Raw genomic sequence first — 60,997 nt, 5'->3', positions numbered from 1 at the left:
CCGATCCGATATATAAAATCTGAGACCCTCATTTGTATTTATCGAGACGAATTCGTGTCGGGCTTCGGGAGCGTGTCGGATTTTGCCACCCCTACACAGAATCGTAATTATTTCTCATATTAAAAAATAATATCTGCATTCTACATATCTACCGGATAACTGTTTTGCTATCATAAATATGAAACATAAAACCCATAATTAGAATTTAATATCTAGCAGTATCTCAAAATATGACAAAAGTGATATTAAAGTAGTGATATTAAACTTTGTAGTGCGTTATTTTCAAAAAAAAAAACAAAAAACTTTGTAGTGCGTTATTGTAATTATATCTCATGTTAAAAAATAGTATTTGCACCTACAGATTTACCTAATAAATGTTTGACTATCATAAATATGAAACACGTAATAAGAATTTATATCCTGCACTATCTTAAAATACGACAAGAGTCATATAAAATTTTCGACAAGGTTTCGGAAATTGGTTGAAATTTATTCAACAACAAACAATCCGAAGAATTCAATAGTTCTGAAAACCGAGAAGTATTGTTAATTACCAAACTTTTGAACATTCCAAATTTAAAAATCGATGTAGGCAACTGACATAGATATGAACCCACAGACAAATTAGAGATAGCGGAGGAAGATGAAAGTAGTAAATAAAATTATCGATATAATATCGTAAAAGAATACAAAATTGGATAAATGTAAAAAATCAAAATTTAGAGATAACACACACAGAATCATGATTATTTCTCATATTTAACATGGTATCTTCATTGTACGGATACAGCTGATAACCGTTTTGCTATTTTTAATATGAAACACGTAACTAGAATTTAATGTTTAAAAATATATTAAAATACGACGAGAGTAATATTAACTTATAAGAGCAGGATTTCTGAAAGCCGAGAAGGATTTTTCTCTCCGGCGGCTCTTAATTTATATTGTCGGTCATCTCTATAATATTGTCTTCGATATTGAACACACCAAATGTCTCTAATCGATTCCTGCAAACGCAAATTGGACGCTTATACTCGTGTCGATGATGGTGTGAGTTCCTCTTCCTCCGTTAGAACGAGAATTGACGATATCAACTCTGTCTCCCGTGCTCGATCAACAGCGTGTTCTGCTGAGTCATCGAAATCGAACTCTAGCCTACAGACGTTCCTTGTGAGATTATTTTCGGGAAATAAAACATTAGTTATTCGAGCTGATGTTAACGACACGATTGAGTATATTCTTGATTTCATACAATCGAAAGCTGGAATATCGTCGAACGTGCATCTATTAATTTATAAGAGTAAGCAGCTTTACCCCGAGCTAACATACCACGGGGATACATAATATTGTTGCGGTAATATGGCGTCGCACGCAACGCCTTGCCAAATCTCTAAAAATGTAGGGATATATTGTTGGGAGATATTTCAGGTCAGCAAAAAAATCAACATAAATAATCAACTCCTCCCAAAATATCATATGATATATAGACATATATAACATTGTTAAAGCAGCTGGTGCACCGGAATACGAAAATACCTGCAAATGCCCTGTATAGAGCCATGCCATCATCACTCGGCAGCAAATCAGTGAAATAACAAGTCAGGTTTCTTCTAATCAGGTAACGTGCTTCACTGTCCCAAGATAATTCAATCCCCGAATTCCGTTTAGACAATCCCCAAATCGATGAAAAAATCTCATCAGCTAACTGTTCAGCTTTCACATGAGGCCGAATTCCCCTAGGGTTTGCTCCTTTGCTCTTCAGGGTAAAGCTGCTTGCTCTTATAAATTGACGGCTGCACGTTCGATGGAATTCCAGCTTTCGATTATCGTATCAAATCGAATAATTAATGTTTTCATTTCAGAAAACAATCTTACAAGGAACTGTATGGTAGAGTTTGATTTCGATGGCTCAGAAGAAGTGGAGCCGTGGGCGGCATAATTTTCCAATTAGGGTTTGCAGGAATCGATGGGCGATATATTGTGTGTGTAAGAAGAATGAACAATTTAGAGACGGCTGAAATGAATAATTTTGGAGCTCATAGTTGGGGAGAAAAACCCTATTTAGCTGTTTACTTGTGTGTATGCGTATCTACTCGATTTACATTTGCATCTAGTATTTCAGCACACTTTTTTGGGCCTTTTAAATTTGAAAGGTCCCAAATTTTCATTTGGTGTGTCTGCTCAATTAACATTTGCATCTATACTTTTTTGGCTTGTTTGAAAATTTTGAAATGTCCCAAATTTTCATAATTATCACAAGTTTTAAAACTTTAGTTTTAGTTTGGCAGCGATTCAAATAACTTTTTAAATTTATTATTTATTATAATCTTATTTTTTTTATTTGAGTACATTATATTCTTCTTAATATATATATTTACAGTATTGTTACTTAAATCCATATTATTCTAAAATTTAATTCAAATCCTATCTTCCACAAGAGTACTGCAGTAAAGACGAAGAAGCTTGTGATACTATCATGACAAACTCAAATACTATATTTTGATACAAAGAAAACGGGTTTGATATCGATTTTACTTATTTTCATTTTTATTTATCCACTTATATATATCTGTTTGATATAAAAAGAAATTAATAATATGGAGATACATTATATTATTAATTATACTAATATTTAAATTAACTAACTCACCCAATTTTTCTAAATAAAAAATATCAATTCAATAATAATTGGAACACGTGATAATATCTCAATTATATTTAACCATAACACAATTTCGAATTAAATTCAATCTAATACCACTACGATCATACCAAAGAACATTAATTAGAAATTTTTAATAACATCATTTTTTAAGAAGGTAGCATTTCTATTTTCAGACATATTTTTGTATTGAAAATTTTACACATGTCATATTATTCCCTTATTCAAACCATATATAAGTGGTAGATGATAAATGAAACTGCTGCTATTTGTTGAAAATGTTATAAAATATAACCTTTCCAAAATCTTTAAAATTTTAAAGTGTAATGTGTTCAATATTTTGATGATAAATATTCATTAGCGTGAGTTGTTTAATTATGTGATGGATATATCTGACTTTAAGCGTGGCGGAAGTGAATGAGAGTACGGACTCTGAAGACGGTGATATGAGTCATCCCTATGTTGTTGTCTCTAGTGGAGGTCCGGTTATTAAGGGTTGATATTAAGTTGTGTGAATGTAATTGAATTTGTGGAGATGTTTATGGATGTTTTAGTCTTTTGTTTGTGTATGACTATGTGTTTGGGATGTTTTGTTAATGAAAATTATGAAATTGTGTGTGACAAAAAAAATTATGATATTGGGGATTGAATATTTGCTTGGATTGTATAATAGTTAAAATGTTTGTTAAGTATATATTGAATAGTGAATGCATGGATGGACAGGTTTTTGACCATTCTTGAATGGTAAAAAATGGCAGAAATATAGAGAAATATAGAAAATTGCAGGGGCTTTAGAATATAAGTCTAAACTTACGATAGATATATATATATTTCAAAAGTTCCATATTTCTCTATAATTTACGACAGATGTTCACAATAGGCTCGGTCGTGAGGAAAATACCGACGAAACTTACTGTCGCAAGAACGGAACCAAATATACGAAACCGTGGGTCCACAATAAACATATGACGAACTTTCCGTCCTAAAATGTCCAACTTACGACGGACCGTACGTCGTAAGTTTAACTATGAATATGCTGGAATTGTGGGTCCTACCAGGTCAACTTACGACGCTTGTTTATAATTGCGACGCTTGATCAAACTTACGACACCTGTGGAAAATTGTGACGATTTTTCGAACTTACTACTTGAGCAAAAACGACGGATAATTTCCGTTGTAAATTAGAAACTTCGACATAATTAACGCTTAATTTCCGTCGTAAATACTCCAGTTTGTTGTAGTGGCTTCAAAAAGGACCAACCTAACCTATAGTGTCGCATTCATATGCTATACTGAAATGCCGACGCTAAAAGCCTAATTTGACCGATGCTAAAAGCCTATTGTGTGTACGGCGTATATCATGGGTATATTGGTAAATTTGTCTAGTCGTTTATCATTTTCCGTTCTGTCTAAATTGTATGTAGTAGTTCTTGTTTTCATTCATGAGAGGGTCTGTGGTATATTAACTTATGCTTCTGATTAAACACTAAATTTGTATTTGAATTTCAAGAAAAATAATCAATGTATAGTCTTGCTCACTCTGGAACGTTTTAATCTACAACTTTAAAATTTTAAAGCACAAAAAATATAAATTAATTCTCGCAATTTAGAAGCTAGTGATCGCAGTTCTATTTGCCCTGCTAGTTTTGCAAAGATTTGTTCAGCCATGCTACTTTTGCATCATCAACTCCTCCCTGCTGCTGCTAGAAATACAAGGTAGCCAAGCTTCATGTGACGCACAAAGAGAGTTTCGATCCGACATGTAATGTTCTCAAAAGGTCCCAAGCTGCAGCCAACATGATCCTGGGTGATGAGACTTAGACGATCTTGCATGACTTTCACCGATTGGCTAAGGAGGAAAGCACAACCGATAGAAGCAAGTCTGAGGAAGTTGGAAGGCGATTGCAGCTCTCACTCACCTTGTAAATGTATAGCGGCAGGTTAAGCCACCGAACCTTCTACAGGTAGATTCTTCAGTGACGTCCAAAGAATAGGAGAGCTTTTCTCTGCCCTGCTGACACTGCTCGCCACAGTCTGCAATTTAGCATGGATAATTATGTAGCTATCTCTCTCTAATCTCATACGAAAAGAAAAGGATGTAATATATAATATATCATAAATGAAATTCAACTAACAGGAAAAATGTAACTTATGATGAGGAGGATATTAAAACAAACTGCATTGTGTCACAGCTAGTCGAAAGGATCAGCGGATAACACATCAGAATTTGCATATTATGATGGATCATGTCAAAGCATATATAAACAACTCATAATAGTAAAAAAGCCAAGGACCTCTTAACCAACGGCCACCATCTCTTGGCCTTTGATGAATATTCAGCGGCCAGGATTTTAACCTATTTTCAGCACCTTTTAACGCTCGAACAAGGTCTATCCACGGTTTTTAACCGCTAGACGGGGACCCCGTCCACGGTTAAAAAAATCTGGATGTATTTAAAACTTTTGTTCTAATCGGTTCCAACAGCTAGAAAAATAGTTTGTTGGTTAAGAGGCCCGGGGCATAATATGAAGGATCATGTCATAGCGTATATAAACACCTCATACTAGAAAAATAAGCCTAAAACATAAAAATCTTACAGAAAAGAAGTATTACTGACTCACATATACCTCCCAGAACCACCATATTTGAGGATCAGTCTCCTCGTAGCCATCGTAGTCAGTGTGAGACTTCCAATCTTCAACACTTATAGCTTTTTCACTGCCATACAGCAGCCTGTCAAAATCTTCTAGCTCTAAGAATTGGAAAAATGATTTCCTAAGCCTCCCCGAACTTATGATATCATCAAAACCCTGAGCAAACTGAGCTACCTGATCCTTAACAGAATCAACAAAATGATATTGAACAAGCCTAGCACATACTTGTCTCTATTTGTACTATTCACGACAATATTTTTTCCATCAGGGTAGAGCTCCACAGCATTCCTGCATCCTAGCTTGTTGGTTTTCTACAGTAAATGTTAAAGATAGAGAATCTTCATCAACTTCCTCAGGATCCATCTCCAATATTCTCTTGCAACTACTGTACAAGATTGGATCTGCATCCCGTGTATCTCCAGAGAAACATTCCTTCCGGCCAATTGTAAAAGAAGTACTCTATCAAAGGCAATGCCAACCTGAACATTGTACATCAAGGCCAATGCAATTACTCGTCCAGCAAACTTGAAGTATTCTAGGTGCAATGGATCCACCTTCGACGCTGCAAAACAGAAAAAGTCATTAATTTTCTAAATTGAACTAATTAATTATCAGGACTCGGTAATATCAGGTATATGATAGCACTAGGTGAGTTATTCCCAGCTGACCTCATTCAGTTTATAGAATAATTAATATACTAATGATGAGAGCAATCTATTTAGCAACTTCACTATATATAAAAGGACAACTCAACTAATATTCTAAACTCTAAATGACCATGAAAGGAAAACGGGGATCTAAAAAAAGATTAGATTTAATAATTAAGTACTACCTAACTGTCTATGCAACCTATAGACTATTAAGATGCACAAAATTCAACGGAAATCGTTCCCGAAGAGAGAAAAAGGAAAAAAAGAACTCTCCCTCTCGGAGAAAAATACCTAACCTCTTTTTGGATTCAATTTACCTATATTGAAAAAGAAGCAAGCTTACCTGGATTTGGAAAAAACCTTCTGCCATCATTTGGACAAGCTACAAAGAGGGCAGTTTGAGGATCAAAGATGGCTTCACAAACTAAGACAAACCATTCCCTCAGTACACCGGGGCCAGTAGCTTCCTCATCTTTAAACTCCAAAGTTAAACCAGCTTGAAGTGTATCAGCCTCAGCGTGTGCGATGTACTCAAATGAATCCTCCAACAATCGTGATCTCTCTATAAGGATCTCTAGGTAGTCATCATCTTCATCACTAACTTGTGGAAGTAACATCATTGCCAAATGCCTTCTGCACTCAGAATCAATCACATCCTTATGCTCCAAAATCCACCTATAATCTTCACCCCTCGTAGCATATTTAATAATTAAATAGCAGAAAGAAAGCTTCCTCCTCCCTAAGGTTTTCCAAAATTGTCTAGCTAGGACTGGAAAGTGCTTAGACATGTTATTCAGTTCAATTAAGATCAAAACATACTGGTTGCACCCAAGATTTTCACTCTCTGAGGGCAACAACTTCTCCAGTTGTTCAAGACAATCATCAATCTTCTTCAACAGCCTTAAGAAAATCTTAAGCATGAAGTTAAAATCTTCCGTGTATGTTAAAATATAAGGTTCACCTTGAGAGGCTTCGTGTAACAATAACCGCCATGTATAAACCTTTTTAAAGGCATCAGAAAGCTTTTAAAATGGAGAAGCTCTTCCGTCATTAAAGAAAGCGAAGGACTCATACTGTATACGGTTGTATACCACCATCCATTGTAAGAATTATTTTATCAACAGCCTCTTGAACAAATGTGAGCATATCTTTTAAAGTAACAAAATTAGTACTGCATCCACCTCCATCCAATATTGCTGCCTCAATTTCGATAAATTCCACCATAGAACTAAGACAAGTTCGGCACGTGTCAAAGATAACATTGTCAGCATAATATGGCATCCTACGCAACAGCTTGCAAATCTCCATCAAAATAGGGACACATTGTTGGAAGGAATATGGAGGCATAAACGAAATGACCCAAACCAACTCTCGTAAAAGCTCATCACCAAACATCATATGATCAGGAGACATATATAACATAACTAACGCGGCTGGTACACCAGAATACGAGAATACCTGCAGATGCCCTATAGCCATATCATTATCACTCGGCAGCAAATCCGTGAAATAATCAGTGAGGTTCTTCGAATCAGGTAACGTGCTTCGCTGTCCAAAGATTTATTCCCCGGTTTCCGTTTACACAATCTCCAAATCAATGAAACAATCTCATCAGCTGTTTGTTGAGCTTTCACATGACGAGTACTCGGCATGACTCCAACCAGCTGTAAAACAGCATCATTTTCGACACAACATTGCCCTAGGGTTTGCTCCGGGTAAAGCTGCTTGCTCTTATAGATTAACGGCTGCCCGTTCAATGGAATTCCAGATTTCGCTTGGATCAAATCAAGAACGTGCTCAATTGTATCGTTAACATCAGCTCGGATAACTAATGTTTCCATTTCAGAAAACAATCTTACAAAGAACTGTATGGTAGGGTTCGATTTCGACGGCTGAGAAGAAATGGAGCCATGAGAAGAAATGGAATCGATGAGCGACATAATTGTGTGTGTAAGAATGAACACTGATTTCGAGCAGAATAGTTTAGAGACGGCGAGGCTGGAGAGAAAAAACCCTAATTATCAGCTGTTTACTTGTGTGTATGCGTAACTCAATTTACATTTGCATCTATATATCCGCAAACCATTTTGGGCTCGCTGTTTAAATTTTGAAATGTGCCCAAATTTCATAGTCATCACAAATTTTAGCTTTGGTAATAGTTATGGGCCGATTTAAATAAATTTTTAATTTACTATTTATTATAATTTTATTATCAGTTTATTTGATTATAGTATCATTTTTAATATATGTATTTATACATAAAATTTTAATATATGTATTAACACTATTATTGTTCAGCTATAAAAGTGTTATATATTAACACTTGATCATATTTAATTTTTAATAAAATTTAAAATATGATCAAGTGTTAATATATAAAAATTTTATATCTAGACAACGATATAATGTAAATTTGTATATTATAAAATGATAATGTAATCAAATAAGAAGAGACATTATACTTCTATAAATAATAATTTTTTTTAAACATGTGAGTGACGCCGGCCATAAGCTTGTTAGCATAGAAGTCTAACACACCTTTTAAGTTAAATAACTCTTTTGTGAAGTACACATTCTTCTTCGTCTTTATATGGACATGTCTTGAATTAAATTTTGTATTAATGCGTATTTAGCTACTAATATTAACATGGTCCTTATTTATTTGAATTCTAATAATAAGAATTTTATAGATTCATTTAATAGTTTGAATTTTAAAAATTGAAATGAATAGTTTTGTTAGTGATGTAATTCTGTTTGTGTGATAGTTGTTACATTAATAGCTCCCACCAAACATTTGAGTCCTTTCATATATAGTAGTTTAATTATTATTAAATAAAATTTATATAATAATAATCAAATTTTGATTATTTGATATTTGATACTTCTCATATTTCCCTAAATGAGGGATTAGTTTACTGATAAAGGATATAGATTGGGTTGTTCATATTTCAATATATATTTTGGATGCCGAGTATTGGCTAGGAAACCAAAAAGCAAGCTAAAATTTTCCTATGAACAGACAAACTTACGACGAAATATTTCTGTCGTATAAATTAGTGTTTCTGCAGCTTCTGACATCTGTTCATAGTGAATTTCGTCGTAAGTTCTACTTTACGATGGAATTTTCTAGCCATAAATTCTATATTTATTGTTGAAAATTAATTTTTAATTTCTCTTATTTTTAAATTTATATAAATAGAAACTGGGGGCCGTGAATTTAAAATGACGAAAATTCTGTCGTAAGTTGCTTATTATTCTATTGGCACATGGGGCCCACTTATATGAAACTGTTATGTATTCTGTCATAAATTAGTGATCACCTGCCGGGGCTTTAGAATATAAATCTAAACTTACGACAGATATACATGTTGTAAATTCCAGATTTTTCTATAATTTACGACTTACGACGGATATTCATAATAGGCTCAGTCGTAAGATAACTACCCACGGAACTTTTCGGCGCAAGAATGGAACCAAATATGAAACTATGAGTTCACAATGAAAATACTACGGAACTTTCCGTCGTAAAATGTCCAACTTACGACGGACTATACGTCGTAAGTTTAACTATGAATATGCTGGAATTGTGAGCCCTACCAGGTCAACTTACGACGCTTGATCAAACTTACGACACCCATGGAAAATTGTGATGGTTTTTCGAACTTACTACCGGAGCAAAAACGACAGATAATTTCCGTCATAAATTCGAAACTTACGAGGGAAAGAAGGCCTAACTTCTGTCGTAAATAAGCGAGTTTGTTGTAGTGGATACAAAAAGGACCAATCTAGCTATAGTGTCGCATTCATATACTATGTTGAAATGTCAACGCTAAAGCCCTAGTTTGACTAATGCTAAAGGCCTACCGTGTACGGTGTATATCATTAGGAAGGGTATAATGGTAAATTTATCCATTCGGTTATCATTTTCCGTTCTCTCTAAATTGTATGGTAGCTCTTGTTTTCATTCATGAGAGAGGACTAAACACTAAATTTGTATTTGAATTTTAAGAAAAATAATCAATGTAGTTTTGCTCACTTCGAAACGTTTTTATCTACAACTTTAGAATTTTAAAGCACAAGAAATATATAATTTCTCGCAATTTAGAAGCTAGTGATCGCAAACCTATTTCTTCTGCGAGTTCTGCAAAAAGATTTGTTCAGCCATGCTACTTTTGCAACACCAACTCCCTCCCTGCTAGAAATACAAGGTAGCCAAGCGTCATGTGAAGCACAGGCTAAAAGTAACTTGAGAAAATTATTACGTAATTACGGATAATTATCGATTATAAACCACAAAAGGAAACTATGCAATCTGATAGTACAAAAAACTGTTCCGGCTCTGATTTTGAAATAAGCTTTGTATTGATATTTGTTCTCATGAGGTCCCAAAGCTGCAGCCAACATGATCCTGGGTGATGAGACTTAGACGATCTTGCATGACTTTCAACGATTGGTAAGGAGGAAAACACAACTGATAGAAGCAAGTCTGAGAAGTTGGAAGGCGATTGCAGCTCTCGCTCACCTTGTAAATGTATAGCCGGGAGGTTAAGCCACCGAAACCTTCTACAGGTAAATTCTTCAGTGACGTCCAAAAGAATAGGAGAGCTTTTCTCTGCCCTGCTGACATACTTGCCACAGTCTGCAATTTAAGATGGATAATTATGTAGCTATCTTTCTGTAATCTCATACGAAAGAAAAAGATATAATGTAATATCATATATGAAATTCAGCTCATAGGAAAAATAAAACTTATGACCAGGATATTCAAAACAAATTGCATTGTGCACAGCTAGTCGAAAGGATCAGTGGATAACACATCAGAACTTGCATACTATGATGGATCATTTCATAGCATATATAAACACCTCATAATAGAAAAAAAGCCTTAAACATAAGGGTACCGGTCCCCGGCATACATATGCCAATGACCTCTTAACCAACCCGGTCGTTGGATGAATATCCAGCGGCGAGGATTATAACCTACGTCCGGAGCTTTTTAACCTCGGGACGAGGTCTTTGCACCATTTTTTAACCGCTAGACAGGGACCCGTCCCGCGGTTAAAAAACACGGGATGCATTAAACTTTTGTTATAATTTTGGTAATTCTGATAATCCTGGCCGTTGGATATTCAACGGCAAGAAAATAGTGTGTTGGTTAAGAGGCCCCAGCTCGGACGAGGTCTTTCCAACATTTTTTAACCGCTAGACAGAGACCCCGTCTAGCGGTTATAAGAAAATAAGATGTATTAAAATTTTGTTATAATTCTGATAATCGTGGCCGCTGGATATTAATCCAACGGCGAGAAAATAGTGTGTTGGTTAAGAGGCATATGACATACATATAACAGGGGCCTGGATCCTAAACATAAAAACCTTACTCTGAAAAGCCTTACAGAAAAGAAGTTTTACTGACTCACATACCTCCCAGAACCAGGATATCTGAGGATCAGTCTCCTCGTAGCCATTGTAGTCAGTGTGAGACTTCCAATCTTCAACACTTAGAGCTTTTTCACTGCCATACAGCAGCTTGTCAAAATCTTCTAGTTCTAAGAATTGGAAAAATGATTTCCTAAGCCTCCCCGAACTTATGATATCATCAATGCCCTGAGCAAACTGAGCCACCTGATCCTTAACAGAATCAACAAAATGATATTGAACAAGCCTAGAAACATACTTGTCTCTATTTGAACTATTCACGGCAATATTTTTTCCATCCGGGTAGAGCTCCACGATATTCCTGCATCCTAGCTTGTCGGTTTCTACAATAAATGTTAAAGCTAGAGTATCTTCATCAACTTCCTCAGGATCCATCTCCAGTATTCTCTTGCAACTACTGTACAAGATTGGATCTGCATCCCGTATATCTTCCAGAGAAACATTGCTTCCGGCCAATTGTAGAAGAAATACTCTATCAAAGGCAATGCCAACCTGAACATTGTACATCAAGGCCAATGTAATTACTCGTCCAGCAAACTTGAAGTATTCTAGGTGCAATGGATCCACCTTCGACGCTGCAAAACAGAAAAAGTCATAAATTGAACTAATTATCAGGACTAAACTAGCTTTAGCTAGGGAAGGACTAACAAAAATTTTAATTTTACATGTACATCCAAATAGATTCTATTTGTATAAAGTTCAAGTAATATCAGGTATGATAGCACTCGGTGAGTTATTCACAACTGACCTCATTCAGTTTATAGAACAATTAATATACTAATGATGAAAGCAACTATTTAGCAACTATCACTATATATAAAAGGAAAATTCAACTGATATTCTAAACTCTAAATAACCATGAAAGGAATTAAAATGGGGATCTAAAAAAATATTAGATTTAATAATTAAGTACTACATAACTGTGTATGCAACCTGTAGACTATTAATATGCACAAAATTCAACTGAAATCGTTCCCGAAGACTCTCCCTGTCAGAGAGAAATACCTAACCTCCTTTTGGATTCTATTTATCTATATTAAAAAAGCAGCAAGCTTACCTGGATTAGGAAAAAACCTTCTGCCATCATTTGGACAAGTTACGAAGAGGGCATTTTGAGGATCAAAGATGGCTTCACAAACTAAGACAAACCATTCCCTCAGTACACCGGGGCCAGTAGCTTCCTCATCTTTAAACTCCACAGTTAAACCAGCTCGAAGTGTATCAGCCTCAGCGTGTGCAATGTACTCAAATGAATCCTCCAACAATCGTGATCTATAGATAAGCATCTCTAGGATCAGGTAGTCATCGTCATCACTAACTTGTGGAAGTAACATCATTGCCAAATGCCTTCTGCACTCAGAATCAGTCACCTCCTTATGCTCCAAAATCCAACTATAATCATCATCCCTCGTAGCATATTTAATAATTAAATAGCAGAAAGAAAGCTTCCTCTTCTTTAAGGTTTTCCAAAATTGTTCAGATAGGGCTGGAAAGTGCTTTGACACGTCATTCAGTTCAATTATGATCTGAACATACTGGTTGCACCCAAGATTTTCACTCTCTGTGGGCAACAACTTCTCCAATTCTTCAAGACAATCATCCATCTTCTTCAACAGTCTAAAGAAAATCTTAAGCATGAAATTAAAATCTTCCGTGTATGTTAAAATATAAGGTTCACCTTGGGAGGCCTTTGTGTAACAATAACCGCCATGTAATAGCTCCTCTGGTATAAACCTTTTTAAAGGAATCAGAAAGCTTTGAAAATGGAGAAGCTCTTCCGTCATTAAAGAAAGCGAGGGACTCATACTTGTATCTGGTTGTATACCACCATCCATTGTAAGAATTATCTTATCAACAGCCTCTCTAACAAATGTTAGCATATCTTTTAAATTAAAGTAACGGAACCTCCATCCGATGCTGCCTCAATTTCGATACAAGCTACCATAGAACTAAGACAAGTTCGGCATGTGTCAAAGATAACATTTTCACCATAATATGGCATCCCACGCAACGGCTTGCAAATCTCAAGCAAAATAGGGACACATTGTTGGAAGGAATATGGAGGCATAAACGCAATGACCCAAACCAACTGTCGTATCAACTCATCACCAAATATCATATGATCCGGAGACATATATAACATTGCTAACGCAGCTGGTGCACCAGAATACGAGAATACCTGCAGATCCCCTATAGCCATATCATTATCACTCGACAGCAAATCCGTGAAATAATCAGTCAGGTTTCTTCGAATCAGGTAACGTGCTTCACTGTCCCAAGATTTATTCCCCGGATTCCGTTTACACAATCTCCAAATCAATGAAACAATCTCATCAGATGTTTGTTGAGCTCTCACATGACGAGTACTCGGCATGACTCCAACCACCTGTAAAACAGCATCATTTTCGACACAACATTGCCCTAGGGTTTGCTCCGGGTAAAGCTGCTTGCTCTTATAGATTAACGGCTGCCCGTTCAATGGAATTCCAGATTTCGATTGGATCAAATCAAGAACGTGCTCAATCGTGTCGTTAACATCAGCTCGGATAACTAATGTTTCCATTTCAGAAAACAATTTTACGAAGAACTGTATGGTAGGGTTCGATTTCGACCGCTGAGAAGAAATGGAGCCGTCAGTGGCATCATTTTCAAATTTGGGTTTGCAGGAATTGATGAGCGACATAATTGTGTGTGTGAGAATGAACACTGATATCGAGCAGAATAGTTTAGAGACGGCGGATATGAATAAGTTTGGAGCTTGTGGCTGAAGAGAAAACCCTAATTCAGCTGCTTACTTTGTGTGGTTCGCTGTTTTGGGCTCGCTGTTTTAAATTTGAAATGTGCCCAAATTTCATACCTAGTTATCACAAATTTTAGCTGTGGTAACGGTTACACCGATTTAAATAATTTTTTGATTTATCATTTATTATAATTTTATTATCTTTTTAATTATTTGATTACAGTAATATCATTTTTTTAATATACGTATTTATCCACATAAAAAAACCTAATATACATATTTACACTATCATTGTTTAGCTATAAAATTGTTATATATTAACACTTGATCATATTTTAGTTTTAATAAAAAATTAAAATAGGATCATATGTTAATATAGTTAAATTTTATATCTATACAACGATAATGTAAATTTATATATTAAAAAAATGATAATGTAATCAAATAAAAAGACATTATACTTCCATAAATAATAATTTAAAAAAGTATTTAAACATGTGCTTGATACCGGCCATAAGCTTGTTAGTATAAAAGTCTGACACACCTTTTAAGTTAAATAACTTTAATTTATAAGTAATTTAATATTAAAATTTTTGACAATGTCTTGTATTTCGGTGCTTTTCCTATATGATGCAACATCGACAATTGTTCTTAAGTGACATCATTAGTGAAATTTTCCCGTGGAAAAAATCATCGTAAATAACCGTCATAAGTTACGTTTTGCGTCATTATTAAATCGTCGTAAGTTAACATATTTAGCAAATTAAAAACAAAAAATAAATTAAAATAAAAGGGTTCTAATTCCGTCGTAACTGCACCATCGTAAGTTCACATAATTATATAATTATAGCTATTCAAAAACAAAAAATAAATGAAATTGATATGTTTATTTTCTCATCATAAGTTAACATATTTGGATAACTAAAAATAAATAAATAAATGAAAATAAAATGGTTTCCGATTCCGTCGTAACTATGTCGTCATAAGTTCATAATTATATAATTATTGTTGTTTAAAAATAAAAAATAAATGAAAATTATATCATGTTATAACTTATGACGGATCATATCTTAAGTTAGCATGGCAATAAATTCAACTTTTTCAAAAATGTTTTGGGGGTAATTTCAATTTTTCAAAACTTCTTGTTATATTTTAGCATTTTTGAACTTATTTTGGCATACTATGGATGCTTGTATGTTGTAAGACGATCTAAGTTTATGTAAAGATAATTTAACTTACGTACATGGACGAATATGGATTTAGAATTTGATGTAAGATTTGCACATGATTGAATGTTAATTGTAAAAGCTATGGTTTCTTATATCTAATAATTGTGTGGTTGATTGTGAATTTTGGATGGATATTGATTGTGGTGCATATTGGTTTTAGATATATGTAAATATATGTATGCACAGGTTCAATATATATTTTGGATAGCGAATATTGGCGGGAAACCAAAAAAAAATTTCCTTCTTACGACGAATATTTTCGGTCATAAAGTAGTGTCTCTACAACTTCCGACATTTGTTCATCACAAATTTCGTCGTAAGTTCTACTTTATGACGGAATTTTCTATCATAAATTTTTTATTTATTGTTGAAAATTAATGTTTGTTTTCTCTTATTTTCAAATTTAAATAAATAGAATTGGGGCCCATGAATTTAAAATAACGAAAATTTCATCGTAAGTTGCTTATTATTCTATTGGGACCCACTTATATGAAAGTTATGACGGAAATATGAACTTGCGACTAATTTTTAAATTTGCAACCAATTTTTGAAATTTTCACGCAAGCAAAAATGACGGAAGAAATTTATCGCAATTGGACCACTTACGACAGATTTAGTGTTAAAAATCCTTCGTAAATACGACGGAATGTGGTCTTCTGTTGTAAGTTCGACGACGTTATTTTTTGCATATAAACTTACTACGGGCTCTGTCGTAAATTCACCAACCATATTTAATGTCATCGGACACATTTAAAATTTATTTTTGACGATCTGGCCGTAGGGATGTTATTGTAACGTATTAATATTGATTAAAATAAATTTTAAGAAAAATAGCATTTTATTTGATATATGGATTTTGTAGTCAAATGGGGTCATATTACTTGGGCTTTAATCGAATACTTACCTGAAACATTAAACTATTTTAAAAAAAATTATTTTCGACGATCCAACCGTACGGATGTTATAGTGTTAATACTGATTAAAATAAATTTTGAAAAAAATTGCCTTTTTATTTGGTGTATGGATTTTGTAGTAAGCTTAAGTTCTCCAGAACTTGCGACGGACGTTCATAATAGACTTCGTCGGTAGTTACTTTACGACTGATATTAGGCTTAATTTCTGTCGCAAATACTCTATTTGTTGTAGTGATATATACTTGCGAAACAATGTTATTGGTTTTCATTTACGCAGGATTGTAATTATAGACAATTATCATCCGTTAGCTCGCTAGCTGTCGGTTATGACCCCTCCCGATTTCACTTATTAATGACCGACTTCTGTTCAGTTCTGCCATATTTTCATATTTTCTTGTACTGTTGACTATTCAATCGTTAACCTGATTAATCACAGACTTGAAAAAAAAAAGACTGATTGACACTTTGCACCCCTTATGTTTAGGCGCTTTTTCGATTTGGTCTCAAACAATTTTTTTTGGCAGTATGCACCCTAAAGTTTGAAAAACGCTTCGTTTTGCACCCCTTTGACCACTCACCGTTAATTGACCGTTAAAGTTAACAGATTTCATATTTTCACTTTGCACCCCACAATTTTAATTTTTTTTCATGAGTATTTTGAAATATATTTTTTCAAAATTAGACACTTTTGAAATATTTTTTTTCAAAATTAGACACTATTGCCAGCTGGTATTAACGACATTGTTGTTCTCAAGCCTCTTGCTTCTGCTGATGAGACACACTTGCTAATGTACACAAGAGAATTGCAAGCAACGCATGTAATCTTTCCTTCTTTTTTTGACAAACTGTGTAATATATAACGCATGTAACTTTTTGAGCACCCTAAAAGTTCCTTGAAATCTCAGCAGAAGAACTGAAACAAAAAAAAAATCTCAGAGTTTTGACTGAGCTTAAAGTCAGATGAAGCTTTCATGTATTCACCTCCGGTGAGCTATCTGCCGGAGTCACAGTTTCCAACAGGATCACCAGGTGCATATGAGCTACTAAATGAACAAGGATGGCCACGTAGAATAAATAACCAAATGATAAGGGCCAATCAGAAAGGTGTAAAAACAGGTGAATACACCTGGGAAGATCTTTTCTCAAGCCAAACTCTACAGAAATGACTTTGGACTTTCAATGATTGGTATGAAAGCATCATAGAGAAGTTCTTCGGCAAGCAAATCGACCACCAGCAATGTATATGAGATTAGATGTTCAACGGACCAGAAACGGAATCAGTACCAGAACTTGAGTCCTTGTGTTTTAAGGAAAGGCTTGCAAACTGAGAATCAAGATCCCGATATTTGATAGAGCATATATTTATATATGTTTTTATATGATTTTATTCCCATAATTTTAGTATTTTGTAAATAATCGGGATGTTACTAATTGATTTTAAGTGTTTAATTTCAGGAAAATAAATATTCCTAAAGTTGGATTAAATCAAGCTTATTTGAGCTTAATCAGATGGAAATTTGGACTTTATGCATAGCCAGCGTAGCAAATCTTGTTTGGGCCATAACTTGAGTTCCGGACGTCAGAATTGGGCGATTCAACAGCCCACGCGAAGATATTGAAATTCTCTACAAGTTTAAGGTGGTCCAGATGTCAAAATCCAACTGGATCAGCCCAGAATCAGGCCTGAACAGAAGCCTACGAATTTCAGCATCAGAATCCAACTAGTTTTAGGATATTATTTTATTTTCTTGTAAATTAAGAAAACTCATATATATATTAGGGTTTTGATAGAGATTAGAGACAACTAACTTTGTATCATATAGAATAATATAGAGATAGCCTTTTAGAGAGAAAAGGGAGAGAAACACTTGTGAGAGAGAGATTGGAAGAAGGAGTGAAGGGATTCATCCGGACTTCAAGCACTTTCATCAAGTTGTATTCTTTGTACTTAAATTCTTACTCTCATGGTTTGTGGTATAAATATATATTTGTTTCACCTATTCATGAGTAGCTAATCCTTTGATCCAAGAGTTAGGTAGTATTTTTTGGCTTAATATGTTTGTTTAGTTGGATTGTGTTTTCTCTTGATTTGTTAATCTGTCATTGAGCTCTTTATACAATTACAGGAGTAGCTAACTTGTAATTGAATCTCTAGGAGTTATAACGAATCGGGAGAGGAGTTATAATTCTAGTACATGATATGATGGACACAATTTGATGTATTAGATCGGGAGATTGATATGAGAATTGTGAGACATAAAATCCTTGGTTCTTAATAGTTTACAAGTGTTCTTTGATTGACCATGGGAGTGGATTTTAATGGATAATTGTAGGCATTATAATTTACCTTGGGAGAGGATTTTATAAATATTAGAAGGATTGTTTTTAGCAAACAAGAGACACAAATTAGACATTCATGATAGCCATTGAAGAACTCTAATTCTTGGGTTGTTTTCTCTCATATTTATTATATAGTTTATTTATTTATTATATTAATTAGTTGATAACCATACGTCACCAAATTCTTCTCCACACTTCTGAATTGCAAGAGATAAGAGATTTGAAATTAGTATTGATATCAGTCCTTCCCTGCGAACGATACTCTTCAAAATACTCGACAACAAATTGGCGCCGCTGCCGGGGAAGGCAGCAATACTGATTTTAGGTTAATTGTTTCTTGTGGTTTAGATTTTATTGTTGTATATTATTATTATTATTATTATTATTATTATTATTATTATTATTATTATTATTATTATTTCGTCTTTTGTTGTTTTTGGTGTGTCTACAGGTTCTTTGAGGTTGACACCAAAAAAGTTGTGAGCTAAAGAGACGACATGGATTACAATTTTTGTTGGAATAATGCTCAGAATTTCTACAATGATCAAGAACGATATCTAGATTATAATTCTTTTCAGGATTTTAATGCGTATCAGGTGAACTCGTTTGATTGTTGCAACTCATATTACCCTCCATACCCACCTAACATTGATTGTTTTTATGCATCTGAAAATCAATGTTATGATCCTTACCCATGTTATGATGTTGATAAAAGCTTAGTTCAGTACAATTCTTCTTTAATGTCTATGGGACTTTTTGCACATATTAATGAACCAAAATTTGAAGTTGCTAATAAGCCTGATATAATCTGTCAAGATTCGATAAGTTGGTACGAGGAGAATGCTAAAAGAAATACGTTTATTATGGATGTTCAACTTGTGATGCATGATGGTTGTTTTAGGATTCCTCCTTGTGTCGATTTTCCACTTTGTCATGATACTTATTTAGCAACTGATGAAAATTTAGTGTATGATGAATCTACTTGTCTAGATGACAATTATCCCTTGCTTGAAAGTGATATATTGGATGTAGCTGAAGTTCTACCAAATTTAGAAGATAATGTTGTGCTCAACGAATTGGTAGATGAGATAAAAATTGATGAGTTTCCAATTATACTTGAGAAGAATGTGATACTTGATAATTTTGCTTTGGAGTATAAGGATCCAGTTTGGGAAGAGTTTATGAGTCGTACTTATGATGATTATTCTGACGACTTTTCTAGCTACTTTGATTTTACGAGGTCTCTTGAGCAAGTGTGGTCCATACAAAATTTCTTACATGTTTGTGGACCAAAGATATATTTGCACATCATAATTATATTATTGATTCGTAGATATGTGCACTTATTTGCTTTTTCACCTCATTAGTTTTGTTACTTGTATGTGAATAAGTCGAGCTAATGACAATAAACAAGCGCTTCTTGGGAGGCAACCCATGATTATTATATTAGATAGATTTTGATTTTTTTTACTCCCACAAGTTACCTTGATGTGTTTGTTTGAAGTGGCTGTTTCAGGTGCTGAAAATCAAAAATTCGCAGCAATTTTTCTGGTTGCATCAGCTGCCTTATTTTTGCGTTTCCTGGAGTTTCAACGGTCGGATCGTCCTGAATTTTGGACAGCATCTTCCTTACACTAATATCTAAATTCTGAACGGTGGAGATCGGATATTAAGGTCCAGAAGTCAGTTTATGAAATCCGGGCAGAATGATTGGCACCATGGGCATGGTTAAGGTGCCCGCGGTGCATCGACTTAGAAGCAACACACTTTGCTTATTTTTCAAACGGCACTTCATGCGTTTGCATAGGGGAGTATTATTACTTTTCTTTTATTTATAGGAGGAGTATTAGTGTGTCATTGAGGACATTGACTCATTTAAGTGTGGGGATGTGTTCTCAATAGTATGTTATAATATTAAAAAAAAAAGACAAAAAAATTATAAAATTTAAAAATCAAAAATAATTATAGCCTTGTAAAATAGTTAGATGATCATATCATGCTAGGATAAATACTCATACATTGCTTACATTAGTTCATATAGTTGCATAACATGTTTCATTGCATATCATAACATCATATGATCCTATATAATAGTCCAAGTTAGTAACCTATGATGATACTATGTGTAGCTTGTTTTCGATTAATTCTTGCTATGATCACATATTAGCGATGTTACATGTGCAGTGTCACTAGTGCAGAATTTATTTATTGACACAAGCTTATTATGCGCTTAAATATCAAATTGAGACTTAGATATACTTGCTTCTTGAGGGGTAGCCGCTTGTTGATGATTAGAATTTTGACTATTCCCTTTTGAGCTTAGTACGTAAATGCTTGAGTTTGAGGTGATTGTGGGGTGTAAATGTTTTCTTAAAAAAAAAAGAGAAAAAGAAAAAAAAAATGCAAATAAAGTATCAAGTACACCTTTGAGATCAATGGATGACGAAAATGAAAGGGACGACCCATGTACTTGTGCTGGTATTAAGTGCAATTGTACAAGAAATATAAATTTCTTGGCGACTTTTCATTATCCATGATTACTGGAGAATTTCTTGACTTTAAAAAAAAGGAGAAAGTTGAGCTTGTGAAGTCTTTTGGTGGTCATAACTCACTTACCCTGAGGAGCGTCCCAATCTTAGACCGATCATGTGGAAAAAAAAAAGAATTATATATAGTAGTATTATAGAAATAAAAAGAAGACATGGAAATCCCATGTAAACTTGAATGATAGCTAGTTCTAAGTAACGAAGTGTTTAAGATTTATTCTAGTACTCAACTTGGGAGCTATTAACTCGCATGACTAGTCATGTTGAAACTTGTGTGTCTCTGTTCTCGATTCAAAGAAGAGCATGTTGTTAAGCTAGGCACACACGCACACTCTGTACTTGTGTTCACTAAGTGGTTTTATTGCGGTGTGAGCTTGATGTGTCTAAACTTGTTGCATATTTTGATGGTTATCACTAACTTGGAATATACTATTATTATTGGGATCAATACATTTACATTTATTAGTTGCATTCATGTAGTTTCACTCCATGCTTGTGTTCTTGTGGTCATCTATATTATTATTACATAAGCTAGATGAATTTTGTGGGTACATTCACTATAGGCCCTCACGAGACCTTACTCGTCCACTAGGGCTGCCTAGGGGTTTAAAGGGCTTGTTGCATATGCCACATGCAATCGTGATCACCTACGGAAGTGGTATATATGTATTAGGTGTTAGTTTTATTTATTTTATTTGCCCGAGGACGTGCAAAAAGACTAAGTGTGGGGATATTTGATAGAGCATATATTTATATATGTTTTTATATGATTTTATTCCCATAATTTTAGTATTTTGTAAATAATCGGGATGTTACTAATTGATTTTAAGTGTTTAATTTCAGGAAAATAAATATTCCTAAAGTTGGATTAAATCAAGCTTATTTGAGCTTAATCAGATGGAAATTCGGACTTTATGCATAGCCAGCGTAGCAAATCTTGTTTGGGCCATAACTTGAGTTCCGGACGTCAGAATTGGGCGATTCAACAGCCCACGCGAAGATATTGAAATTCTCTACAAGTTTAAGGTGGTCCAGATGTCAAAATCCAACTGGATCAGCCCAGAATCAGGCCTGAACAGAAGCCTACGAATTTCAGCATCAGAATCCAACTAGTTTTAGGATATTATTTTATTTTCTTGTAAATTAAGAAAACTCATATATATATTAGGGTTTTGATAGAGATTAGAGACAACTAACTTTGTATCATATAGAATAATATAGAGATAGCCTTTTAGAGAGAAAAGGGAGAGAAACACTTGTGAGAGAGAGATTGGAAGAAGGAGTGAAGGGATTCATCCGGACTTCAAGCACTTTCATCAAGTTGTATTCTTTGTACTTAAATTCTTACTCTCATGGTTTGTGGTATAAATATATCACTACAACAAAACTGGAATCAGACAACACTAATCAGACAACGGACGCTGAAAAAAGCGTTGGCCGAAACAAAGACACCACACTTTTTTTTCGTCCTGGAAAAACTATTGTCTAACACCACGACCTACAATGGTTAAAAAAATGTTGTCTAGTAAATTCAATCAGACAACACTTTGTTAACTGTGGTATTGTGTAATTATGCATGTTAGACAACTGTTTTTAGAGCCGATGTGTGAAGAAACTTCAGACAATAGTTCATGAAACCGTTGTTGTAAATAGACAAGTGTTTTATTTGTTGTGTTGTTTACGAGCAGTTCAAACAAGGGTTCTATAAAGTGTCGTGTGACTGGAAAGCTAACATACAAGTGTTTTTGTAACCATTGTAACATGGCCTTATAGACAAGCCTCTAATAAATAAATGTTGTCTGACTGAATGACTTTTAAGCAACATACAACAGTTTGTATTGTAAAAGTGTTGTTAATAGACTATAAAGACAAGACTTGTTTTATTTAGCGTTATGTAAATATTTTTCAGACAAGCCTTTTTCTACAAAAACGCTTGTCTGATTGGACATCATGGAAAAAAAAAATAGCAGAAAAACAGAGCAAACCAGCCTGAAAACAGAGGCACACCAACAAATCCACACCAATAAATCCAACAGATCTGACTCAAAACAGAGCCAACCAACAGAGATAAAAACAAAGAAACTAACTTACATCATGAAAGTTAGTTTAGTTCATCACCAAACTAAGAATCAAATAAAATTACATCATAAAAGTTGAATTAGTTCATCTACGTCTCGCATATAACTAGTTGTTGCCTCGTCTAAATCAACATCCGGCAAATTTGGTATAAAGAACTCATTCTCAAGTTCTACTTCCACGGATCCCTCATTTTCTTCATCATTGTCCTCATGATAGTTTTTCTCGGGTAATTTCAACACCACGGACCATAATTTATCAAGAGGATCATCTATGTAACATACTTGTTTAACGTGTTTTGCTAACACAAATGGATCATTAAAAAACCCCAACCTATTCAAATTAACCAAAGTATAACCCAAGTCATCTACCTTAGTCCCTCTATTCATATCAATCCAATTACAACGAAAAATAGGGATCCTAAAGTTGTTATAGTCTAACTCCCATATACCTATTATCACTCCATAAAATGTAGGCGAGGCATGCTCAACAATTTGATCCTTCCCCTGCACAACCATGGTATCGGCTTGAACACACACGCCACTGCACTGAACATTACGTGTATCATCACGATCTTTGGTGCTAAAGGTAATCCCATCCATTTTGTAACCATTAAATGTAGGGACATCCTTATTGGGCCCATCTGAGATCCATCTGATTTCTTGTGATATCTCCATTTCGTCGAGCAAATTTGAAGCAATCTGCCCAGGACATCATAAAAGTTATAAATGACTTATGTGACAGTTTTAAAAATGCACAGAAATGCTATAAATAAAGTGCACATAATACCTTTTCTTTGAACCATTCTGGGAATGTCTCATTTTGCTTATTCTTTAGCCACATTTCATTATTTTCATTTGCTGGATATTTGGTCATCAAAATACACATGTGTTCACTGCATACAATTAGAAAAGACTATGTAAATAATAGAATAATGATATATAATATGACAATTAAGCAGAAAATTAAGAACTGACTTACTTAAAATATGGCCTAACCGCAGCCGTATTTTGTAAAACACATAAATGAGCTAAATGCAAATCATTGTCGCTCGGAGTTATAACTGATGCACCAGATAATGGCCTACAAACGGCATCATTCCTATGCCTACCATTTTTTGGTAACCCAACAGTAGCCTCTTCATGGTTCACCAAACACTCAACAGCTTCTTCTGCAATATAGGCCTCAGCTATGCAACCTTCTGCACGAGCCCGATTTCTTATATACCCTTTAAATGTCTTCATATATCTCTCAAATGGATACATCCACCTAAGAAAAATTGGCCCACAAAGCTCTACTTCTCGTACAAGATGGACCGAGAGATGAAACATCACATCAAACAAGGAGGGGGGGAAGTACTTTTCAAGGTGGCACAAAGTTTCCACCAGCTGGGATTGCATTTTCTCCAACTTATCAACCTCAATAACTTTACTGCAAATTGCCTTAAAAAAGAGACAAAATCTGATGACAGTGTTTCTGACCTGTTTTTGCAGTGACGAACGTATCGCAATTGGGAGCAAGTGATGCAAGATCATATGGCAGTCGTGAGATTTCATTCCAGTAAGTCGAAGAGTTTCCATTGAAACTAAACTTCTAATATTTGAACAGAAGCCATCAGGCAACTTCATGCCAAGAAATGACGAGCAAACTACTTTTTTTTCTGAATGAGTTAAATTCCAAGATGCCAAAGGTAACTTCTCCTTTCTCCCGGGATTTTTTGGCCTTAGCTCCGTTCTTATTCCCATTTTAGCCATGTCTAGCCGGACAGATTCCTTGTCTTTTGTCTTCTTGGGTATATTAAGCATAGTCCCAAGTAATGCTTCGCAAATGTTTTTCTCGATGTGCATCACATCGAGAACATGTCTAACCGGCAAATACTTCCAATACTCAAGTTCAAAAAATATAGAAACCTTCTTAAAAATAGGTCGAACATCACCTTTTTTGAATCGAGGCTGGCGTTGTGTTTTACCAAAGACATGACTCCTTAAATGTTTTGTTCTCTCAAGCACCTCCTCCCCGGTTAATGGAATTGGGGCAGTTTCCTTTTCCACTGTGTTATCAAAATCTTCTTTCTTCCTTCGATATGGATGTGCACGGGGCAACCACCTCCGATGCCTCATGACCACGCACTTACGATAATTAGACAGCCTCGTTGCTTTTGTTCCATCAACACAAACAGGACATGCATTATACCCTTTTACAATGTTCCCCGACAAGTTACCATAGGCTGGATTGTCACTAATTGTCCATAATAAGATGCCTCGCAGCAAAAAATACTCCTTCTTGTATGCGTCATAAACTTGTTTTCCGGTCCATAACTTTTGTAAATCTTCAATAAGCGGTTGAAGGAACACATCGATATCATTGCCGGGTTCCTTTGGTCCGGATATCAATAAACATAGCATGATGTACTTCCTTTTCATACAAAGCCATGGTGGGAGATTATAGATTGACATCAATACTGGCCAACAAGAGTAATCAACATTTGTGCTATAAAAAGGATTGAATCCATCCGAGGATAAAGCTAACCGGACATTTCTAGAATCTGAAGAAAACTCGGGCCACTTCACATCGACATCCTTCCATGTTTTTGAATCTGCCGGATGTCTTAATTTACCATCTTTTATTCTCTCTTTGTCATGCCAAGTCATATTTTTAGCTATTTGAGGAGAATTGAATAAAGTCCTCAAACGTGGTATTAACGGAAAATACCATAGAACCTTTGCCGGAACCCCTTCCAATTCTTCTCCTTTTTTGTTCAACTTCCATCTAGATGCTTGACATATACGACAACTTGTCTCGTCTTCATCTCTTTGCCCTCGGGATAATAAACAATCATTCGGACACACATGAATTTTTTCATACTCCATTCCAAGAGCACACAAGCTTTTCTTAGCCTCGCTGAATGAAGAAGGAAAATTGTTGCCTTCCGGAAGCATAGACCCAACCAGTAGTAGAAGTTCAGAGAAGCAAGCATCCGATACTTGGTATTTTGCTTTCAAATTATACAACTTCACTAGAGCCTTCATCTTTGTAAATCCTTCACATCCCGGATAAAGTGGTTCATGTTCAGATTTAACATGGTTAAAGAAATCTGATGAATCGAGGGAAACATCATCATCACTATCATTATTCTCTGCATTGATAGGGATTTGGTCCACAGATTCTGAACTGGCTGTCCCTTCAGCGGGAGATAGACTTTCTGTAATCAATTCTCCATGCCAAATCCAACGAGTGTAGGTCTGATCTATTCCATTTTGAAAAAGATGGCACCTCACTGTTGGAGCTTTCCACGATTTACTATGTGCGCATTTTAAACATGGACAGCTGATTTTGTTTTCATCATATCCGTTCTCGAATGCAAACAACAATAGTTCTTCTACTCCTCTTTGAAATTCCCTTGTTCTTCTATCAGCCCTCAACCAAGACCTGTCCATCTATATTGAACAATAAATATAATCAGTTTACTACAACTATATATATTATGAACATATAATAAACCTGGAGAAAGTTAGTACAAGACACCTTAATAACACAAATATGAATCCAGAGGGAGAGAGAACAGAGCTACTGTGGTTAACTAACTTGCAGCATTATTTATGTTAGACAACGACACCTTTGATATGTGCAAAAACTAAACTAGAAACTGAACTAGAAACTCTTACTAGCATCCTTAACACAGCTTTAAAATGAAATTAAATAACATCCTCTCTGATAGTAAGTTGTCAAGACATTTGTGTTGATAAGGGCCAGTCTCTGTAGTTGTCAAGATAAATAATATTTATCTTACAGTTACAGTTAAGTTCATGTTATTTGAATAGACCTTCATCCCTACTTGACTAATATTTATCAAGGAAACAATGAGTCAACCAAGACAAACTGGAGTAGATCCTCATATTTGTTAATGTTATCTTTGGAACAAATAATAGAATCTCATACTAAAATTATTCAAAATACCCTCAATATGACAACAAGCAAACAGTAGAAAACAAGATTAAGATCCAATACTCCAAATTCCCCAAATATTATCTATGAACCCTAATTTCAAATTCATACAAATTACAAATTACATACAAGTGATAGAAATGATAGAATCACAAATTACATACAAATGATAGTCAAATATTATGTTTAGTTTTAAATACCTTGAAATGAGACCAGAGGCTTTACAAGAGGCTTTACCAGAGGCTTAATTGTTCTTCACTAGAGGGGAGATTGAGATGAAATCGAGAGAGAAGGTGGAGGCTTTGAACAAAATCGAAGGTTGAGCTTGAGACAAAGACAAAATCAAAAGTTGAGCTTGAGAGAGAAAGTTGAGCTTGAGAGAGAAAGTTGAGTCGAAGAGAGGGAGAGGGAAATGATTTTTGTCGAAGAGAGGTAGAGGGAGAGGACATTCAGACAAAGATATATTTTATTCTGACACAGATATTGTATTAAATGAACTGATAATTAATGCACATATTCATCATTTCGTTTATGCCTCCATATTCCTTCCAACAATGTGTCCATATTTTGCTGGAGATTTGCAAGCCCTTGCGTGGGATGCCATATTATGCTGACAATGTTATCTTTGACACGTGCCGAACTTGTCTTAGTTCTATGGTGGAATTTATTGAATTCGAGGCAGCATCAGATGGAGGTGGATGCACTGATTTCGTTACTTTAAAAGATATACTAACATTTGTTGGAGAGGCTGTTGATAAGATAATTCTTACAATGGATGGTGGTATACAACCTGATACAAGTATGAGTCCCTCACTTTCTTTAATGACGGAAGAGCTTCTCCATTTTAAAAGCTTTATGATGCCTTTAAAAAGGTTTATACCAGAGGAGCTATTACATGGCGGTTATTGTTACACAGAGGCCTCTCAAGGTGAACCTTATACTTTAACATACACGGAAGATTTTATTTTTATATAATATAATATAAGTATTTTTATATTCTTGCATCAAATAACCTTTTTCACTATTTATTGTAATTAAAAATAAATTAAAATAAACCACAAAAAATTAACATAATATTTTTATATTTATTTTAGTTACTTATAATTTCAGAAACATTTCACAGCTGCTATTTCATTTGCCTCGCTTTTGCCCCTTTGGTCACTTCCCCCTCATTTTTCAAACCCTTATTTCATTTCCCCCTTTCAAACCCTCGATTCATTTCACTCACACATCCATTTCTCTTCAAACCCACTTCACAGTACCAGTTGCCCTGTAGGTACTCTCTCTCTCTCTCTCTCTCTCTCCCTCTCTCTCTCTCTCTCACTCTCTCTCCGTATCACTTTTTGATTTTTGTTTGAGATGTATGAATGTGTTCTACATTTATGTTTTTCTATTCTCCATAGCTCTTTTCTTTACAACCTGACTATGGGTTATTCTCGTAATCATGTGGGTTGTGAGTTTTAGGGATGCATGTTTAATTCAGTTTATTTTATGCTTAATTTTTGGTAATATGCATGTTTTTAGGTCATATTTGTTTGTGGGTTATGTTTGTGGGTGTTCTATTATTTGTGGGTTATGATTTTTTTATGTCTCTTGCTTCATATTTTGCTAATTGGGGTGATTGGAGTGTTTATCTGTTAGCATTTGTGTGTTATGGGTTATGTCACATGTTTTTAGGTCGTACTTGTTTGTGGGTTATGTTTGTGGGTGTTCTTTGATTTTTTGAAGGGGCAACAGAGGTTCTAATGTTTGTGGGTTATGAGTTCTTATGTGTCTTGCTTCATATTTTGGTAATTTGGATTTTTGGAGTGTTTATGTGTTGCCATATATCAGTGTCTTGTTCATGTTTTTGTTAACTCATGTCTTATTAATATGTTTTTGGTTATATTTTGTAGAAATTAATTATGGCCCCTTCAAGGAAATCAAAACTGACAAAATCTTGTCCCAATACCACTACCACCAACCTTTTAAAGGCACTAAAAAGAAACAAATCGATGGAGACTGGTGGGGTAAAAGAAAAGTCGAAAAGGAATGTGGTGCAGCCTTCCCCTCAAGATTCTTCCCCTCAAAATTCCTCTCCTCAGTCCATAAAGAAAAAGGCCATTTCTACCCGCCTACAACAGCAATTGAACAAGAAGAGGAAACGGGTGGAAGAACCAGTGGCTAATAAAGAAGGAGTTAAGCTATTAAAACGGGGTGCAGTTACGATGCATAGGATTATTAGGAGAAAGATGTTGGGAGAGAAATTAACAGTGAGTTTCAACGCAAAGGGTGAGCCGTACGGTGCCGTTGCCACACAGATGCAATCTTACATTGGGGTTCTTGCGAGAACTAAGGTCCCTATTTGGTATGAAACTTGGAAACGAGTGCCAAAAGAAAGAAAAAACAAAATATGGGATTGTGTGCAGGTAAAAACGATTCCATGACACTTTGTGTTACTAATATTTCTAATTTCTATTCATTGTTGAAGACTTACTTACTTATTAAACATGCTTATGATTGTAGATGGCGTTCGATGTGCCATTAACAGCAAGGAGGGTTGTGTTAAAATCTGCCTGCCAGAAGTGGAGGGACTTCAAGAGCCGTTTAACAACGAATTATATTCTACCTTTTCGTGAACAACCTGAGTTGCTTGCACATCCACCGGCAGACTATACATTTATTGAAAAGCCACATTGGGACATTTTTGTTGCCGATCGTTTATCTAAAGATTTTCTAGTGAGTTCCAAAAAATTTTTGATTACAAATTGATGCATGCTTAGTGGTGTGTGCTTATATGTTTGATATTCTTTTGTAGGAAATACACAATAAGCAGAAAGGTAGAAGGAGCTTGAATCTATATGGTCACTACATGTCTCGGAAGGGTTATGCCAACTTGGAACAAGAAATTGTAAGTATCAATATAGTCATTTTTTTCCACTTGACATTGTTTAATTATGTTCAGACATTAATTTTTTAAACTGCTCATACATGCCAGTCTGGTGGTGATCCTGAAATGGAGATAGACCGGGCAAGTACATGGCTCCTTGCACGGTGTGATAAAGCTGGGAAGTATAAGTCGAAAAAAATTGAGACCATTGCTGAAGATATTGTAAGGGCCTGTTAATAATAAATTTTTTATATGTGTATTATTTTTATGTTCCATCTATATATACATGATAACATAATTAAATTGTGTTTAGGTTAAAGTGTTATTCTTGTGTTCAAGTATGGCTTATATTGGTGATTTGAATATATCGATTTCCATGTATTTAAAGTGTGTTGTTTAATATAGGAGAAGATGAAGAAGAAAGTTCATGATGGGGATTTGACAGAGGTAGGCACGGATGATGTGTTGACCAAAGTTCTGGGGAATCCTGAGCACCGCGGAAGGGTCCGTGGTCAAGGGAGTTATGTTAAACAGTCTGTCTACTTCAATCTTCCCAAACAAAAAAGGAAAAGCCGAACAATTGAAGAGAAGATCCAGGAAGGTATTCAGAAATTTATGACAGAAGAGACTGATAAGATTATTCGAGACAGAGATGCATTTTGGGCTGCAGAAATGGCGAAGCTCAAAGAAGCTTTAGGTTTAAAGAAATTGTTTGCTGAAGAGAGTCCAAATATTGGTTCACAACAAGGAAGTTGTTCGAAAGGAGGAGTTGCTAATTTGGAGTTGGAGTTAGTAGCAGCGAGAAAGAAACTAGATCTCGGTGGAGATCAAGGTTCTGCTGAAGAGAAAGATGCTGAGAAGGATGAGTTTGTAGAGAAAGATGTTGCTGAAGAGAAGAATGGGGTTGAAGAAATACAAAGGGAGGAAAATGGTGAAGTGAAGGGATCTGAGGTTCTTGAAGTTGTGGACAACCCTGTGCACAACCCTATGGACGACGCTGCATTGATAAACCAACGTCCTTCTACATGGGAATTGTTCATTGAAACCCCCACCAATGTTGTTGCTCATGCAACAGTTGACATGGTTTCTACTGTGCTTCACGGAAAGCCAATTGGAGAAGATAATGCACGAGTCTCCATTACTCATGTAATTCAAGGAGCTGCTCACATCCCGTTTCCAATCGAAGATGAGATCACTACTGTGGAACAAGCTGTTGGGACATTTATTGCGTGGCCAAGAAACCTCTTACGGGAAGTGAATGCAGCCAGTGATGATATGGTGAAACCTCGAACCGTGAAGGTACTTTTGATACCCCAGCTTTTCTTTGTCGTTAATCATGTTAAGTATTACACTAAAAACAGAGGTTGAATAATATAACTGTTGTATAGGCCTCTCACATGTATTGAGGTACTTAATTTTTATTTTATTTATTTTCATGTACGTGGCTATCCATAATTAAGAAAATATGTTATCTAATATGATAAATTATTAACGTATATTTGGAATTATATATATCTATGCTTAGATTTTTTTATCAATATTAAATTGTCCGTTTCTCAAATCACTCGGCGAGTCTAATTTAGTTTTCTCTTCTAATTTTTTTCCCAATTTTTCTTTACAGGGAGGCAAGAAAAATGGAATAAAGAAAATGAAGAAGGTGAATGAGTTGGTCTCGGAACCCGATTCTGTGGTTAACATGGGCCCTGACTTTCCTCCTACTTTAAAGAAATTATGGCTTTGGGCAAGTGCTACTTTAAAAGATGGTCGCTCACACCCTTTTCAGTTATCCAAAGAAGCTTTTGGATCGACTGATAAGAAGTGTTTGTTTAAATCAGACTTTAAAGCTTTGTGCTTTGGAGGTGAAATTTCAGGAGGAGTCATTTGCATGTTTATCAAGTAAGTGCCAAACTTGTAATTTTCCCTATACTTTTCTATTAGTTCCTGAATGCAATTTATGCATTTTAGTGATGATTGTTTACTTATTTTTATGTAGTGTTCTCCAAGATCATTTGAGAAAGCACAAAATGACAGACATGATAACATTTGTTAATCCGTCCAAGATTGGCGCCATCGGTTGTGGTACTCCAGCAGCGAGATCACGTGCCCTCTCTCTTAGATTCAAAGATGCCAAGCCAGGCCAAGTTTTTCTTTTGCCATATCACCACACGTAAGTACATGTCTTTTTTCTATTCTTTCCCCTGATTATTAATTTTGATTTGTCCTATAAATATAAATATATAAATAAATAAATAAATAGATGAATATATATATATATATATATATATATATATATATTTGAATGTCTTATTTTTGGATATGTTCAAGTTGAAGAATGACTTGGTTTTGACTTGTAGGAACCACTGGGCACTTACTGTGGTTAATCCAAATGCACAACTGGTTTACCACATGGACCCGTTAAAGCGGCGCATCGCAAATGAAGAATGGATCGAAGTGGTTAACAAGTGAGTTACCTATACATTCTGTGTTCATTTTTTAATCAATTAAGGAGAAATGTGTTTATGCTCCTTTATTATATTTTGTTGTAGTGGCATCAAAATTTACAGGGAGGAGGAGAAGATAATTCTCAAGAAGAAAATAAACTGGGAGAATTTAGCGGTATAAATATCTTCATACTTCAAGTCTTATTGAGTTCTGGAAATTTTACGAGTGTAGCATTTTACGTGATCCTTTTTTTTCAGGGAGTTCCTGTCCAGACTGGGACCACTGATTGTGGTCTCTTTCTAATGCATTATATGAAAGAAATATGTCTCGACAAGGAACTTAAGTTTGCAACAAAGGTATAAAATGTACAGTTTCCAGTTTTGTGCTGAATTTCATGTGACCATTTATCATTTTGCACCTGCACTAACAATTTTCCTTATTTCAGTGGGCGCGAAGGACCAATGTTGTTTGTGATGCCGATGACCTCAATGAAATCAAGTGTACGTGGGCGAAGTACTTCATGAGGCAGCATGCTATTTAGGCCGCGTACTTGACTGGTTTATTTTAGGATGCACATATATATATATATTGGGATGTCGTTGAATTATTCGTTGTTTTTGTTGCATGGATTTAGACTTGTCTCTCATTTTGGATATGTGCATCCAAAAATATATTAACACTGTCCAGGAATGGTTAAAGAGTTTGTTGGTTGGGTTTTTGGTGGATTTTGTTGGTTGAAAGGTGAATAGTAGTTGGTGAATATAACTAGTTGGTGGATAATTAGTTGGTGGATATATATATTGGTGGTTATTGGTTTGTATTTTGGTTTGTACTTGGTTGGTTTTAATGTTGGTAATGAACACTATTGTTTACCAATGTTTGGCATTGTTAATTATATTGTCCAGCCTATTTTATTTATATCATCTAAAACCATTGTGTGTTATAATTTTAGCTAATGGGACATTTAGAGGGCCATTGTTACAAGATACATAATACAATGGTCACTCTGATAATAAGTATTGTGTGACATAACTCAAACAACACTCCTTGTTATTAAACCATTGTCCAAAAAAACGAGTTACAAGAGTATATTGAAACATAAAGACTTGTCCAAACATTTAAAAGACAACAAAATGGATGAAGAAAACTGTTGTCTCAAGACCTACAAACAACAAAATATGAAAATAAAAATGTTGTCTAAGACATATACCAATAAGTAATAGTAGTAATAAACCATTGTCTAAATCCATGTTATTCGAGCATTTGTGACAAAAACCGTTGTATAAGAGCTGTCACACAATAGTTTCAGTTTGTAAACTATTGTTATAAGGAGTTTTACACAAGTGTATCTATTTTCTAAGCCCCTTGTGCGAGGTACTTAACCACCAGCCTCTATAACACAAACACACTTGTCGGATACTCTTATTAACAACAATATTTAAACATAAAACCCTCGTCTAAGACATATACAAATAAGAAATTAGTTATAATAAAATGTTGTCTAAGACATATACAAATAAGTAATAGTAGTAATAAACCATTGTCTAAATCCATGTTATTCAAGCGTTTGTGACAAAAACCGTTGTATAAGAGCTGTCACACAATAGTTTCAGTTTGTAAACTATTGTTATAAGGGGTTTTACACAAGTGTATGTGTAATATAAACCCGTTGTAGAACATACTAAAAAATGAGCTTTTGTTATACAAATACGCTTGTCGCATACTCTTATCAACAAGGGTATCTAACTACATAAACTGTTGTCTGTATTGCTACTAACAACACAAATCCAAAATAAGACTATTGTTGTCAAACCCTTATAACAACACTTTCTTAAACAAACATGTTGTTGTTTCCTGGTCTGGCACAACACGCCCTAAAATATAAACAGTTGTGCTTCTTTTTCTCACACAACGGTCGGTACCGTTGTCTGAGGTGCGTATCAGACGGCACCTCAATAGACCACGGTTTTCTTTGGCATCAGACAACGGGCAAAAACCGTTGTCTGATGCCAGTTTTGTTGTAGTGTATATTTATTTCACCTATTCATGAGTAGCTAATCCTTTGATCCAAGAGTTAGGTAGTATTTTTTGGCTTAATATGTTTGTTTAGTTGGATTGTGTTTTCTCTTGATTTGTTAATCTGTCATTGAGCTCTTTATACAATTACAGGAGTAGCTAACTTGTAATTGAATCTCTAGGAGTTATAACGAATCGGGAGAGGAGTTATAATTCTAGTACATGATATGATGGACACAATTTGATGTATTAGATCGGGAGATTGATATGAGAATTGTGAGACATAAAATCCTTGGTTCTTAATAGTTTACAAGTGTTCTTTGATTGACCATGGGAGTGGATTTTAATGGATAATTGTAGGCATTATAATTTACCTTGGGAGAGGATTTTATAAATATTAGAAGGATTGTTTTTAGCAAACAAGAGACACAAATTAGACATTCATGATAGCCATTGAAGAACTCTAATTCTTGGGTTGTTTTCTCTCATATTTATTATATAGTTTATTTATTTATTATATTAATTAGTTGATAACCATACGTCACCAAATTCTTCTCCACACTTCTGAATTGCAAGAGATAAGAGATTTGAAATTAGTATTGATATCAGTCCTTCCCTGCGAACGATACTCTTCAAAATACTCGACAACAACTTCTGGCACGCTGATGGCTGGGAGGAGGCTGCTCGTGTGGTTGCTGTTGCTGCTGTTGATACAAGGTCCGCAGCCTTTCAATCTCCCTCTCCAGTACTTCATGTTCCACTAAAAACAGCATAGAACATATTAGTGCCCAAACAAATGGAAGAATATACATAATCATGTGATCAATTATTAAACTAAATGTATACAGAAAACTAGCCCAAGAGAAATTAAGATGTTCCAAAAAAGTGTCCAATTTTGGAAAAAATATATTTCAAAACACTCATGAAAAAAAAATTAAAATTGTGGAGTGCAAAGTGAAAACCTGAAATCTGTTAACTTTAACGGTCAATTAACGGAGATTGGTCAAAAGGGTGCAAAGCGAAGCGCTTTTCAAATTTTGGGGTGCATACTGCCAAAAAAAATTGTTTGAGACCAAATCGAAAAAGCGTCAAAACATAAGGGGTGCAAAGTGTCAATCACTCAAAAAAAAATAACAATATTAATTATACTCGTTTGGCTAAGTTGTACGGTAGAATATTTGTTATTTGATTTTATAATATTTTAATATACTATTTATATATCTTTGGATGATCACAAGACGGTCAATTGTTTTTATCATGTGAATTACTGCTGTTTAAAAACAACTTGAAAAAAAACTGACAAGAACTTACATTATGTAATGCTTGTATGAATTTTTGTATGTGCCGCCAAGAGAATTGACATCCCAACAGATAGTGTTTCTCTCAAGCAGTCCCAAAGCTGGAGGCAACATGCTCCTGGGTAATGAGGCTTAGACGATCTTGCATGACTTCCACCGACTGGTAATTAAGAAGGAAAACACAACCTTGTAAATATATAGCCTGGAGGTTAATCCACCAAAATCTTCAAGTTCTAGGAATTGGAAGAATGATTCCCGAAGCCTGTCCGAATTCATGATATCGTCAAACCCTGGAGCAAACTGAGCTACCTGATCCTTAACAGAATCAACAAAGTGATATTAAAGAAGCCGGCAACATAGTTTACTCTATTTGTTATATCTCCCCTTACCTTATATACGAAAAATAGAAAACTCCAGAGTATATCTTTCCACGGGTCGAAGCAATAAAAAAGCATTTGGGATTTTTTCTATCTTTTTCTGTTAGAATTCTAAAAAGATTGAATTTCCTTTTTTTCTTTCAATTTAATACAATATGAAAAAAAAAAAGATACTGGAGATGAAAGCATTTTTCCCATATCCATTCTCCACAACGCTGTCGGAACAAAAATATCGGATACAAAAATTAAATCTACAGATAATAAAAATTATTCACTGAGAGATAAAAAAAGGAAAAATCTGACTGATAGAACAAGCACGATAATAACGAAAACATATACTATTTATATATACTATTTATATATCTTTGGATGATTACAAGACCTTCAATTGTTTTTATCATGTAAATTACTGCTGTTTAAAAACAACTTGAAAAAAACCTGACAAGAACATATATTATGTAATGCTTGTATTAATTTTTGTATGTGCCACCAATTAAGAGAATTGACATCCCGACAGAAAATGTTTCTCTCAGCCAATCCCAAAGCTGGAGGCAGCATGCTCCTGGGTAATGAGGCTTAGACGATCTTGCATGACTTCTACCGACTGGTAAATAAGGAGGAAAACACAACCTTATAAATGTATAACCAAAACCTTGTACAGGTAGATTCTTCAGCGACGTCCAAAAGAATAGGAGAGCTTTTCTCTGCCCTGCTGACATATACTCACCACAGTCTGCAATTTAAGAGGGTGATTCTTAATAATGTTATAATACCATAGCTAGTCGAAAGAATTATAAGTAGATAACTCATCAGAACTTTCATAATATTATGGATCATGTCATTGAATATATATAATGGAAAATATATACTGGCGGCCATAGTCTGGAATTTATATAAGATTGGGGACCAACTCATAAGAAAAGCAAAACTTATGAGGAGAATATGTAAAACAAAGTGCATTGTGCACAGCTAGTCGAAAGGAATAGAAACAAACTTGGAGTTCTTTCATGCACTGCCATACAGCATCCAATCAAAATCTTCAAGTTCTAAGCATTGACAAAATGATTCCCGGAGCCTGTCCAAATTCATGATATCGTCAAACCCTTGAGCAAACTGAGCTACCTGAGCCTTAACAGCATCAACAAAGTGATATTAAAGAAGCCGGGCAACATAGTTTACTCTATTTTAACTATTCACCGGAAAAAAAGAATCCATCAGGGAAGAGCTCAATAGTCTTGGAACCAAAGTTGTCGGTTTCGACAATAAATGTTAAAGCTAGAGCATCTTGATCAACTTCCTCTGAATCCATTTCCAATATTCGCTTGCAACTAGTGTAGAAGACTGGATTTGTATCCCGTATGTCTTCCACGGGAACTTTCTTTCCATCCAGTTGTAGAAATAATACTCTATCAGAGACAATGCCAACCTGAACTTTGTGAATTAAAAAGCCAATGCAACTACTCTTCAAGCAAACTTGAAGTATTCTAGGTGGATTGGATCCACCCTAGTCATTAATTTTAAAATTTGAATTTATCTGAGGATAACCAGGGAGGGATTCAAGGGAAGTATGGGGTGGCTGTGTTCCCCCCAATCCAGACTATCAGTTTTATGAAATTAACTCGGTGAGGTAATCTCAGTTGACCACCTTCAATGTATAAATTCTTGAAATACTGATGTTGAAAGAAATCACTATATCAAACATGGCAGCATATAACCGATAAGAATGTAAACAAAATATAACTTCTACGAAATCATATATAGGGCAAAGTAGAATGACAGAAGCACCAAGCTTACCTGGATTCGGAAAAAACCTTCTACGATCATTTGGACAAGCTACAAAGAGGGCATTTCGAGGGTCAAATATGGCTTGACAAACTAAGATAAACCACTCCCTCAGAACACCGGGGCCAGTAGCTTCCTCATCTTTAAACTGCAAATGTAAACTAGCTTGAAGTGTTTCAGCCTCAGCATGTGCAATGTACTCAAAAGAATCCTCCGAAAATCGTGATTTGTTGATAAGGATCTCTAGGATCAGACTGTTATCCTCATCACTAACTCGTGAAAGTAACATCATTGCCAAATGCCTTCTGCACTCAAAAGTAGTCACCTCTTTATGCTCCGAAATCCATCCATAATCATCATCCTTGCTAGCAAATTTAATAATTAAATAGCAGAAAGAAAGCTTCCTATTCCTCAAAGTTGTCCAAAATTGTCCTGCTAAGGCTGGGAAGTGCTTAGACATGTTATTCAGTTTCATTATGATTGCAACATACTGGTAGCACCCAAGATTTTCAATCTTTGTGGGGGAAAACTTCTCCCATTCTTCAAGACAACAATCCATCTTATTCAACGGCCTAAAGAAAATCTGAACCATGATATTAAATTCTTCATCAGCCCATTCCGAGAGACCTTTGTGTGACCATGATACTTCAAGCATTTTCTTGAGTTTGGTTACAGAAAGGTCTCTCAGAGTGGTCCTTATCAAGAATTTGGTATCATGGTTCAGACTTTCTTTAGGCTGTTGAATAAGATGGATTATTGTCTTGAAGAACTGGAGAAGTTATTGCCGACAAAGAGTGAATATCTTGGGTGCTACCAGTATGTTGCCATCATAATGGAACTGAATAACATGTCTAAGCACTTTCCAGCCCTAGCTAGACAATTTTGGAAAACCTTAAGGAAGAGGAAGCTTTCTTTCTGCTATTTAATTATTAAATATGCTACGAGGGATGAAGATTATAGTTGGATTTTGGAGCATAAGGAGGTGATAATTCTGAGTGCAGAAGAAGGCATTATTTGGCAATGATGTTACTTTCACGAGTTGGTGATGAGGATAACAACCTAATCCTAGAGATACTAATCGATAGATCACGATTGTTGGAGGATTCATTTGAGTACATTGCACACGCTAAGGCCGAAACAGTAATCTATTTCACAATCATAACTATATAGAAAAGGAAAATTCAATTGATATTCTAAAATCCAAATAACCATGGCAAGCAAATGGGGATCGAAAAAAATTAGTATCAGTAATTAAGTACTACCTAACTGTCTATGCAACCGATAGACTATTAATATGCACAAAATTAAACTGAATTAATCGTCCCCGAAACCAGAAAATACTTGGAAATGCCCTGTATCCATATCATCATCACTCGGCAGCAAATCAGTGAAATAATCGGTTAGGTTTCTTCTGATCAGGCTACGTGCTTCTCTGTCCCAAGCTTCACTCCCCGGATTCCGTTTACACAATCTCCAAATTAATGAACACAGCATCATTTTCACCAGAACATTCCCCTAGGGTTTGCTCCGGGTAAAGCTGCTTGCTCTTATAAATTAACAGCTGCTCGTTCAATGGAATTCCAGCTTTCGATTGTATCAAATCAAGAACGTACTCAATCGTATCGTTGACATGAGATCGAATAATTAATGGTTTCATTTCAAAAAACAATTTTACAAGGAACTGTATGGTATAATTTCGATTTTGATTTCGATGGTTCAGAAGTAGTGGTGGCATAATTTTCCGATTTGGGTTTGCAGGAATCGATGGGCTGTATTGTGTGTGTGAGAATGAACAATTTAGAGACGGCTGATATGAATAATTTTGGAGTTCATGTGGCTGTACAGAAAAAACCCTAATTCATGTGGCTGATATACTGGTCTGGATTTATGTACATTTGAATGCATCTATATTTCCGCCCACTTTTTGGGCCTGTTGTTTTAAATTTTAAATGTCCCCAGAGGATCATAGTTATCAAGCTTTAGAATTTTAGCTTTAAGTTCGTAGCACCGATTCAAATAATTTATTATTTATTATTTATTATAATTTTTTTGTCCTTTAACCAGATAACATTATCATCCAGTAATATACATATTACAGTATCGTTATTTAGATATAAATTTTTTGCAAATTAACATTTTATCCTATTTAAATTTTGATTAATATTTAAAAACAATATTCTCAATTACATGTCGTGATATGAATTTGTTTTAGAAGCATATATTTTTTTCAGTAAAATCATGACATTGTTTATTATGGGAAATTTATTCTCCAATCGGCTTGTATAGTCTTTAATCTTTAGTAAAATTGGATTTTTTTTGGTATAATTGTTTTAAAAGTAAAATGTGTAATTAAAATTAGTTGGAGATCTTGTTGGTTCACGAGTTGTAGTTATTTCGATAGTTGTTGGACAAATTTATACTCTTTATTTTATTAACGAGCAAATCTTTAACAAATATCAAACTACCAAATTTCGTTATCATCAATTACTTTTTTAAGTTAAGAATTTGGGAATAGAGGTAATTGTAATTCTCACCCCAGCAACTTTAATTTTAAAAAAAATGTATAGAAAGACTTAATAAAAAAAACATATGCAGCCCAAAATTCACTATTACAGAATATACTTTTTGCAACGGAATTTTTGTGTTGTGTCTATTAAAAAATGTCGTCCAACTCTTTTTCTAGCATCGGTTTATAACTACTTAATCCACACATATAATGAATTTTTTTGATTTATAGCGTTCTTCAAATAACCAACATTGTATTTTACGTCGGTAAACAATAGCCACCGCTTAAAAGGAGTTTTCTGTGTCGATTTACGGAACACCGAGACAGTAGGTGACATTTTCTACTGTGGTTCACCAAATAACAACGCTATAGATCTATAGTTTCTAGAACTATAGGGTCGTGAGACAATTATCCAGCGTAATAGAATGTTTTTATAAATTATTTAAAAATCTAAAAAATAGTTATTGTATATTTGTTCCATCGGGTTTACGGTTGATTTTAGTCAAAAATCACCATATAATTTGCTTACACCAGTTTGCTCTCGACAAAATCAATTTGCAATACCCTTGACAAAAACCAATTGCTCTCTTAATTAGTCTGCTCAATCTCTCAATTTGCAAGACCGTCGATTTATATTTAACATATGAAGTACTGCTGCTGTTTAAAAATAACTTGAAAAAAACCAGACAAGAATGTATATTATGTAATGCTTGTATTAATTTTTGTATGTGCCACCAAGAGAATTTACATCCCTGACATATGGAGTAATGCTTATCTCAAGCAGTCCCAAAGCTGCAGGCAACATGCTCCTGGGTAACGAGGCTTAGACGATCTTGCATGACGTCCAAAAGAATAGGAGAGCTTTTCTCTGCCCTGCTGACATTCTCGCCACAGTCTGCAATTTAAGAGGGTGATTCTTAATAATGTAATATCATACCTAGTGCATTGTGCACAGCTAGTTGAAAGAATAGGTAGATAACTCATCAGAACCTGCATAATACTCCCTATGTTAGCATATAATAGTCGTTTGACTTTTTTTCACATACCTTTAAAAGTTTTGGCCGTACACTTAGAAATATTACTTCTAATTTTTTTTCGTGGACAAAAATATGTGAGTCATATTTTTATTTACAAAAAGAAAATTTTAAAAATAATATTTCTAAGTGTACTATCAAAACTTTTAGAACTACATAAAAAAAAGTAAAACTACTATTATATCCAAACAGAAGGAGTATTAATTAGGATCACGTCATAGAATATATAATAAGAGTAGGTATTACTGACTCATACCTCCCAGAACCAAGATATCTGAGGATCAGTTTCCTCATAGCCATTGTAATCAGTGTGAGACTTCCAATCCTCAACACATAGAGGTCTTTCACTGCCATACAGCATCCAATCAAAATCTTCAAGTTCTAAGCATTGGAAAAATGATTCCCGGAGCCTGTCCGAATTCATGATATCGTCAAACCCTTGAGTAAACTGAGCTACCTGATCCTTAACAGAATCAACAAAGTGATGTTGAACAAGCCGAGCAACATAGTTTACTCTATTTTTACTATTCACGGAAATATTTTTTCCATCAGGCAAGAGCTCCACAATATTTTTGGATCCAAAGTTGTCTGCTTCGACAATAAAAGTTAAAGCTAGAGCATCTTGATCAACTTCATCTGGATCCATTTCCAAAATTCGCTTGCAACTACTGTAGAAGACTGGATCTGTATCCCGTATGTCTTCCACAGAAACTTTCTTTCCGGCCAGTTGTTGAAAAAATACTCTATCAAAGACAATGCCAACCTGAACTTTGCGAATTAAGGCCAATGCAATTACTCTTCCAGCAAACTTGAAGTATTCTAGGTGCAATGGATCCACCCTAGACACTGCAAATTCGGACGAGTCATTAATTTAAAAAATTGAATTTATCAGAGAATAACCAGGGAGGAATTCAAGGGGAGAATATGGGGTGAGGTATAAAATTTTTAAAATACTAATGTTGAAAGCAATCACTATATCAAACACCAGGGCAAAATATATTAAAGTCACCCATACGATTCATACTCGCAGAAGCATAAACAAAATATAACTTCTATGAATCATATATAGGGCAAAGTAGAATGACAGAAGCACCAAGCTTATTACCTGAATTCGGAAAAAACCTTCTACGATCATTTGGACAAGCTACAAAGAGGGCATTTCGAGGGTCAAATATGGCTTGACAAACTAAGACAAACCACTCCCTCTGAACACCAGGGCCAGTAGCTTCCTCATCTTTAAACTGCAAATCTAAACTAGCTCGAAGTGTTTCAGCCTCAGAGTGTGCAATGTATTCAAAAGAGTCCTCCAACAATCGTGATCTGTCAATAAGCATGATCTCTTGGATCAGGTTGTTATCCTCATCACTAACTCGTGCAAGTAACATCATTGCCAAATGCCTTCTGCACTCAAAATTTGTCACCTCTTTATGCACCGAAATCCATTCATAATCATCCTCCTTGCTAGCATATTTAATAATTAAATAGCAGAAAGAAAGCTTCCTATTCCTCAAAGTTGTCCAAAACTGTTTTGCTAAGTCTGGGAAGTGCTTAGACATAATATTCAGCTCCATTATGATTGCAACATACTGGTAGCACCCAAGATTTTCACTCTTAGTCGGCAATAACTTCTCCAGTTCTTCAAGACAAGAATCCATCTTGTTCAGCAGCCTAAAGAAAGTCTCAACCATGATACTAAATTCTTGATAAGGACCATCCTGAGATACCTTCCTGTATCGAAACTCAAAGAATAGCTCCTCTGTAATAAATGTTTCTACAGGCATCAGAAAGTTTTTGAGATAGACAACCTCAGTCAATAAAGGATGTGAGGGACTCATCCTTGTATCCGGTTCTATACCAGCATCCATAGAATGAACTATCTCATCGGCAGCCTCTGCAACAAAAGTTTGCATGTCTTTTATAAAATTAACAAGATAAGCATAGCCAGCTCCATTCGGTGCAGTCTTCATCTCAGTACATTTGACCATGTCACTAAGACATCTTCGGCACGTGTTAAACATAGCATCGTTGCGGTAATATGGCATCCCACGCAACGCCTTGCAAATCTCTAAATATATTGGTATACATTGTAGGGAGAGATGTCGAGGCAGTAAAGAAATTACTCTTGAATCAACTCATTGCCAAATATCATATTTGTTGGGTACAGAACTTGAAGAAAACAGAAGATTTTATTGTTTCTTGATAAATTACATGTGCTGCTATAGCAGTCTTTATATAGATAGACAAAGTATCTAGACTCTTCCTAGAATTCATCATTAATTAGATACATGAATAATTTGGAGACTCTTGGTTTCATACATTGAACATTGATCATGACTCTAGGACTAGAATATTCTGGATACTTGGATTATAGGAATTACAAATTATCTTTTTAACATCCCCTCTTAATTTGTAATTCTCATCTGATCTCTAAAGTATGCGAACTTATTACTTGAGATTGACTTTGTGAGCATGTCTGCAACTTGCTCATTTGTACCAATGTAGTCCAACCGAATTTCTTCCTCTTGCACCAAATCCCGAATGAAATGATAACGAAGTTTAATATGCTTGGTCTGACTATGAAAAACAGGATTTTCAGTCATTGCTATGGCTGATTTGTTGTCGCAGTAGATAATAGTTGGATCATTCTGGACTTGCTCCAAGTCGGCCAAAATTCGTCTTAACCAAACAGCTTCACATGATGCTTCTGTTGCAGAAACATATTCAGCTTCTGTGGAAGATAGTGCTGTTGTTTTCTGCTTTTTTGATGACCAAGAGATAGCATTTGTTCCTAAAAAGAAAACATATCCAGATGTACTCTTGCCATCATCCAATGATCCTCCCCAATCACTATCTGTATACCCAATCAGCCTGTTATCTTCATTATGAACATACTTGAGACCATGATTTTTTGTACCCTTAAGATAGCGTAGAACGCGTTTTGCAACTGCATAGTGTATACGACTTGGATTATGCATGAATCTTGAAAGAAGGCTGACTGATTGTACTATATCAGGCCGTGTATTTGTGAGATATATAAGTGATCCCACAAGACTTCTATAGAGTCTTTCATCAACCTTGTCTGATCCATCATCAAGTTGTAATTTCTGATTTGTAGCCATTGGAGTTTTCATTGGATTACAACCTTCCATGCGGAACTTCTTTAACAGGCCATCAACATATCTTTCTTGAGACAGAAATATTTCTCCTTTTGATTGTTTTACTTGAATACCCAGAAAATATTTCATGAGGCCTAGATCAGTCATCTCAAATTCTTCTTTCATAGAGTTCTTAAAATCTTCGACCATATCAGCATTGGTTCCCACATAAATCAAGTCATCCACATATAAACATGCAATGAGAAAGTCATGCGTACCAGATTTTTTTACATACAAGGATGGCTCACTTTTGCTTCTGAGGAAACCTTTTTTACGAAAATAACCATCAATCTTAGCATTCCAAGCACGTGGCGCTTGCTTCAGTCCATATAACGCCTTAACAAGACGATAAACTTTATCTTCTTTTCCTTTTATCACGTACCCTTGAGGCTGCTCCACGTAAACCTCTTCCTTGAGTTCACCATTTAGGAACGCTGACTTGACATCGAGTTGATAAACTGGTAGTTGAAGTTGAGCTGCCAGTGCAAGAACAGTTCTAATTGTTTCCATGCGAGCCACTGGAGAAAATGTTTCAGTGAAATCAACTCCGGGCTGCTGAGAATATCCTTTCGCTACTAATCAAGCTTTGTGCTTCTGTATACTTCCATCCTCATTATATTTTGTTTTGAAAACCCATTTAACTCCAATTACGTCTTTGTTAGTTGGACGATCAACAAGATGCCACGTATTATTTCTCTCAATTGTTGAAATTTCTTCATCCATCGCTTTTCTCCAAGTTTGTTCTTTTGCAGCTTCTTCATAATATTGGGGTTCGCCAGTAAAAAATGCCACATTACAAGAATCGTATACATCATATATTGAGCGAATTCTTCTGACAGATGTATCTGTGGTGCCTTCAATTAATTCAAAGTCTTCTGCAGGTTTGGAATCGTCACTGAATTCTGGTACATATAAAGGAACATTATTTGCAGGTGATTGAGGTGATTTTTCATCAGGAAACCACCTTCCTGTTTCTTCAAAAATCACATCTCGTGAGATAGTAATATCCTTTGTGGCTGGATTGTAGAGACGGTAGCCTTTTGACTCTTCACTATAGCCAAGAAAAATAAGTTTTTCACCCTTTTCATCAAACTTTTCTCTGCGTTGGGCAGGAATGAGAGAGTAAGCAATGCAACCGAATACTCGGAGCCCTTGTACATCAGGTTTCTTCTTGTACCAGGCTTCATATGGAGTTTTGTTGAATACGGCTTTTGTTGGAGAAATATTGAGTATATAGACAGTTGTGTTAACAGCCTCGGCCCAGAAATCATTCGAAAGACCTTTACCTTTTAACATGCTTCTCGCCATTTCAACAATTGTCCGATTTTTGCGTTCAGCGACACCATTTTGTTGGGGGCTGTACCTGATTGTTAGCTGCCTTCGAATACCTTTCTCTTTGCAATAATCTCGAAAACGATTTGATAAATACTCTCCGCCGCGATCTGTTCTAAGCATTTTGATTTGTTTGTTGCTTTGCTTCTCCACCAGTGCCATAAATTGTAGAAAATAAGTGAAGACCTCAGACTTTTGCTTGAGAAAATAGACCCACATCATCCTTGTATGGTCATCAACAAACAAAAGAAAGTACTTGCTGCCATTTATTGATGGAGTTCGTGATTCACATAGATCTGAGTGAATCAATTCCAGCGGTGCTTTTGCTCTCCAAGCAGTCCTTGGAAAAGGCAGTCTATGCATTTTTCCGTAGATGCACCCTTCACATACTTTGTTTACATCTGAGATATCAGGTAGACCAACCACCATATTTTTATCTTTCAATAATTTAAGGCCCTTGAAATTGAGATGTCCATATCTCAAGTGCCATAAAATTGAGTCCTGACTAGTATCAACTTTAAGAGCAAATGTGTCATGTAGTGGCAGAGTCAATGGAAATGTTTTGTTTGGCATCATCTTCACTTTTGCCACTTCAGATATTTTCTTTTTGTCGAAAATAATACATTGCTCAGCATCAAATGTCAGAGAAAACCCCTTTTTCATTAGTTGGCCAGTGCTTAAGAGATTCTGTGTTAATTCTGGAACATAGTAAACATCAGTAATTTTTTGAGGCTTACCTTCGTTTGAATGAAAGACAATGACTCCTCTGCCTTCAATTTTGAGAGTCTTTCCATCTCCAATCTTTACCTCAGACTTCTGACTTTCATCAAGTTCTGCAAATAGCTCTCGGATTCCGGACATATGATTACTGCAAGCACTGTCAATATACCAGCAGTGGTGTTGTTGCAGTTGCGTATTCATGCATGAAAAAGTTACTTGCGCGTCTCCATCCTGCTCTGAGAAATTAGCCTGATCTCTATTTTGAAACCAGCAATCCTTCTGAGAATGATTTGGAATTTTGCATCTTTTACAACGAAAGATGCAATTTCTTGATTCATGATTTGTCTTGTTACATATAATGCATTTCGAATTATTGTTTCTGTTATTAAAATTGTACCTCTTTCCTCTGCCTCGTGTTCGCCAATTTTGATTCCTCCCTCTGTTGCTGCTTTGGTTGTTGTAACTGCTCCGTTTGTTACCATCCTGATGTGAAGCTTCCCTCTTATCAGAAATGTTCATTTTTGCTTGAAAAGCTTGATCCATAGGCTGATTTGCAAATCTTTGTATTCTTTCTTGATGTGCTTCAAGAGCACCCATCAGTTCATCAAGAGTAAGTGTTGCCAGATCTTTAGAAACTTCAATGGCCGCTACCACATGTTCAAATTTTGCAGGAAGGCTTCTCAAGACCTTCATCACAATTTTTTTGTCTTCTAAGGTATCACCATAACTTATAATCTGATTCGTTATGGTTGAAACTTTGGAGAAAAATTCAGAAACAGTTTCGCTTTCTTTCATCTGCATATTATCAAATTCTTTCCAAAGTGATTGGAGTTTTACCGAGATTACTTTGTCATATCCTTGAAACTGCTTCCTCAGGATCTCCCATGCTTCTTTTGAAGTTTTAGCACTCATGATACGCGGAAAGATGACTTTTCTGACTCCTTGTTGAATAAAAAGAAGAGCTTTTGCATCCTTTTTTCTGTTATTTTTGAATTCAGTTTGTTTGGCTGCTGACCAGGATGTTATCTCCTCCTGAGTTGCTGCTGCTGCTTCGTACCCCTCATCAACTAATTCCCATAGATCATGAGACATAAACAATGTCCTCATTTGAATGCTCCAGAAATCATAACTCTCACCATTGAAAATCGGAATACTATTTTGAGCATAGCTGAATATTGAATCATTACTTGTTGCCATGATATTTAAAAAAAAAGGGAGTAATTTGATGATTTGGGTATTTGTAGGAGTGAGATAAGATTAGCTCTGATACCAATTTTGTTGGGTACAGAACTTGAAGAAAACAGAAGATTTTATTGTTTCTTGATAAATTACATGTGCTGCTATAGCAGTCTTTATATAGATAGACAAAGTATCTAGACTCTTCCTAGAATTCATCATTAATTAGATACATGAATAATTTGGAGACTCTTGGTTTCATACATTGAACATTGATCATGACTCTAGGACTAGAATATTCTGGATACTTGAATTATAGGAATTACAAATTATCTTTTTAACAATATTTTGAGGAGACATATATAACATTGCTAAAGAAGCTGGTACATGAGAACAACAAAATACCTGCAGATAATGACCGAAATAATTATCATTATCCTTCGGCAGAAAATCTCCGAAATAATCAGATAAGTTTCTTCTAATCACGCGACGTGCTTCTCTATCCCAAGCTTCATTCCCCGAATTTCTTTTACACAATCTCCAAATCAATGAAACAATCTCATCAACTAACTGTTGAGCTTTGACAAGACGAGTACTCCGCATGACTCCAACCAACTGTAGCACAGCATCATTTTCTACACAACATTCCCCCAGGGTTTGCTCCGGGTAAATCTGCTTGCTCTTATAAATTAACATCTGCACGTTCGATAGAATTCCAGCTTTCGATTGTATCAAATCAAGAACGTACCCAATCGTATCGTTAACATCCGCTCGAATAACTAATGTGTTCATTCCAGAAAACAATCTTACAAGGAACTGTAGGCTAGAGTGCGATTTCGATGACTCAGCCGAACACGCTGCTGATCGAGCACCGGAGACGGAGTTGATAACGTCAGATCTCATTGTAACGGCGGAAGAGGAACTCACACCATCATCGACACGGGTATAAGCGTCCAGTTTATGTTTGCAGGAATCGATTAGAGACATTTGGTGTGTTCAATATCGAAGACAATATTTTAGAGATGACCGACCGTATAAATTAAGAGCCGCCGGAGAGAAAAATCCTTCTCGGCTTTCAGAAATCCTGCTCTTATAAGTTAATATTACTCTCGTCGTATTTTAATATTTTTAGACATTAAATTCTAGTTACGTGTTTCATATTAAAAATAGCAAAACGGTTATCAGCTTTATCCGTAGAATGAAGATACCATTTTCTTAATATGAGAAATAATCACGATTCTGTGTGCGTTATCTCCAAATTTTGATTTTTCATATCTATCCAATTTTGTATTTTTTCACAATGTTATATCGATAATTTTATTCACTACTTCATCTTCCTCCGCTATCTCTAATTTGTATGTGGGTTCATAATCTATATCGGTTGCCTGCATCGGTTGTTTTAAATTTGGAATGTTCAAAAGTTTGATAATTAACAATACTTCTCGGTTTTCATAACTATTGAATTCTTCGCATTTTTTGTTGTTGAATAAATTTCAACCAATTTCCGAAACCTTGTCGAAAATTTAATATGACTCTTGTCGTATTTTAAGATAGTGCCGGATATAAATTCTTATTACGTGTTTCATATTTATGATAGCCAAACAGTTATTAGATAAATCTGTAGGTGCAAATACTATTTTTTAACATGAGATGTAATTACAATTACGCACTACAAAGTTTAATATCACTGCTAATTTTTGAAATTTTGTCCAAAGTTTAATATCACTCTTGTCGTATTTTGAGATACTTCTAGATATTAAAATCTAATTATTACGTGTTTTATGTTTCATATTTATGATGGCAAAACAGTTATCCGGTAGATCTGCAGAATGGAGATATTATATTTTAATATGTGAAATAATTACGATCGGTTTAGGGGTGGAAAAATCCAACACGCTTCCGAAACCTGACACGAATTCGTCTCGATAAATACAAATGAGGGTCCGAGATTTTATATATCAGATCGGGTTCGAGTGGGGTAATTTTTTCTCTGAACCCGACCCGAGTTTTTTGGGAATAATTTACCAAACCCGATCCGATATATAAAATCTCAGACCCTCATTTGTATTTATCGAGACGAATTCGTGTCGGGCTTCGGGAGCGTGTCGGATTTTGCCAACCCTACACAGAATCGTAATTATTTCTCATATTAAAAAATAATATATGCATTCTACATATCTACCGCATAACTGTTTTGCTATCATAAATATGAAACATAAAACCCGTAATTAGAATTTAATATCTAGCAGTATCTCAAAATACGACAAAAGTGATATTAAACTTTGGAAAAAATTTCAAAAACTGGTAGTGATATTAAACTTTGTAGTGCGTTATTGTAATTATATCTCATGTTAAAAAATAGTATTTGCACCTACAGATTTACCTAATAAATGTTTGACTATCATAAATATGAAACACGTAATAAGAATTTATATCCTGCACTATCTTAAAATACGACAAGAGTCATATAAAATTTTCGACAAGGTTTCGGAAATTGGTTGAAATTTATTCAACAACAAACAATCCGAAGAATTCAATAGTTCTGAAAACCGAGAAGTATTGTTAATTACAAAACTTTTGAACATTCCAAATTTAAAAAATCGATGTAGGCAACTGACATAGATATGAACCCACAGACAAATTAGAGATAGCGGAGGAAGATGAAGTAGTGAATAAAATTATCGATATAATATTGTAAAAGAATACAAAATTGGATAAATATAAAAAATCAAAATTTAGAGATAACGCACACGGAATCATGATTATTTCTCATATTTAACATGGTATCTTCATTCTACAGATACAGCTGATAACCGTTTTGCTATTTTTTAATATGAAATACGTAACTAGAATTTAATGTCTAAAAATATATTAAAATACGACGAGAGTAATATTAACTTATAAGAGCAGGATTTATGAAAGCCGAGAATGATTTTTCTCTTCGACAGCTCTTAATTTATACAGTCAGTCATCTTTATAATATTGTCTTCGATATTGAACACACAATGTCTCTAATCGATTCCTGCAAACGCAAGTTAGACGCTTATACCCCTGTCGATGATGGTGTGAGTTCCTCTTCCTTCGTTAGAACAAGAACTGACGGTATCAACTCTGTCTCCCGTGCTCTCGATCAGCAGCGTGTTCTGCTGAGTCATCGAAATCGAACTCTAGCCTACTGACGTTCCTTGTAAGATTGTTTTCGGGAAATAAAACATTAGTTATTCGAGCTGATGTTAACGACACGATTGAGTATATTCTTGATTTCATACAATCGAAAGCTGGAATATCGTCGAACGTGCAGCTGTTAATTTATAAGAGTAAGCAGCTTTACCCCGAGCTAACATACCCCGGGGGATAATATTGTTGCGGTAATATGTCATTGCACGCAACGCCTTGCAAATCTCTAAAAATATAGGGATATATTGTTGGGAGATATTTCGAGTCAGCAAAAAAATCAACATATATAATAAACTCCTCACAAAATATCATATGATATATAGACATATATAACATTGTTAAAGCAGCTGGTGCACCGGAATACGAAAATACCTGCAAATGCCCTATATAGAGCCATGTCATCATCACTCGGCAGCAAATCAGTGAAGTAATGAGTCAGGTTTCTTCTGCTTCACTGTCCCAAGATTCCTTCCCCGAATTCCGTTTAGACAATCTCCAAATCAATGAAAAAATCTCATCAGCTAACTGTCGAGCTTTCACAAGAGGCCGAATTCCCCTAGAGTTTGCTCCGGGTAAAGCTGCTTGCTCGTATAAATTGACGGCTGCACGTTCGATGGAATTCCAGCTTTCGATTGTATCAAATCGAATAATTAATGTTTTCATTTCAGAAAACAATCTTACAAGGAACTGTATGGTAGGGTTTGATTTCGATGGCTCAGAAGAAGTGGAGCCGTGGGCAGCATAATTTTCCAATTAGGGTTTGCAGGAATCGATGAGCGATATTGTGTGTGTAAGAATGAACAATTTAGAGACGGCTGATATGAATAATTTTGGAGCTCATGGTTGGGAGAAAAACCCTATTTGGCTGTTTACTTGTGTGTATGCGTATCTACTCCGATTTACATTTGCATCTATTATTTCAGCACACTCTTTTTGGGCCTTTTAAATTTGAAAGGTCCCAAATTTTCATATGCTATATCCGCTAAATTTAAATTTGCACCTATATTTTAGGTATACTTTTTTGGATTGTTTTAAAATTTTGAAATGTCCCAAATTTTCATAGTTATCACAAGTTTTAAAGCTTTAGTTTTAGTTTAGTGGCAGCGATTCAGATTACTTTTTTAAGTTATTATTTATTATAATCTTATTGTCTTTTTATTTGAGTACATTATATTCTTCTTAATATATATATATATATATATATATATATATATATATATATATTTATTTACAGTATTGTTAGTTTGATATATATAGAGCTTTAATATACATTTTTACATTATAGTTTTTAAATTAGATACAAATTTCTTATAAATTAAATTTTTATCCTATTTTAAAATTTGATTTTTTCTAATTTTTTTTTCTTAATTACATGTTATATTATGAATTTGTTTTAGAATGATATATTTTATTTTTGTATAATCATTATGTTGTTTATTATTTCTAAAGAGATGAAAAATATATTTTTCAATCCCACTTGTAGAGTCTTTAATTTTTAGTCAAATTCAAATTTTTTTGTTTGTAATTGATTTTGAAGTCTAATAAGCAAGTGTTATGTGTAACTAAAATTAGTTAGAGATCTTGTCAGTTATTTCAATAGTTGTTGGACAAATCTATGATCTTTATTAATAAACAAAACCTCCTTTGAGTGAAACATCATAATTAACAAATATTAAATTAACAAAATTTTGTTATCATCAATTACTTTTTTAATTTAATTATTATTATTCAACTACGAAACAACTTACATATTGCCGATGATTTTATATTATAGTGATTGTTCCACCAATATATATTTACATCGCCAACAAAATTGTTCGTTTTAAATTTAGAACTCAAACAATTTAATTTAAAAAACAACTCATAAAATTCTTAATTTTTTTTAAATTCAAATAAACAAAAAGTCTAATTAAATTATTAGTCAATTCCATATTATTCTTAAATTTAATTCAAACCCTATCCTCCACAAGAGTACTGCAGTAAAGACGAAGAAGAGGATGATACTATCATGACAAACTTAAATACTATATTTTGATACGAAGAGAACGAGTTTGGTATCGATTTTACTTATTTCATTTTTATTTATCCGATTATATACATCTTTTTGATACAAAAAGAAATTAATAATATGAAAAAACATTATATTATTAATTATATTAATATTTAAATTAACCAGCTCACCCAATTTTTCTAAATAAAAAATATCAATTCAATAATAATTGGAACACATGATAATGTCTCAATTATATTTAACCAAAACGCAATTTCTAGTTAAATTCAATCTAATACCACTACTCATACCAAAGAACATTATAGAAATTAAAATTTTTTAATAACATCATTTTTTAAGAAGGTAGCATTTCCTAATTTTTGAGACATATATTTGTATTGCAAATTTTGCACATGTCATATTATTCCCTTATTCAAACCATATACAAGTGGTAGATTATAAACGAAACTGCTATTTGTTGAAAATGTTATAAAATATAACCTTCCCAAAATCTTTGAAATTTTAAAGTGTAATGTGTTCAATATTTTGATGATTTGATTATGTGATGGATATATATAACTTTAAGCGTTGACGGAAGTGGTAATGAGAGTATTATGTGATGACATGAGTCATCCTTATGTTGTTGTCTCTGGGGGAGATCCGGTTATTAAAGGTTGAGATTAAGTTGTGTGAATGTAATTGAATTTGTGGGGATGTTTATGGATGTTTTAGTCTTTTGTTTGTGTATGATTATGTGTTTGGGATGTTTTGTTAATGAAAATTATGATAGTGTGGTTTGAATATTTGCTTGGATTGTATAATAGTTAAAATGTTTGTTAGGTATATATTGAATAGTGAATGCATGTATGGACAGGTTTTTGACCATACTTGAATGGTAAAAAATGGCAGAAATATATAAAATTGCACGGGCTTTAGAATATAAATCCAAACTTACGACAGATATATATGTCGAAAGTTCCACATTTCTCTATAATTTATGGCAGATATTCACAATAGGCTCAGTCGTGAGAAAACTACAGACGGAATTTTTCGTCACAAGAACGGAACCAAAAATACGAAATTATGGGTCCACAATAAACATATGACGGAACTTTCCATCCTAAAATGTCCAACTTACGACGGACTGTACGTCGTAAGTTTAACTATGAATATGCTAGAATTGCGGGTTCTACCAGGTCAACTTATGGTGGATACGCGCATGTGGACTATGCGTTTCTAGTTGGGTAAATAGGGCACTAATCTTAATAATATATATTTTGGACACTTCATCTATCAAAATGTGAGATTTTGGTCATTTTCTCATGAGAGTAGTTATGGTTAGAGTTGTTTAAGTTCGATTTAGTGTAAAACTAATTGATTAATTTAGTTATGAGCTACTCTTCTTTTATCGAAGTTTATTTGGTAATATAGATTATGTTGTCATAATAATTACTAGTATGATTTCTAATAACCTGTATGCAATCCTATTTTCAGAGGTTTAAATTGATTTTCTATTAAAACTCTTAAAAGATACAAAGTTTTGAAATATTTATTTTTACATTTTTTCAAAAAATAAAGGTTTTAAATAATTTTTGTGTTCGTAACACCAGATTCAGAGTCCCGCATCTGAGAGATGTTAGAGTTATATTCAGCACCTAAAACGTGAGTCATGATTAATTTGGATCAAATATAACATAATAGTTCTTAATAAAATCTAAATTAGGATAGTCCGATCTAGAAGAATAATTTGAATATATGTCATCTTTGAATTTAGGAATAGAGGTAATTGTAATTCTCACCCCCGCGACTTTAATTTTAAAAAAAAATGTATAGCAAGACTTAATAAAAAAAAAAACATATGCACCCCAAAATTCACTATTACAGAAAATACTTTTTGCAACGTACATTTTGTGTTGTATTTATTAAAAATCGTCGCGCAACTCTTTTTCTAGCATCGGTTTAAGTATCCACACATATAATGAATTTTTTTGATTTATAGCGACGGTTCTTCAAATAACCGACACTGTGTTTTACGTCGGTCAACAATAGCCACCGCTTAAAAGGAGTTTTCTGTGTCGATTTACAGGACACCAAGACTGTACATTTTCTGCAGTGGTTCACGAAATAAGGACGCTATAGATCTATAGTTTCTAGCATCGCCAGACAATTATCCAGCGTAATAGAATGTTTTTATAAATTATTTAAAAATCTAAAAAATAGTTATTGTATATTTGTTCCATCGGGTTTATGGCTGATTTTAGTCAAAAATCACCATATTTGCTTACACCAGTTTGCTCTCGACAAAATCAATTTGCAATACCCTTGACAAAAACCAATTGCTCTCTTAGTCTGCTCAATCTCTCAATTTGCAAGACCGTCAATTTATATTTAACATATGAAGTACTGCTGTTTAAAAATAACTTGAAAAAAACCAGACAAGAATGTATATTATGTAATGCTTGTATTAATTTTTGTATGTGCCACCAAGAGAATTTACATCCCTGACATATGGAGTAATGTTTATCTCAAGCAGTCCCAAAGCTGCAGGCAACATGCTCCTGGGTAACGAGGCTGAGACGATCTTGCATGACTTCCAACGATTGGTAAGGAGGAAAGCACAACCGATAGAAGCACGTCTGAGAAGTTGGAAGGCGATTGCACGTCTCGTTCACCTTGTAAATGTATAGCCTGGAAGTTAAGCCACCAAAACCTTCTACAGGTAGATTCTTCAGCGACGTCCAAAAGAATAGTAGAGCTTTTCTCTGCCCTGCTGACATACTCGCCACAGTCTGTGATTTAAGATGGGTGATTCTTAATAATGTAATATCATACCTAGTGCATTGTACACAGCTAGTTGAAAGGATAAGTAGATAACTCATTAGAACTTGCATAATACTCCCTCTGTTAGAATATAATAGTCGTTTGACTTATTTTTCACGTATTTTTAAAAGTTTTGACCGCGCACTTAGAAATGTTATTTTTAAAATTTTCTTTTCGTGAACAAAAATATGTGAGTCATATTTTTATTTACAAAAAGAAATTTTTAAAAATAATATTTCTAAGTGTACTGTCAAAACTTTTAGAACTACGTAAAAAAAAGTAAAACTACTGTTATATCCAAACAGAAGGAGTATTAATTAGGATCACGTCATAGAATATATAATAAGAGTAGGTATTACTGACTCATACCTCCCAGAACCAAGATATCTGAGGATCAGTTTCCTCATAGCCATTGTAATCAGTGTGAGACTTCCAATCCTCAACACATAGAGGTCTTTCACTGCCATACAGCATCCAATCAAAATCTTCAAGTTCTAAGCATTGGAAAAATGATTCCCGGAGCCTGTCCGAATTCATGATATCGTCAAACCCTTGAGTAAACTGAGCTACCTGATCCTTAACAGAATCAACAAAGTGATATTGAACAAGCCGAGCAACATAGTTTACTCTATTTTTACTATTCACGGAAATATTTTTTCCATCAGGCAAGAGCTCCACAATATTTTTGGATCCAAAGTTGTCTGCTTCGACAATAAAAGTTAAAGCTAGAGCATCTTGATCAACTTCATCTGGATCCATTTCCAAAATTCGCTTGCAACTACTGTAGAAGACTGGATCTGTATCCCGTATGTCTTCCACAGAAACTTTCTTTCCGGCCAGTTGTTGAAAAAATACTCTATCAAAGACAATGCCAACCTGAACTTTGCGAATTAAGGCCAATGCAATTACTCTTCCAGCAAACTTGAAGTATTCTAGGTGCAATGGATCCACCCTAGACACTGCAAATTCGGACGAGTCATTAATTTAAAAAATTGAATTTATCAGAGAATAACCAGGGAGGAATTCAAGGGGAGAATATGGGGTGAGGTATAAATTTTTTAAAATACTAATGTTGAAAGCAATCACTATATCAAACACCAGGGCAAACTATATTAAAGTCACCCATACGATTCATACTCGCAGAAGCATAAACAAAATATAACTTCTATGAATCATATATAGGGCAAAGTAGAATGACAAAAGCACCAAGCTGATTACCTGAATTCGGAAAAAACCTTCTACGATCATTTGGACAAGCTACAAAGAGGGCATTTCGAGGGTCAAATATGGCTTGACAAACTAAGACAAACCACTCCCTCTGAACACCAGGGCCAGTAGCTTCCTCATCTTTAAACTGCAAATCTAAACTAGCTCGAAGTGTTTCAGCCTCAGAGTGTGCAATGTATTCAAAAGAGTCCTCCAACAATCGTGATCTGTCAATAAGCATGATCTCTTGGATCAGGTTGTTATCCTCATCACTAACTCGTGCAAGTAACATCATTGCCAAATGCCTTCTGCACTCAAAATTTGTCACCTCTTTATGCACCGAAATCCATTCATAATCATCCTCCTTGCTAGCATATTTAATAATTAAATAGCAGAAAGAAAGCTTCCTATTCCTCAAAGTTGTCCAAAACTGTTTTGCTAAGTCTGGGAAGTGCTTAGACATATTATTCAGCTCCATTATGATTGCAACATACTGGTAGCACCCAAGATTTTCACTCTTAGTCGGCAATAACTTCTCCAGTTCTTCAAGACATGAATCCATCTTGTTCAGCAGCCTAAAGAAAGTCTCAACCATGATACTAAATTCTTGATAAGGACCATCCTGAGATACCTTTCTGTATCGAAACTCAAAGAATAGCTCCTCTGTAATAAATGTTTCTACAGGCATCAGAAAGTTTTTGAGATAGACAACCTCAGTCAATAAAGGATGTGAGGGACTCATCCTTGTATCCGGTTCTATACCAGCATCCATAGAATGAACTATCTCATCGGCAGCCTCTGCAACAAAAGTTTGCATGTCTTTTATAAAATTAACAAGATAAGCATAGCCAGCTCCATTCGGTGCAGTCTTCATCTCGGTACATTTGACCATGTCACTAAGACATCTTCGGCACGTGTTAAACATAGCATCGTTGCGGTAATATGGCATCCCACGCAACGCCTTGCAAATCTCTAAATACATTGGTATACATTGTAGGGAGAGATGTCGAGGCAGTAAAGAAATTAACGTAATCAACTCTTGAATCAACTCATTGCCAAATATCATATTTTGAGGAGACATATATAACATTGCTAAAGAAGCTGGTACATGAGAACAACAAAATACCTGCAGATAATGACCGAAATAATTATCATTATCCTTCGGCAGAAAATCTCCGAAATAATCAGATAAGTTTCTTCTAATCACGCGACGTGCTTCTCTATCCCAAGCTTCATTCCCCGAATTTCTTTTACACAATCTCCAAATCAATGAAACAATCTCATCAACTAACTGTTGAGCTTTGACAAGACGAGTACTCCGCATGACTCCAACCAACTGTAGCACAGCATCATTTTCTACACAACATTCCCCCAGGGTTTGCTCCGGGTAAATCTGCTTGCTCTTATAAATTAACATCTGCACGTTCGATGGAATTCCAGCTTTCGATTGTATCAAATCAAGAACGTACCCAATCGTATCGTTAACATCCGCTCGAATAACTAATGTGTTCATTCCAGAAAACAATCTTACAAGGAACTGTAGGCTAGAGTGCGATTTCGATGACTCAGCCGAACACGCTGCTGATCGAGCACCGGAGACGGAGTTGATAACGTCAGATCTCATTGTAACGGCGGAAGAGGAACTCACACCATCATCGACACGGGTATAAGCATCCAATTTGTGTTTGCAGGAATCGATTAGAGACATTTGATGTGTTCAATATCGAAGACAGAATTTTAGAGATGACCGACCGTATAAATTAAGAGTCGCCGGAGAGAAAAATCCTTCTCGGCTTTCAGAAATCCTGCTCTTATAAGTTAATATTACTCTCGTCGTATTTTAATATTTTTAGACATTAAATTCTAGTTACGTGTTTCATATTAAAAATATCAAAACGGTTATCAGCTGTATCCGTAGAATGAAGATACCATTTTCTTAATATGAGAAATAATCACGATTCTGTGTGCGTTATCTCCAAATTTTGATTTTTCATATCTATCCAATTTTGTATTTTTTCACAATGTTATATCGATAATTTTATTCACTACTTCATCTTCCTCCCCTATCTCTAATTTGTATGTGGGTTCATAATCTATATCGGTTGCCTGCATCGGTTGTTTTAAATTTGGAATGTTCAAAAGTTTGATAATTAACAATACTTCTCGGTTTTCATATCTATCGAATTCTTCGCATTTTTTGTTGTTGAATAAATTTCAACCAATTTCCGAAACCTTGTCGAAAATTTAATATGACTCTTGTCGTATTTTAAGATAGTGCCGGATATAAATTCTTATTACGTGTTTCATATTTATGATAGCCAAACAGTTATTAGATAAATCTGTAGGTGCAAATACTATTTTTTAACATGAGATGTAATTACAATTACGCACTACAAAGTTTAATATCACTGCTAATTTTTGAAATTTTGTCCAAAGTTTAATATCACTCTTGTCGTATTTTGAGATACTGCTAGATATTAAAATCTAATTATTACGTGTTTTATGTTTCATATTTATGATGGCAAAACAGTTATCCGGTAGATCTGCAGAATGGAGATATTATATTTTAATATGTGAAATAATTACGATCGGTGTAGGGGTGGAAAAATCCAACACGCTTCCGAAACCTGACACGAATTCGTCTCGATAAATACAAATGAGGGTCCGAGATTTTATATATCAGATCGGGTTCGAGTGGGGTAATTTTTTCTCTGAACCCGACCCGAGTTTTTTGGGAATAATTTACCAAACCCGATCCGATATATAAAATCTCAGACCCTCATTTGTATTTATCGAGACGAATTCGTTTCGGGTTTCGGGAGCTTGTCGGATTTTGCCACCCCTACACAGAATCGTAATTATTTCTCATATTAAAAAATAATATATGCATTCTACATATCTACCGGATAACTGTTTTGCTATCATAAATATGAAACATAAACCCCGTAATTAGAATTTAATATCTATCAGTATCTCAAAATACGACAAAAGTGATATTAAACTTTGAAAAAAATTTCAAAAACTGGTAGTGATATTAAACTTTGTAGTGCGTTATTGTAATTATATCTCATGTTAAAAAAATAGTATTTGCACCTACAGATATACCTAATAAATGTTTGACTATCATAAATATGAAACACGTAATAAGAATTTATATCCCGGACTATCTTAAAATACGACAAGAGTCATATAAAATTTTCGACAAGGTTTCGGAAATTGGTTGAAATTTATTCAACAACAAACAATCCGAAGAATTCGATAGTTCTGAAAACCGAGAGGTATTGTTAATTACCAAACATTTGAACATTTCAAATTTAAAAAATCGATGTAGGCAACTGACATAGATATGAACCCACAGACAAATAAGAGATAGCGGAGGAAGATGAAGTAGTGAATAAAATTATCGATATAATATTGTAAAAGAATACAAAATTGGATAAATATAAAAAATCAATATTTAGAGATAACGCACACGGAAGCATGATTATTTCTCATATTTAACATGGTATCTTCATTCTACATATACAGCTGATAACCGTTTTGCTATTTTTTAATTTGAAACACGTAACTAGAATTTAATGTCTAAAAATATATTAAAATACGACGAGAGTAATATTAACTTATAAGAGCAGGATTTATGAAAGCCGAGAAGGATTTTTCTCTCCGGCAGCTCTTAATTTATACAGTCAGTCATCTCTATAATATTGTCTTCGATATTGAACACAAAATGTCTCTAATCGATTCCTGCAAACGCAAATTAGACGCTTATACGTCGATGATGGTGTGAGTTCCTCTTCCTCCATTAGAACGAGAACTGACGGTATCAACTCTGTCTCCCGTGCTCTCGATCAGCAGCGTGTTCTGCTGAGTCGTCGAAATCGAACTCTAGCCTACTGACGTTCCTT

General features: G+C 34.7%; 6 protein-coding genes and 2 pseudogenes across 6 annotated transcripts; 1 reads left to right on the top strand and 7 right to left on the bottom strand.

Moving 5' to 3' along the window:
* Positions 1 to 4,345: 4,345 nt before the first annotated feature.
* Positions 4,346 to 6,886, bottom strand: LOC135149691 (E3 ubiquitin-protein ligase UPL5-like; annotated as a pseudogene).
* Positions 6,887 to 7,034: 148 nt separating this feature from the next.
* LOC135149690 (E3 ubiquitin-protein ligase UPL5-like) lies at positions 7,035 to 7,906 on the bottom strand. The gene is made up of 2 exons (XM_064085488.1): positions 7,601 to 7,906; positions 7,035 to 7,514 (listed from the first exon to the last, which is right to left on the bottom strand). Exons 1-2 carry the CDS (start codon positions 7,904 to 7,906, stop codon positions 7,035 to 7,037), a joined length of 786 nt encoding a protein of 261 aa, XP_063941558.1.
* A 2,435-nt stretch (positions 7,907 to 10,341) lies between these two features.
* On the bottom strand, positions 10,342 to 13,237 carry LOC108203944 (E3 ubiquitin-protein ligase UPL5-like). The gene is made up of 3 exons (XM_064085487.1): positions 12,460 to 13,237; positions 11,388 to 11,977; positions 10,342 to 10,605 (listed from the first exon to the last, which is right to left on the bottom strand). Exons 1-3 carry the CDS (start codon positions 13,235 to 13,237, stop codon positions 10,342 to 10,344), a joined length of 1,632 nt encoding a protein of 543 aa, XP_063941557.1.
* Positions 13,238 to 13,287: 50 nt separating this feature from the next.
* Positions 13,288 to 14,085, bottom strand: LOC135149689 (uncharacterized). Its single transcript, XM_064085486.1, has one exon. It carries the CDS (start codon positions 14,083 to 14,085, stop codon positions 13,288 to 13,290), a length of 798 nt encoding a protein of 265 aa, XP_063941556.1.
* A 9,230-nt stretch (positions 14,086 to 23,315) lies between these two features.
* Positions 23,316 to 26,684, bottom strand: LOC135149688 (uncharacterized). The gene is made up of 3 exons (XM_064085485.1): positions 24,229 to 26,684; positions 24,037 to 24,142; positions 23,316 to 23,948 (listed from the first exon to the last, which is right to left on the bottom strand). Exons 1-3 carry the CDS (start codon positions 26,682 to 26,684, stop codon positions 23,316 to 23,318), a joined length of 3,195 nt encoding a protein of 1,064 aa, XP_063941555.1.
* Positions 26,685 to 28,333: 1,649 nt separating this feature from the next.
* LOC135149687 (uncharacterized) lies at positions 28,334 to 32,683 on the top strand. Its single transcript, XM_064085484.1, has 10 exons — positions 28,334 to 28,468; positions 29,088 to 29,600; positions 29,698 to 29,910; positions 29,990 to 30,082; positions 30,170 to 30,283; positions 30,467 to 31,360; positions 31,683 to 31,957; positions 32,055 to 32,228; positions 32,416 to 32,523; positions 32,608 to 32,683. The coding sequence occupies exons 2-10, from the start codon at positions 29,097 to 29,099 to the stop codon at positions 32,681 to 32,683; spliced, it is 2,451 nt and encodes an 816-aa protein (XP_063941554.1). The 5' UTR covers positions 28,334 to 28,468; positions 29,088 to 29,096.
* An 8,575-nt stretch (positions 32,684 to 41,258) lies between these two features.
* Positions 41,259 to 43,501, bottom strand: LOC135149686 (E3 ubiquitin-protein ligase UPL5-like; annotated as a pseudogene).
* An 11,995-nt stretch (positions 43,502 to 55,496) lies between these two features.
* Positions 55,497 to 58,800, bottom strand: LOC135149685 (E3 ubiquitin-protein ligase UPL5-like). The gene is made up of 3 exons (XM_064085483.1): positions 57,105 to 58,800; positions 56,256 to 56,845; positions 55,497 to 55,855 (listed from the first exon to the last, which is right to left on the bottom strand). Exons 1-3 carry the CDS (start codon positions 58,798 to 58,800, stop codon positions 55,592 to 55,594), a joined length of 2,550 nt encoding a protein of 849 aa, XP_063941553.1. The 3' UTR covers positions 55,497 to 55,591.
* Positions 58,801 to 60,997: the final 2,197 nt, after the last annotated feature.

This window comes from Daucus carota, chromosome 9 (genome assembly GCF_001625215.2).
Source record: "Daucus carota subsp. sativus chromosome 9, DH1 v3.0, whole genome shotgun sequence".
Classification (NCBI taxonomy): Eukaryota; Viridiplantae; Streptophyta; class Magnoliopsida; order Apiales; family Apiaceae; genus Daucus; species Daucus carota.
The sequence above is the reverse complement of the archived record's forward strand: the minus strand, read 5'-3'. Positions and strand labels throughout refer to the sequence as shown.

Coding starts and splice junctions, on each gene's coding strand:
- LOC135149685 (XM_064085483.1), bottom strand. CDS start 58,800: ATGTCTCTAATCGATTCCTGCAAACACAAATTGGATGCTTATACCCGT. Junction 56,846..57,104: donor AAGGTTTTTTCCGAATTCAG/GTAATCAGCTTG, acceptor CCGAATTTGCAG/TGTCTAGGGTGGATCCATTG. Junction 55,856..56,255: donor AGATATCTTGGTTCTGGGAG/GTATGAGTCAGT, acceptor CTTAAATCACAG/ACTGTGGCGAGTATGTCAGC.
- LOC135149687 (XM_064085484.1), top strand. CDS start 29,097: ATGGCCCCTTCAAGGAAATCAAAACTGACAAAATCTTGTCCCAATACC. Junction 29,911..29,989: donor GTTTATCTAAAGATTTTCTA/GTGAGTTCCAAA, acceptor ATTCTTTTGTAG/GAAATACACAATAAGCAGAA. Junction 30,083..30,169: donor CCAACTTGGAACAAGAAATT/GTAAGTATCAAT, acceptor CATACATGCCAG/TCTGGTGGTGATCCTGAAAT.
- LOC108203944 (XM_064085487.1), bottom strand. CDS start 13,237: ATGGATGGTGGTATACAACCAGATACAAGTATGAGTCCCTCGCTTTCT. Junction 11,978..12,459: donor AAGGTTTTTTCCTAATCCAG/GTAAGCTTGCTG, acceptor TCTGTTTTGCAG/CGTCGAAGGTGGATCCATTG. Junction 10,606..11,387: donor AGATATCCTGGTTCTGGGAG/GTATGTGAGTCA, acceptor CTTAAATTGCAG/ACTGTGGCAAGTATGTCAGC.
- LOC135149688 (XM_064085485.1), bottom strand. CDS start 26,684: ATGGACAGGTCTTGGTTGAGGGCTGATAGAAGAACAAGGGAATTTCAA. Junction 24,143..24,228: donor GCGGTTAGGCCATATTTTAA/GTAAGTCAGTTC, acceptor AATTGTATGCAG/TGAACACATGTGTATTTTGA. Junction 23,949..24,036: donor CAGAATGGTTCAAAGAAAAG/GTATTATGTGCA, acceptor TGTCCTGGGCAG/ATTGCTTCAAATTTGCTCGA.
- LOC135149689 (XM_064085486.1), bottom strand. CDS start 14,085: ATGTCGCTCATCAATTCCTGCAAACCCAAATTTGAAAATGATGCCACT.
- LOC135149690 (XM_064085488.1), bottom strand. CDS start 7,906: ATGTCGCTCATCGATTCCATTTCTTCTCATGGCTCCATTTCTTCTCAG. Junction 7,515..7,600: donor TCATGCCGAGTACTCGTCAT/GTGAAAGCTCAA, acceptor ATCTTTGGACAG/CGAAGCACGTTACCTGATTC.